This window comes from Monodelphis domestica, chromosome 6 (assembly GCF_027887165.1).
Source record: "Monodelphis domestica isolate mMonDom1 chromosome 6, mMonDom1.pri, whole genome shotgun sequence".
Classification (NCBI taxonomy): Eukaryota; Metazoa; Chordata; class Mammalia; order Didelphimorphia; family Didelphidae; genus Monodelphis; species Monodelphis domestica.
Genome location: NC_077232.1, coordinates 4,126,008 through 4,197,653, shown reverse-complemented (window position 1 = coordinate 4,197,653; position 71,646 = coordinate 4,126,008).

The window sequence follows — 71,646 nt, the reverse complement described above, 5'->3', positions numbered from 1 at the left end:
ACTGGCCACTGCTCTTCTGTCTTAGAGTCCATACCCAGACCAAAGGGAAGGGTTGGAGAGAAGAGCACCCAACATGGTTGTGAGCAGGCGCCTGGCCTGGGTCCTTGGCATAAACAAGCTGGAAGGCTCTTGACTGCAGAAGAGCTCTCCGTCTGCATGGATGCAGAGAGATTCTGCCCTGGGAGCCATGCAATCCCAGATCTGGACACATACACGCATGCCACATACATGTGCTCATCTGCACACGTGAGGGCTCCAGTGAGATCACAGGACCCCAATGGTGTGCACACAGGGGTCTGCCCTGCTGGGGATTTGGGGGGGAAGCTCTGGTTGCCCCGCTTGCAGCAGGGAGGGAGGGAGGGTGGCATTCAGCATTCTTCCTGGTGGTGGCATGATGGCATTTGGGCTCTGCCCCCTGGGGTCCCCAGGCTCTGGGCTCCAGGAGTGGCTGTCTATGGGAAATCCCAGGAACTGAACGCTCATGCTAGTGAAGTGTGAGCAGCCCCAGCGCTCCAGGTTGGCAGTGTCGTGGTCATGTGGACTGGGCCTGCCTGGACCCCTCCCCCCCAGAAAGTCACTCTCCTCCTCCCCACCCCACTGGCCCTGGGTTCAGCTGCCCTGGGCCAGTTGAAGGGGCAGCTCCTCAGCCCCACTGTCTCCCCTCCTCGGGAGGCCAAGTTCAGGCCGAGTGGCCACCAGCAGCTGACCAGACACCCTCTGGGCTCCTTAAAGTCTGGGGAATGAGATGAGGCCTTGGTAAAGTCGCAGGCAGCCCAGGGAGCCAAGATGGAGCCATTGTGGGCTCTGCAGCAGGAACCATGATACCCCTGCCTGAAGCTGGCTCCTGCCTAGGCCCAGGAGCACAGGCAGAGGCCCCTGTATCTGCCCACTAAAGAGCATGAAGGAGTCGGAGACCATCGGGTAAGAGGGGCCTCCTGACACCCTTGGGGCCAACCCTCCCCCCTTTACAGAAGTGGCATGGGGGCAGCACAGTGCATGGAGCACCACAGGGAAGCCCTGTGTTCAAATCTGCCCTCAGATACATCCTAGCTGGGTGACTTTGGGTGAGTCACTTAACCCCAGCTGCCTAGCCCTCGTTGCTCTTCTATCCTAGAAACTGATACTTCCCCAGAAGGGAAGAGTTTTTAAAAAGTAGTCCAAGTGGAAGAGAAGGCAGAGAGACAGAGAGACACAGACAGTGAGAGATGCTGCTACAGAGAAATGACAGCAAGAGGAAGAGCTTGCCTAGAGAGAAATGAACAGATAAGTGATACATGGCACACAGGCAAGAGAGAATCCTGAATGACATGGAGGGAGGAATGGGGCACAGGAAGGAGCCTTCAAAGCCATCCAGGCTAATCCCCTCCCCTTAAAAACAAATGATTTTTTAAATCCTTGCCTTCTGTCTGTTAAATTTTTTTATGGTTTGACTGAATTATTTAATTGGTGGTCACCAGAGATTCAATTTCTAAATCCCCAAATGAATAACTAAAGTAGAATGTAAATTTATGATAGTTTATTTTACAATAGGGGGAAGATATTAAGGAATGAGAGAGAAAACTCCAGTTTCCTCTGAACCAGGTAGAATTTCCAAGGCCCTAATCAGGGAAAGGAATTTCAAGATGATGGGCCTTTCTCAGAGGTTCACACCTCCCGAAAGGGCAAGGAAGGAAGTCAGCCTTTACACTCACCACAGTGATCGTCTAAAAGGAAAGCAGTCTTAGGTCTCCTGCACAAGCTCCTCCAGGGTTGGGTTCCACAGCCAAGACTGAGTGTTCGCCTTCCAGTCTCTCCTCCGAGTTGACTCTTCCAAGCTCTTGAGAGACTGATCCTCCAGTCCAACTCCGAGTAGAGTTCCTTCCATCTATGTCTTGTGTGCCTCTGTTTCCTCTATTTATGGATCTTTTTCTCTTGTGTCCCTGCCCCTAAATTTTATGTCTACCAATCACAGCAGGTGCTCTCTCCAGGACTGCCCACTCTTTAGTTCTCACCTTTTTGGGTTGGATCACACCTTTAGTAGTTAGTTAAAGTGGGTGGATCTACTTTAAATAGAGTTAACACTTTGGGGATTCAAATCTAAAAATAGATGGGGATTGCAATTCAATCTTCCCAATAAAGGAAGAACTGAGTACCTCTCTTGTTACAATCAGGGGTCACAAATTAATCTCCACATGTCTTAGAATCCATACTGTAGACTGGTTCAAGGCAGAGGAAGAGTAAGGGCTAGGCAATGGGGGTGAAGGGACTTACCCAGGGTCACTCAGCAGTCAAATTTGAACCCAGGATCTCTTGTCTCTAGGCCTGGCTCTTAATCCACCGAACCACCTGGCTGCCCAAACCCTTCACTTTGAAGTGCATGAACTTAGGTAAGACTGTCCTGCAAACCTCCCATAAACGTCCACTTTTCCAAATGTGCCCATTTATGATCTGAAAGCTCAAACACCAGTGACTGAGTGAATGGCAGAGCCAGGATTCGCTCCCAGCTCCCTTGATTCCTGGACCAGACTTCTTTCCCCACCTCCTGCCACCCCAGGTGGCCTCCTGGCCCTGGCAAAGCCAGACCAGGACCCAGGGCTCTTCACTCCCAGTCTGCTTGGCTTTCTGCCTCCCGGTGGGTGGCATGTGAATCAGTCAGGCTAATCACAGACCTTGGGGGACCTGGTGAGGTTATCCAAGCCTGGGGACCAGAGAAGTGAAGAGCCCTGCCCCAAGGCTGTCCCCCGGCAGTGGCCGGGTCAGGATTCGATTCCAGAACTCTGCCCACTGCCCAGTCATGGCCATGCAGCCAGGCTCTGGCCTCCATCTCCCAGATGGCAGCTGGCTCCCTCTCTCCTGGGGGAAGCCCTAAGAGCCTGGGGACAGCCTCACTGCCCCCCAGGAGGACAAAGGCTCCCCGGCTCTTCCTTCTCTCCCAGGCCTCTTGGGGGGGCTCCCCTCCTTCAATCAGGAGAAGCCTCTGGGTTCGGAGCTCCTGGGAGCCCGGCTCTCTGCCTCAGAGCCCATTGGCTGGAGAAGCAGCAAGCTGGGTGGCTGGCCTGGAATGTCCACTTCACTGCTGACAGGTTTCTCCTTGGGCTCCGGGGACACCCGGGCATGCGCGGCCAATGCCGGGCTCCTCCGTCCTCCTTGGGGATAGGCGAAGTGCCCCAAGGCAGAGAAAGGCCCCCTGGGGTGCCTGGGCATTTCAGGCTCCCCCAGATGTCCCAAAACTGGCCAGGATGGACCCCACTTAGGAGCCAAGAGCCCCCTGCTGGCAGCATTAGAACGCGTTGTGCAAGGAGAAAGGGTCTACACTTTGGGGAATGTGGGTCCCGGGACCACAGAAGGAGGGTGAGGGGCAGCTGGGGGGTTCAGCAGTCAGAGAGCCAGGCCTCGAGATGGGAGGTCTGACCTCAGACACTTCCTAGCTGGGTGACCCTGGCCAAGTCACTTCACCCTGTTTGCCTCGGTTTCCTCCTCCATAAAATGGGCTGAGGAGGAAATGGCCAACCAACCACTCCAGTATCTTTAAGGAGATGGGATCGCCAGCCTCAGAGCGGTGTGGGACCTTGAAAGAGGCGGGGCTCCCCCTGGGCTCTGCTGGGTGCGCATTAGGAGTCGCTGTTACCAATAACCAGGCTATGCCATGCTCTTCAGGGCATGACACATGCTGTTCATCCTCTTCCCATCAGAGATCCGCGAGGCGGCGGCCCAGTTCTGGCTCCCAGGAGCTCCGAGAGGCTGGTTTGCCCAGGGTCAGAGGATAATAGATAGAAGGAGCTCATCGAGACTAATCTTTTCACTTTACAGATGAGGAAACTGAGGCCCAGGTGGGGGAGGGAAGTGTTAGAGGAGGGATTTGAACTCAGATCTTCCATTCTCTGACCACGCACAGCTAGTCCATGCTCGAGGCGGTATGTGAAGCCACTTTTCCCTCCCTCCACGCGCTGCACACTTCCCACTGAACCATACTTCCTCCCTCGTTGCCGGATCCATGGGATGAATGAGTCCATCGGCCTCGTGGGCCCCAGTGGTGGTGGAAGCTCAGCTCAGCGTGCCGGGGGAGGGGGATCCTTTTATGGACAGATGCAGAGAGGCCGCCCGCTGTGGGGATCCGACTGCATTCTGCAGGGCAGCCACAATCTAGAGCGACAGCCGGGGCCTCCCTCCAGCCAGCGACTGGGCCTCCCGCGGCAGCTTCTGGAGGGATGGCGTCCGAGGAGGAATCGGGCTGACCTCTGTGGGGGGCTCTCAGGGGACTCTGGGTCTGCTTCCTGCCCAATTCTAGGTCCAGGAAGCCAAAGGAAGGTCCCTGTCGGCTCGGGAAGGCTGGCCTGGGAGGTTCCTGTCCAGTGCCTGGGTTGTCCCCCGCCGCATTGGATCTTGGGTAGATGGAGACCATTTGGGTTCCCCTCAGGCCGGGGAACACACGCCTGGCCAGAAAGGCCTCGATGGGAAGGGGAAGGGAAGGCCCTCCAGTGCAGGCAGGCAGACAGACAGACAGCCGGGACTTTGGACTCCCTGGGGCTGCCAGCCTCTGCACCCTCCCCTTCTTCCCAGCCTGCCCCGGGGTTGTTTGGGGCAGCCACAGCTCCTGTGCTGGGCACCGAGCTGGGAGAGCCTTCTGGGGGCGGCGTGATGGTGACACCAGCCAGGATAGTCGCCGAGGCTCGTGGGCAGCTCCTGGGATTCCCTCAGTGGCCCTGTGAGGAGGGGCCCAGGAGGAGGTGAGGGAAGGAAGCAGGCCTGGCTCCCCGGGCCTTCCTGCCGCCGCCGCCGCCGCTTTCTCCTCTGGGGGGGCTTCGGGGAGTCAGTCCAGGCCCCCATCTGCTCAAAGAGGCCCGAGGGGAAGATGCGCTTGGTCCCCAGAGGGGCTGGGCAGCTCCCATGATGCATTGGCCCATCATCCGGATGTGCCAGGCTCGTGCCAGGTGCCGCCGGTCATTCCAGTCAGCCTCTGTCTTCCTCCAGGGCCAACAGCAGCCCCCTCGCATCCTCTCCAAAGAGCTCGTCCAGAGTGGGGTCGGGGAGCCGGGTGGGGGAGCGGCCCAGCCGCCCCCCGGGGCCTGGTGGCTCGAGAGGCCGTCCCGGGGGGCCCGCTGGCCGCATCCGGCCCCCACTTCCTCAGCCCCTCGCAGGCCCTTCACTCATGAAATAATGCACATTGCTGGGGCCTTAGTCATAGCAGGAGGGTCAGGCAGGGGGTGCATCCCTCCCCCGCCCTCTGGGACCGCTCTCCGGCTTCCATTCACTGTGCTCTTTTTCCAAAGAACTTTGCCTTTGAGCCGGTGCCCGGGCAAGGCGAGAGCCCACAGCCCAGCCCACGTGAAGCCCAGCAGAGGGAGCAGGCCGGGCCGAGGACTCCGACAGACGGACGGACGGACGGAGGGAGGGATGGACGGGCGCTCGGAGGGCTTGAGCGGCTGCCCAGGAATGACTCACGGCCCCTGTGCGCTCCGGAGCTCGCCCCGCAGATTCAGAAGCCCCGAGACCGAGACCGTTTCCTGAAGATAAGAGATAAATGGAGGCCGACCTGACAGACAGAGAAGATGACAGCCGGGAGGCCCGATAGGGCTTCCTGCGAAGTCCTCTTCCTCAGTGACGGTGCCAAGCACCGAGGGATTTCCTCGTCCGAATAAACTTCCTCCTGGTTATCTGCAAGGCTGGCATCTGATCGGAGCCGTTTCTCCTTTTTTCTTCTTTTGCCACTTTTCTAGCACTTAGAGCAAGGGAGGCGGGGAGAGCCCGGGCAAAGGGTGGCAGAAGCCAGGCCAGGCTAATGGGGAGCCCCCAGAAGCCCAGGCGGAGGCCACCTGGCCCAAGGAGCGCCCCTTTCCCCCGTGTGCCCAAAGCTGGGGGCCTGCATGGCTCACATGTCCTGGCCTCCAGCCTCCAATGGCCTTGGGCAGCCTCCAACGGGAAGGCTAAATTCCGGGCCCGGCTCCATCCGCCACTGGTTCTGAAAGCCTCCGGCTCCTGCCTCTGGGCCAAGCAGGAAAGCCCAGGCCCTCCACCCCCCAAGACCGACGCTGGCTCTTCAGCTGGCCGGGTCTTCCCATGGCATCGTCTGGGGGTGTTTCAGAGCCTGAGCAGGCAGCCCAGTGAACGCCCGGGGCCAGATGTGCTCTGACCAGGGCAAAGGCCTGGCGGCTGGTCACATTCCAGTCCTGGACACTCTTCCCCTCTTCATGGAGCCTCCAATGCCTCTAGCCTTGGGGGCTGCCTCCTGCCTCCATTGGCTCGTTCTGACCTTGAGCCAAGCTCGCGCCATAGGAAGCCTCCAGCTTCCTTGCCCTCAGCTGTTTCCCTTTTGGAAAGTCATTCCCTCGTCCTCAGACCCAGGGGAGAAGGCCGGTGGAGCCCGCCAGGGATGCCTGCGCTCTGGTGGCCCAGCTCTGGGGCCTGGGCCTCTCTGCCCCCCCTACTGTGACCCCAAGCCCCCATCCCGTGCCCTCAGCTGCCCAGGAAGGTCTGAGAGACGGGCAAAGACTTCTTTGTAGGCAATTCCTCACCCAAGAAGCCGAGGGAAGACCCGAGATCGGGACCTTCCCGATGGATCTTTCTAGGGAGGGGGGCATAAAGCCAACCAGTCCTTCCATAGAAGGGTGACCGGGGGTTGCTTGGAAGGAGGGAAGGTGGAGCAAGCCCTAATGCGTCAGACGCAGAGAGCAGACCGAGGGCTATTTGGACGGGAAAAGCTGGCCAGATCGTCCCTTTGGGCGCTTCCATTTGATGCAGGCTCCGGCGAGGGGAGAGAGCTTGTCCAAGGTGGCCCCGTAAGTAAATTAGAGGCAGGGCTTGAACCCGGGACTCCAGAAGAACAAATGCCTGCCAACAGGGCTGCGGGCGTGATGTACTGGGGACAATTCTTAAGGAGTTTAGAGCAGCTCCCTTTTAGGATGACGAGCAGTAGCCAGAGCCATCCTCTTAAAAACCTCAGCCTTCCCTCATGCCACAGAGAGCCCGTGTGGTGTCGGAGGAAGAGGAGGCCTGGGTTCAAATCCTGAGGCTACCAGCCATGGGACTGCCCTCCTCACTACCTATCTCTGGGCCTGGGAAAAGGGAGAAACAGCAGAAAACAGCAAATAGGCCAAGAACCAAGCCAGAGGCTCCACGAGGCACAGGTTCCTTGACTTCAGTCGCCCAGTGCACAACGGAGTGGGCCCAGGATGTTCACTAACTACTCATTGGCTCAATGGCGACGTGTGCCCCTCCCTGACAAGAGAAAAGGGTGCAGGGATCTGGGAAGCCCCAGAGTAATAGCAGCCTACACCACCAGTCCAAGCGTTGGCCACTGCTTGGTGTGGGCTGAGTCACTTCTAACATGGAATTGCTTTGAGTCACAGCCTCCCTGAATTACATTTGGGTTGTGAACGTGGAAAAGTCCATAACAGAGGAATTTTGGATGCTGCATCCAACACTGTAACTAGGGCAGGGCAGCTGGGACTTTGTCCCAGGGTGTTGCTTTGGTGCCTTTAGCATCTCATTTTTAAGCATTTTCCCTTTAATTGGCTCTGTGATTTCATTGGTGGTGAGGAATTTTCTCTACCAAGGAAGGTTGGCTCCTTCTCTCACATGTATTATCTCAGAGAGTTGCCTGGGGCACTGAGCAATCAGGTTCATACAGCCAAGATAGGTCTGACGTAAAATTTGAACTCAGGTCTTCCTGACTTTATCTTTTATCAACAATGAGCATCTGACCAGCAGGACAAATTAATTAAAATCAGAAATAGTCAGATAGCTATTTCTGGGAACTACTCTCTCTCTCCCTCTCCCTCTCTCTCCCTCTCTCCCTCTCACTCCTTCTCTCTCTCTCTCTCTCTCCTCTCTGTCTCCCTCCCTCCTCTCCCCCCTCTCCTTCTCTCCCTCTATCCCTCCCTCTCTCTCTCTCTCTCCCTCTCCCTCTCTCTCCCTCTCTCCCTCTCACTCCTTCTCTCTCTCTCTCTCTCTCTCTCCTCTCTGTCTCCCTCCCTCCTCTCCCCCCTCTCCTTCTCTCCCTCTATCCCTCCCTCTCTCTCTCTCCCCCTCTCTCCTCTCTCTCTGTCTCCTTCCCTCCTCCCCCCTTTCTCCTCCCCCTCCCCCACTCTCTCTCTCCCTCCTCCCAGGAGGCAGCTGATATTACCACAGGGCATAGAGCCCTAGGTCTGGAGTCAGAGGACCTGGGTTCAAGTTCTATGTCAGAAACTTAATCCTTAAGGGGGGGTCTATGCATTCCTGGTGGCTAAAAATCTAAAGAATGAGTAGGGTGGAGTTAATCTCATTTTCACAGTTGTGAGGGGTGGGGTAGGAGCAAACTATTTCTTCTCAGGGCAGCCTGGATGGAGAAGCTCATCCTCATCGTGGTTGCCATTTGTTTGGTAGTCCTTTGGATGGAGAGTTTGGAACTTTATTCATAAACATGGAATGGGTAGTGCAGGAGGGACCACCCCCCCTCTAAGGTCAATGTTTGTTCAATGGTTCAGCAAGTTGTAGGGGATTGTTACGAGGCTGAAGAACATGGAATGGCATTAAGGATCTTGAGGTGACCCCACCCTCCCCCCATTTGGGCCAGCATGACTCTGCTGAAGCCCAGAGAGTCCTAAAGGCTTGCTCTCAGTCCCTAAAATGGAAGCTCTCTGAGGGCAGGGGCTATTTTTGGCTTTGTCTCTGGTCCCTAGTATCTGTCGTGGTACCTTCCACATAACTGGCTCTTAACTATGAGTCAAAATGAACTAAGTTGGGGGAAGCTGAGTGGCTCAGTGGATTGAGAGCCAGGCCTAGAGACGGGAGGTCCTGGGTTCAAATCTGACCTCAGACACTTCCCAGCTGTGTGCCCCTGGGCAGGTCACTTGACCTCCATTGCCCAGCCCTTACCTCTTCTGCCTTGGAGCCAATACACAGTATTAATTCCAAGAGGGAAGGTGAGGGTTTGAAAAAATGAACTAAGTTGTCCCCACCTTAATGTATTTGACCCTCCTCCAGTTGAAGGGTATTTCATCATTTGGAAGAGCGCAGTTTCCTTGATCCCACCTTATCTACCCTGCCATTTTGCAGATGAAAACACTGGGGAGGTGTGAGGACTGCCCCCTGGGAGATTTCCCTCAGGGGACACCAGTGGAAAAAGTGAATGCAAACGATTTGTGTTCAATCCAACAACCATTCATTTGGCACCTGGTAGGTTCCTGGGTTCTGGGCTTCCTCCAGGGCCCACATGGGCCTGCCTCCCAGCAGCCTATGGTCTGCCTGCTGGGACAGGAAGGGGTCAGAGGAAGGCGCGCCTCTCTCCTGACGCCCTCCCAGGGCCCAAAGCCCTCCGTTCACCTGTGACTCAATGCCGTCTGGAACACATCTGTCGAGGAGGGCACACGTGTTTCGCCCTTTGTCGGCCTTTTTTCATGAGGTGGCCGCAGAGCTACAAATTTGCTATAAAATTCCTCGTAAGACCCAGGGTAGCCCGAAACGTCTTGAAAGGCCGCCCTTTCATCTTTATAGAGCTGTAAAAAGCAGGCCATTTGTCTGAGGAGAACCTGAGCGCTCACTCCCCTCCTCCCCGCTCCGAGAACAAAGACCCCTTTTGAATTTTCAAGAAGAGGTAGACATGGAAGGACGCCTCCTGCTTGGAGGCCTGACTACCTGCTCCTGGGACAGCTCTGCCCTTGGGGGGCTGCTCTGAGCCCCTGAGACTTCTGGGTAAGTGTTGGCCAAGGTTCAGCATCAATGGGGGTGATGGAGGGAGCGCATCCACTTCTCCCTTCTCTCAGATTTGATGGTACCAGTAATGGAGTCAAAACATAGCCCTGGCCCAGAGTTCAGTTCCAAGAACGGCTGCATGGGAGCAGTGAAGAAGGTCCTGGAAACCTTCCAGCATGGGTATTACCTCCATAGACACGATCGCAGCCCACCCACATGTCTCTTTTGGAGAATTTTGCCCGGTGCCTCCTGCAGCTTTCCCAGATACGTTGTATCTTATGGGCTGAGTATTGAGAGGTGCTGATACAAAATCCCAGGAGCCCGCAGAGACCCTCTGGTGGAGCCCAAACCTGAGCAAGTATTTCCTTTGGAAGCTAGGGGGAGCCACAGTGGATAGAGCACTAGACCCAGAGTCCCAGAGATCTGAGTTCAAATTCAGCCTCAGATATTTAACTAGCTATGTGACCCAGAGTAAGTCACTGAAACTTTCCTAGTCTTAGCTTCCCCATATGTAAAATGGGCATCATAATAGCAGCTCCCTCCGTGGGCTGTTATAAAGACATAATGAGCTAAGTAAGATCTATAAAACACTTGGCAACGCTTCAAACACTATCTAAGTGATAATAATAATGATGATTTCTCTTATTGTCATCCTATAACATTCCTTACAAGCTGGTCATCCAGTTTCTACCTGAAAATCTCCAAAGTTGGGGCACTGGTTGCCTCCCAAGGCAGCTCTATCTTTGGGGCACTTCTAGGACTTGCTGCTTTTTGGGGACTCGAGCCTGATAGAGTCCCTTTGCACCTTTCCCACTCTGCACTGTTCCTGCTTCTGCTTTCTGAAGCCCTGCACACAGTGACCCTGCCAGTATTTAAAGATGGCGAGCCAGCGAGTCTCCAACTCTCCTCCACTCATTCTACTATTCTCCAGGCCTGGTATGGTAGAGCCTGGAGGACCTTTATGGTCCTTTGTGGTTAATCCTGGCCTCCTTCCTCCAAATGGCATTGCAGTTTCTGCATGTCCTTATCCTTCCAGAATAAATGGAAAACTAACTAAGAAAAATCTGGGGTTTCTCAAAGTTAAGTTGTGACTCCTTGAAGTCTGTCCACTGGAGAACAGTTGGGCAAACTATAGCCTAAGAGTGTGATGGGAGAAATGAGAAGGACTCAGCTTCAGAGAAGTCTGGGAAGACTTGGATGAACTGATGTGGAGAGAGCTAACAGAACCAAAGGTCAATTTGTCGATTAACTGCAATGCTAGAAAGACAAACAACTTCAAAAGACTTAGGAAGGAGGGTCAACCAAGATTCCAAAGTATTCATGATGAAGCTTGCCTGTCCATTTCCTGATACAGAGCAGATGCATGGTGCTCTCTCTTCTCTCTCTCTCTCTCTCTCTCCCTCTCTCATCTCTTTCTCTATTTATGTCTCCTTTTCTCTCTGTCATTCTTTATCTCTCTTGGTTTTTGTCTCTCTGTCTCTTTCTCTTTTTGATTCTCTTTCTCTCTCTTTCTCTATCTCCTTTTCTCCATCTCTCTTTGTCTTTATCTCTCTGTTTCTTTCTCCTGTCTCTATATTTTTCTATCTCTGTTTCTTCCTTTCTCTTTCTTTGTCTCTATATCTGTCTCTGCCTCCATCTTTCTCTCTCTGTCTCTGATTCTTTTTTCCCTCTCCTCTCTCCTCCTTACTCTCCCCATCTAAATTATACGCACATAACATGCACATGCACATATGTTTATATGTGTATCTGTATATATGCATGTGTATTTACATATATACACATATTGATCTGACTAGTGATGGAATTTATTGTTCTTGACTATACATGTTTGTAACAATGAGGGAAGGTAGCAAGGAGATAAGAGCAAACTTTTTTCTAAAATAAAATTTAATTTAAAACATTTTATATCAGGGTAACTAGGTGACTCAGTGGATGGAGAGGCAGGCCCAGAGACGGGAGGTCCTGGGTTCCAATCTGGTCTCAGACACTTTCCAGCTGTGTGACCCTGACCAAGTCACTTTACCCCCATTGCCTAGCCCTGACCACTCTTCTCTCTCGAAACCAATACACAGTATGGATTCTAAGACAGAAGGTCAAAGTTAAAAAATGACATCCCTCCCTGGAGCAACCCCTGTGGTCCGACTCAGGTAACCCGTGCTGGGGGAGGAGTGCCAGCTCCCTCGGCAGGCCTTTGAGGGTGGGAGTGCCTAAGGAACCATGGGTCAGCCACATAAGAAGTCCTCCCACTTCCGCTCAATCCCCACGTTCTGATTAAGAGCCTACTGTGTGCCAAGCCCTCTGCCAGGCACTGGGGCCACCAAGACTGAAGTGAGACGGTCTCTGCCTTCAAGGAGCTTTCTTCCAATCAGCTGGAGGGAAACAGTGGGTGAGGGTAACAAGCACAATCATGTCCTAGGGAATGTCGGGCTCGGTGGATGGGGGCATCGGCAGTGGAGGAGGGTGGAGAAAGCAGGGAGGGCTTCTTGGAGCAGGGGGTATTTGAGCTAAGCCTTCAAGGAAGCCCCGCATTCTGGGAGGGAGAGGCGAGGAAGGAAGGCTGTCCAGGCACGGGGCACAGCCTGTACAAAGGCAAGGTGATGGGTGTGCAATGTTGTATGAAAGGAACAAGAAGCAGGCCGGTGTGGCTGGAATGTGGAGGGGAGGAGGGGCAGGTGGGTGTGCTCCGCCTGGGCAGAGAGGTGGCTAGCCCGAGGGGCCAGGCAGAGAAAAAAGCTCGGCTGTTCCTGAGGGGCACATGAGGGGTTCTTATTTCCAGTTGAGTTTGACTCCCGCCTGCTCTAAACATCCCAGGTGAGGGCCAGATTAGGTATATTGTCCTCATGTTACAGATGAGGAAACTGAGGCTGGAAGAGGAAGATAAGGTTGGAGGCAGGATCTAGACCAGGTAACTTGGGATGGGAGTGGATGAGGCCCACAAAGCATTGGCTTCCAAGGCAAAGAACACGGGTTCAAATCCTGCTACTCCCTGTGAGGTCTTGATGACTTCCTCTAAGATTGTGTGTGTGTGCGTGTGAGTGACCCCGTTTGGGGTTTTCTTGGCAGAGATCCTGGAGGGTCTGCCATTTCCTTCTCCAGCCCATTTGACAGATGAGGCAAACAGAGTTAAATGACCTGTCCAGGATCACATAGCTAGAGCATGGTGGGGCCTGGATTTGAACTCGGGTCTTCTTGACTTGACTCCTCTTTAAAGGAGGGAGCCAACAAATCAAACCAAGCCAAAGGCGGTCCCTTCTCCCAAGGAGCTCCCAATCTAGCAAAGCAGACCCAGGCAGCCTCTGTGCACGCGGCAGTGGTCTGAAGATGAGGGACGGCCCCCGCTAAGAAACGGGCTCCTCCATCGCTAGAGGGACCGGGCTGCTGTGTCCCCGCGTGGGAAGCCCGCTGGTGCCCGCTGCTCTGGGGCCTTTGGCTTGCCTCTTCTCCGGGGTGCCTCAGCGAGCCTCTAGAACCTCGACGATCAGAGGAGGGACAGACCGCTCGCTTGGAGCCTGGGTTCGAATCCTGCCTTGGCCCCTTCCCGCCGGCAGGAGCTTGGGCCAGTCCCCGAGTCAGCCCCAGGGAGCCTCCGCCTCTCCCTTGCGTGGATCCCGGCGGCCGGCCGGCGCTCGGAGGGTTCTCAGGGCTCCTCGGGGGCCGGAGGGGGAGGCGGATCTCTTTCCACATTTATTTGGGGCCGGCAGAGGGAGGGACGCGCCTTTATCATCTTCCACTCCTCTCGGGCTCGGGAGATCAGAGGCATGTCCACGGCTCCCTATTCCCACGGGTGGGGGCCCCGGGGGAGGCCCCCGGGGAGAGCCGAGGCCGCGGAGGCGCATGTTCACATCCCCCGGCCCCGCCGGCCCTCTGGGTGGGACCGTGGAAGCGGCAGAGGGGGTCCAGGGAGGCCCAGCTCTGGGCGAGGCTGCCCCGAGGCCCATGAATGGCGCGGCCACGTTGGCTCCCTTCAAACCGCAGGGTAGGGGCAGATTTTCATGGAGCTTAGGCCGCCTTAGAATGGCCACGGAGGCTTTTCTGGGGACATTGTTCTCCCTGACAGTGCGAAGAAAGAGGCCTCGAAATCTCTTCTCATCATAACTAATGATTAAGTCAGCGGCTTTATGGGCCGGGAGCGGGCGCGCCGCGCAGCAACAGTGAGCCATTGTGATCCGGTACCTCTCAGAGAAAGGGCCGGCCGGCGACATCCTCACCAGGGTCTTCCTCATTGTCTGCCCGGGCGGCACGCACTGAGTCAGCCTGAGAAACCCGCTTTCAGGACTTCTCAGAGGCCCTCAGAGGCTTGGCACAAGGACGTGTTCTCAGGCTCCTCCGGGCCGCACACGCCGGAGGAAGGGCCCGGCTCGGCCACTCTGGGCGAGGGGCGGACGGCGGGGGCCCCGAGAGCCCCCTGCCCGGCCCTCCCGGGCCCCCGAGAGCCCCCTGCCCGGCCCTCCCGGGCCCCCGAGAGCCCCCTGCCCGGCCCTCCCGGGGCCCCGAGAGCCCCCTGCCCGGCCCTCCCGGGCCCCCGAGAGCCCCCTGCCCGGCCCTCCCGGGCCCCCGAGAGCCCCCTGCCCGGCCCTCCCGGGCCCCCGAGAGCCCCCTGCCCGGCCCTCCCGGGCCCCCGAGAGCCCCCTGCCCGGCCCTCCCGGGGCCCTGAGAGCCAGGGAAGAAGGGCGAGGGCTCGGGGCGGCCGGGGCTCCTCCTGGGAGCTGGGCTGAGCCAGAGGTCCCTGGGAAGGGCCTTTCTCTGCCTCCACAGAGCCTGCCCAGTGACCTGGAGCCCTAGGCTTGGCCGCCGTTCACCGGCCGCTCTCTGGGGCGGCTACGAGGCTGGGAGGAGGGGAAGACGCCCGGCCCGACGGGCTCCTCGACCCCGTGTGCTTGAGGGACTTGTGTCGCGGTCAAGCAGGACTCAGGGTCAAGGGATGGTCATTGGGCCAGATGGGGAAACGGAGGCCAGCGAGTCCTCGAAGCGTTCCCTGGTGGCCCGGCGGAAGGAGCCTTCCCGTGGGGGTCCGAGGGCCGGCCTCCCCTTGGGTCACCTGGGCACGCCCGTCGCGGCGCTGAGCTTTCGCTTCCTCCTCAGTAAAACACGGCTTGAAGCAGAGCGGCTGGACGGCTGGCGGCCGCGCTCTGGCTCGCTCGGATGCTTTAGTCAAACAGTTGCTTGGCAAAGGCCTTTGGTGAGTAGATAAGCTTCAAGGAATTGATAAGAAGCCTGGTTTATCTGTAACATGCCTTGTTTGATTGGACTCGGGTGCTTCGGAAGCCCTTTTCCTCCTCCTTGGCAAATCCCAGGGCTCCAGGCGGCCTACACGGCGAGGCCCGCGACCTCCCCAGGTCTGCCTGGTGGTCTACAGGGAAGCGGCGGGGACCCACCAGGGATCTCCACCGCCAGACTGAGGGGCAGCGGAGACCCTCCTTCCCAGCCACCGAAGCTCCAGGTGATGAAGTCACTTGTCTAAGGTCACGCGGAGTAAATAGAGCCCAGGGCTGAACTGGGTCCCCTTGTCCATTTTCAGGGCTCCTTCCTCTTCCACCAGGCAGCCCTCCGTGGTCTAGCCTCCTCCGCTGCCTCTCTGTACCGCAGAACTGAGCTATTGCTCTTCTATGGCTTTGCCTCACGGCTTAGTTGTCTCCTCTGTGCCAGGCTCATCCCCCCACTAGACTGTGAACTTCCTGAGGGCAGGAGAAGGGATTCTGCTTCTGCGGGGCCCTTGACAGGCAAGAATGAGAGAGAATGACGAGCGGGCACACTGAGGAGAAACGGGGAAGAGGAAGAGATGGAGGAGGGGAGGTCACGGCAAGGGAGGAACGGCAGCATTCGGAACCGTGGCAGTGTGGCACCAGACCCCCAACCTTTCAGAGGCATCACCCCGGAAGGATCAGCGATGCTCCCAGAGCCCGAAGAAATGGAGGAGGCTCTCGGAATCAGACTGCACCCATGGGGGCCTATTGTCCAGAGGACGATTCCAAGGCCCATCTCCATCAGGTATGGGTTCAGGCAGCATCTCCTTGGACTGTTGCCCCACTGTATTCTGGGAGCCCCAAACTCCCCTCTCTGGAGCCAACATCAAAGTTATCTGATCTTGTCACAATAAGACACTGTTCTAAGCACCAGAGTGGGGCACCATTGTGTGTGCCTCTGCCTGATGGGAGGGGAGCTGGAGAAATCAGCCCCCTTTCATCTGTCTTCCTGAAGCATCTGAACAAGCTCCAGGCCTGGGTCAGAGCCAACACATGCAGGGGCTCAGGGAAGGGGTGTCTGGGCCCCCCAGTCATTAGTGTTCCCCCACTACTACGCTGACTTTTCTGTGTGTATATTCCTTCCACCTCCCCAGTGGAACAAAAGGTTCTTGAGAAGAGATGGTCTTATCCCTTCTTATTTTCTCTGTAGCTCTAGGGGCTGGCACAGTGCCAAGCATACAGCAGGGGATTAATCAATGTTCATGGAGTCAAATTAAATCCCATCAAATTAAACAATCTCACATGATAGGAAGCTAGGGCTGAGAAGGCACCATTGGGGAAGTGTGGGGAAGAGTAGACCAATGGCAGCTGGCATCTTCTCAAATGCATCTTCCCCAGGACCACTGCTCCACAAACAGAAGATGAAAGGCATGGGTTCACGAGAATTCCTTTGGGGTGGGGACCACGGCTCAAGATGCAGCCAGCTGGGTCAGTGGACATACATCAACACCCCCAGCTGCGCTAAGAGTGCTCTAGCATCTGATCTTGCTGAGCCGTGCCCTGGGCAGACCCCATCAGGGGTGCCAGCACCTGTTCTGACAATCCCTTTCTAAGAGGATCAGGGACATCACCGGTGAGTCTTCCCTATGAGAGAGTTGGGTTCAAGTGAGGCAAAGATGCCCAAAGTCCTTAGCTCAGTCTCTTCCAGAGTCATCTAAGTCCAACGGCAAGGCAAAAGGCAGGACGATGTGGCAGATGACCCAGGAATCTTCCCTGGCAGGGCCTGTTTCAGCTGTCTTCCTGGGTGTTGGAACATGCCTGATCTTGCCCTCATCCAGCCCTTCCAGCCAGGGAAGTCTCCCATGCTTGGGGTAGACACCCCTCTAACTCCCCATCACTGGTAGGTTTGGGTTCTGCAGTTCCCCTCAAGCTGGCTTAGCCTGCTTGCCCAGACAGCTTTACCAGGGGTGATCTCTGTGCGTGCTACAGGGTCTCGGAGCCACAGATGGGAGCTGGATGAAAGGTGAGCACGAGAGACCGCCAAATGGCCCTGAAAAGGGCTTGGCAAGCCGTCACCCCAAGAGGACGTGTGCGGAGCACTCCTGGAGTCCAGAGGGGGAGGCCGCTCCAGCACGCCAGACTCATTGGTGTGAGCGGGCATCATGATAAGAACCCCTCGAACCACACGGGAAGATCCACCGGCTACAGAAATCCCTTTGGCTGCTGACTGGAGAACGGACTGGAGTTAGGGAGAGATGAAGAGCCCAGAGATCTCCCAGCAGGCTACCGCAGTAGCCCAAGTGAGAGGTGATGAGAGCCCGAACTAGGAAATGAGCATCGTGGCTGTGCGAATGGGGGGGTCTGAGACACGGTGTGGACGGAGAAGCAAGACTGGACAACCATTGGGATCTGTTATCAAGGCTAACGAGGGCATCTAGGTAAACCTGGGAGACTGGGGAGGGGTCGCCTACCACAGTGGCAGGGAAGGCAAGAAGACAGGAGGCTTCAGGAGGAAAGGTGATGAGCTCAGTTTGGAACATGTGGAGTTTGAGATGGCCGTGTGACATTCCCTTCTAGCTGTCCAATGGGCAGCTGCTGATGGGAGTGAGGCTGGAGGTCAGGAGAGAGGTTAGGGCTGGACAAAGAGAGCTGAGAATCCTTTGCATAGAGGGGATGATTGAGCTCATGGGAGCTGATGAGATCATCAAATAAAAAGGGAAAAGGGAGGCAGGTCCAGGATGGTGCCTTGGGGGACATCCCCATTCCGGAGGCATGTGACTGCTCTTCAGAATTCCTTGACTTTCCCTCCCATTTGGGGCTCTTGCTTTAGCCTTAGAAGATGACTCAACCTCAGGGCTGGAAGGGACCTCAGGGAGCAGACTTATGCAGCCAGTGTCCAAACAAGGATCTCTGTCTTTACACTGTCCCCAACAAGTGAGTTTGACCCATTAGAAAGGAATCGAGGGAAGGGGAAAGGCGGAGAGGAGAGAGCATTTCAGGAAAGAGGGATGCTAATGACAGAACAGAAAAGACAGAGTCCAGGTCTCTGATGAGAAGAAGCCCACCTCCCAGACAGCCTGTTCCCCCTTCGGCTCCCTTTGAAAGATAAGAAGTTTTCCTGACAAGCTCCTCATTCATACCTTGATTGACAGCTGCTCCCTCAGTCTCCTCTTCCTTTGGATTGGAGGACTGGACTGTGGAGCACCAAACTCCTCCCAATGCCTTCTCCTATGGAGGGCAGAAATTGACCTCAGCTCACTCCCCTCTGTATCTGTTGCCCTGCCTAGTTCCAACTTCTTGGAACAAGTTACCTTCAGCTCAGGTACCTGCTGGAGCCCTGTTCCCCTCGGAACCACCACCACTTTCCGTTCTCTTTCTGCATGCTACCCCCTCTTAGACCTCAAACTCCTAGAGGGCAGGGACTGTCTTTTCTTTTTTTAATTAATTATATCCCCAGAGACGGGAACATAATTGTGCTTCAGTCTTCCTCTTTGATGTTTGCCCCCATTGCTCCTAATTTTACCCCCAGGGATCAAGCAAAAGAAATGCAATCCTTTCGGCACATATGTGCAGAATTTTTGAATACAGCCATCACCACCCCCTCTCTCCCAAGTGTTTCCTTGTTCTGGCTGAATATACCCATTTTCTGCTTTGTCTTGATTTCCTTCCACTGAGCTGGTCCTCTCATCTTTCTGACTGCCTTCTTCTCCAGCAGCCTCTTCTCAGTCCTCCTTGTGACCTCCTCAGGGAAGCCTTCTGCTTCTGGATAATCTCTGCCCTGCCCTCTTCTGATACTCTTCCTTCCTGTTGTACCACTCCTTCTCAGCCTCCTTCTCTGGACCACCATTGACAAGAAACCCTTTATGAGTGGAGGATGCCACGACTCTGCCCTGGATTTTCTTCTCTCCCTTGGTGATCTCATTAGCTCCAGCACCATCTTGATAATGATGATTCTGGGGGGCTAGGTGGCTTAGTGGATTGGGAGCCAGACCTAGAGATGGGAGGTCCTGGGTTCAAGTCTGACCTCAGCCACAGCCAAGTTGTGTAACCCTGGGCAAGTCATTTAACCCTCCATTGCCTAGCCCTTACTACTCTTCTGTCTTAGAACCAGTACTCAGTATTGGCTCTAAAACACAAGATACCCATTTATTTATTTTTCATATTGAAAAGTTTTATTAAATTAATTAATTTAGAGTATTTTCCCATGGTTCCATGATTCATGTTCTTTCCCTCCCTTCCCATAGCCGACAAGCAATTCCACTGGGTTTGACATGTGACCTTGATCCAGACCTATTTCCATATTACTGATAATTGCACTGGGGTGGTCCTTTAGCGTCTCCATCCCCCATCCTATCCCCATCAGCCCATGTGACCAGGCAGGTGTTTTTCTTCTGTGTTTCTGCTCCCACACTTAGAAGATACCAAGTTAAAAAGAAGATGCTCAAACCTCAAGCTCCCCAGTAGCTGTGCTCATCTCTCTCCCAAACTCCAGGCCCACCTGTCTAATGGTTTCCTGGGTGTCTTCACCTAGAGAGCCTGTAGGCATCTTACCCTCAATGCCTGTAAAGCAGATCTCATATTTCCCCTTAAAGCCATGGCTTTTCTACCCCTTCCTATCCCTGCCAAGGAGACCGCCGTTTCCCAATCATCTTCATCTCTGCTCCCATGTCCAATTAGCATCCTGGGTCCCCACAGCCCTTTGCATCCATCCCTACTTCACAAGTCTCCTAATTGGTCTATCTGCTCCATCCAAGCCATCCCCTGCCCCCAGCCCCCAGCTGCCATATTGATGTTTCCCAATCTCAGGTCTGTCCAGGCTTGGGCTGAAATCAGGGCAAACTGTCTTACTGGAGCTGATAGTTAAATGTTCAGGGTGAGCATTTACACTCCAAAAGGCAGCAAATGTTACAAATCAGGGCTTGGTTTGTTGTTTTGTTGATGGTCTGGACTCAAGACAGTTATGGAGGAAATGTTAGCAATGTCAAGATAAACCGTCATTGTTGTTTCCAGAAAGCCTGCTGTTCCACATTTGCCAGACACAACCGAAATACAACCACATCACCACAGTCTCCAAGAAGGGTCGGTGGCTCCCTGGTGCTTCTCGGTTTGCTATTTAATGCCTTTCACAACCTGGTTCCAACTTATCTTGCCAGCTTAATTTCTTATGATTCCTCCTTGTGTACCCTCATGCTCAAGCCTAACAGGCCGACCTTCTCTTTTGTGAATCTTCCGCAGTTACACTCTCCTGTGGAAGATCTTTCCATCTCTTCCCAAATCCGTGAAGTCCAGTGGCAAGACAAAACCTTGCCGTGGATGACCTTGGTGTCTTCCGTGTCTGACCAAGCCGTGGGCACTCCACAACACCTGCGCCAGCCACCTTCATGGCTGTTGGAAGATTAGTACAGGCTGATGCTAAGAGAAGTGAGCAGCATCAGGAGAATAATGTATGCAATGACTGCGACAACATAAAAGGAAAATCACTTTGGAGAACCTCCAGAGCTCCAATCACCACAGTGCCCAAGAGTGACTGCAGAGGCTGGAGGGGGAAGGGTGCCTTCCCCCTCTGGCCAGAGAGGTGATGGGCAGGAGGTGCATGCAGAAGGAGGTGTACGTGTGTGGGGACTGGACTTGTTTGACTCTACTTGTTGGTCACAAGGGACAGCTTCTGTGGGGACGAGGGAGAAAGTTTGGGCTAGGGGCTGTAGGAAATAGAGGCTATTTGGAGGAGAGAGATGACCTTCACTATCATCCACCCTCCCTCACTATTCTTCAATCTCTCCCTGTTTCCTAGTCTCTCCTGCCTATGTATACTCCCATGTCACTCCATCCTCAAAAGAAGCCTCACGAGAGTCCTTCCTGCCCACTAGCTACCATCCCACATCTCTCCTCCCTTTTGTGGCTCAACACTTTGAGAAGGCTGAGTCCATGGCCAAGCCTTCCATTCCTTTCCTCTTCTGCCCCTCTTAACTCTCCACAGTCTGCCTCCCAATTTCATCTTTCTACAGAAATGGGTTTCCCCATAGGCCTCGATGGTGTCAGAATCACCAGATCTGATGGCTCTTCCTCAATCTTCTCAATCTTGTAGACCTTCCTGAAGCCTTTGCTACTGACAGTCATTCTGTTCTTTTTGATTCTCTCTTCAATCTATGGGATATTCCCCTCTGGTGGGCCCCCCACCCAGATGACCAGTTGTTTGTTTTTTAAACCTTTGCTTTCTGTCTTAGCACTGGTTCTGAGACAGAAGAGTGGTAAGGGCCAGGCAATGGGGGTTAAACCCAGGCTCACACAGCCCGGAAGCATCTGAGGTCAGATTTGAACCCAAGACTTCCCACCACTGAGCCTGGGTCTCAATCCACTAAACCACCCAGCTGTCTCCTGACTATTCTTCTCAGTCTTCTTTGCTGGGTCTTCATCACTAACTGTGAATGTTCCTCAAAGGCTGTGTCCAAAGCCCTCTTCTTCCTCCCTCTTGGTGCTCTCATCAGCTCCCATGGATTCAGTTACCATCACTGTGTTGATGATTCCACTTACCCTCCATCTGCTTATGGGACCTAGAATTGATTGTGCCATAGACATCTTGAACTCAACCTATCTCTCAATCTGAACCCTCAAGCCTTGCCCTCTTCCTAGCTTCCCTATTACTACTGAGGGTACCACCATCCTTCTAGCCACCTAGGCTCACAACCTAGGTGTCACCCTCAGTTCCTCACTCTCTACCACTTCCTCTCCCCAACATGGATGAATGAATGAAGTATTTTTTTAAATTTTATTTCATTAATTTAGACTATTTTTCCATGGTTACATGATTCATGTTCTTTCCCTCCCTTCCCCCACCCCCTCCTATAGCCAACGAGCAATTCCTCTGGGTTTTACATGTGTCATTGATCAAGACTTATTTCCATATTATTGATATTTGCACTAGAGTGATCGTTTAGAGTCTACAACCCCAGTCATGTTTCCATCGACCCATGTGATCAAGCACTTGTTTTTCTTCTGTGGTTCTGCTTCCTCAGTTCCTTCTCTGGATGTGGAGAGCATCTTTCTCATAAGTCCCTCAGAACTGTCCTGGATCATTGCATTGCTGTTAATATAGAAGTCCATTACATTAGATTGTGCCACAGTGTATCCGTCTCTGTGTACAATGTTCTCCTGGTTCTGCTCCTCTCGCTCTGCATCAGTTCCTGGAGGTCGTCCCAGTTCACATGGAATCCCGCCAGTTCATTGTTCCTTTGAGTACAACAGTATTCCATCACCAGCAGATACCACAGTTTGTTCAGCCTGAATGGAGAATTGATTAAGATTGATTACTACCTGACAAGCACTGTACTAAGTGTTGGGGTTGCAAACTGAAATACAGGACAGCCCCTGCTTTCAAGGAGCTCCCATTCTAAGGCAGGAGATAATACAGTTAAGGTTTCAGCTGCCAGGCCAATGGAAAGGTACCATGGTCCTTAGGGAGCAGCAGCAAAGGATATGACCAGATATCCCCTTTATTTCCCATCGATAAGATGCTGCCATTTCTGGTGATGAGCCACTTGGCAGGAACTAGGACTCTGCTAGTCCCTAGGGCTCTCCTCTCTAAAGGAGAAGTAAGTCCACATGGGTTGCTTCCTAGAAGGATGACTGAAGGCCCTGGGGTGAAAGCATGCCTCTTCCCAAGGATCTTCAGTTCAGGGGCCTAGGTTGGCTCTACCAGATCCTAATGGAAGGTGGTGGTCAAGGCGTGGTGAGCTGGAAGGTAGGGTTTGACCTACCTGGCACTTACCCCATCTCTCTCTCTCCTTCAGGATATCTGACTATTCCAGCTCAGTTGGTCTGCTTGCCCTGTGGGCAGTGAGCAGATGTGAGTTGGTAGGGATGGCGGGTCCCTTTTCCATAGGACTTGCATGTCCAGATCTGGCTGTTGCTAAGACCTGTTGATTCTCCCCTCACAACATCTCTAGTATATAGACCTTTTCCTCTAACCCTGCTGGCAGGGCGGACCCCCATTAACTCACACTTGGACTACTGGCATGGCCTCTTGGCTGATCTTTCTGCCTCAAGTCTCCCCACTTCAACCCATTCACCAATGATCTGTCAAAGTGATCTTCCTAAGCATAGATCTGATCATCTCAAATGCCCCTTTCCCCTCTCCATTCAGTAACTTGCAGAGGCTCCCTATTACCTCCAGGCCCAATGTGAAACCTTCTGTTTGACTTTCTTCAGGTCATTCATATTTGTCCTGCTGGCCCTTTCTTCCGATATGAATCTTGTTGGACCTTACACCCCTCTGTGGACTCTTTGATCTTGAGATAGGAGCCTCCTTCCTGAAACAACACCTCATCTCCAGACTCTGAGCGTTGTCCTTGGTTGTCCCCCATGCCTAGAACATTCTCCCTTTTCACCTCCATCTCCTGGCTTCCTTTAGGTCCCAGCTCAAATCCCACCCTCAATATGGACACTTTCCCATTTCTCCTTAATGCTGCCCTGAGTTTATTTACAATTTATCCTGTAAATATTTTGTTTCTATAGTCTCTGCCTTGTTGTATACTATGAGCTGGAACTATTTTTTAATTGAATTTTGGGGGGACAGCTAGGTGGCTCAGTGGATTGATAGCCAGGCTCAGAGAAGGGGGGTCCTGGGTTCAAATCCTGCCTCAGACACTTCCTAGCTGTATGATCCTGGACAAGTCACTTTACCCCCACTGCCTAGCCCTTATGGCTCTTCTGCCTTGGAACCAATACATAGTATTGATTCGAAGATGGAAGGTGAGCATTTAAATTTTTTCTTAATTGATTTTTTTCCCAGATTATAAATCAACACAATTTTTAATATTTATTTTCTGCCATTTTGCAATCCATGTTCTTTCCCTCCCTCCCACTCTTTCCTGTTCCCCAAGAAGCCGAGTAATGTGATAGAACTTATACACATATTATCATATTAGGCATATTTCCATGTTCCTTGTGTTGTCAATGGGACTGGTTTTTGTAAGTATATCCCCAGTGCTGAAAACAGTGCCAGGCACACATCGGGCATTTAATAAATACTTTTGGACTTGATTTGAATTAGCAAGGGGACCTGGGGCTTCATTGATAGTGAGAGCACCTTGTGGAGGCAGATCAGTCTCTTCTCTCCAAATTAGAGTATCACAGAGTTGCCTAGAGCGGTGGTGACTGGAACCCATGACATCTTGGTTTGGAGGACAGCTCCCTGTAACCTACACTAAACTGCCTCTAAGAGGCTAACAGTGGAGATTTTAAAAAGAAAAGGACACAGGGGGCAGCTAGGTGGCTCTGTGGACAGAGAGCCATGCCTTGAGATGGGGGGTTCTGGATTCAAATCTTGGCTCAGATGCTTCCTAGCTGTGTAACCCTGGGTAAGCCGCTTAACCCCCACTGTCTACCCTTGACTGCTTAGTATTGATTCTAGGATGAAAGGTAAGGGATTAAAAAAGAAGAAGGGAAAAGAAGAGGAGACCCACAAAACCTTTAAAATCCACTAAAGAAAAAAGGTCAGAAAGGGACAGAGTTAAGCTGGGAATTCTGTTACTACAACGTTAAATGTAACATACGTTTTCTTTCAAATGAACAACATACAGAGGAGACAAGCAGGGAGTTTTCAGATGAAGAAATCGAAGAAGATATCTAGTCATGGTGAAAAAATCCCACTTCAAATTGCTATTGATTACAGAAATGCAAATTATAACAACTCTGAGGCACCTCCTCAAACCTATGAGATTGCTAATATGACAGAAGAGGAAAATGCCAAATATTGGAGAGGACGTGGGAAAATAGGGACACTAATACGTTGTTGGTGGAGTTGTGCACCGAAACAATCATTCTGGAGAACAACCTAGAACCGCACCCCAAAGGCCATAAAACTGTGTATAACCTTTGGCTCAGAAATACCTCTGTCAATGATCCAGGACTATTCTGAGGGATTTGTGAGAGAACGCTATCCACATCCAGAGAAAGAACTGGGGAAGCGGAAACACAGAAGAAAAACAGCTGCTTGATCACATGGGTTGATGGGGATATGACTGGGGATGTAGACTCTAAGTGATCACCCTAAACAGTCATCAATAATATGGAAATAGGTCTTGATCAATGATACGTGTAAAACCCAGTGGAATTATGTGTCAGCTACGGAAGGGGGTGAGGGAAGGGAAGGGGAAAGAACATGAATCTTATACCCATAGAAAAATACTCTAAATTAATTAATTAAATAAAATTAAATATTTTTTTAAAAGGAAAAAGAAATACTTCTGCCAGGTCTGTAACTCAAAGAGATCAAAGATGGGGGAAAGACCTATTTGTACAAAAATATTCATAGCCGCTGCGCTCTTTGTGGTGGCAAAGAACTGGAAACTGAGAGGATGTCCACCAATTGGGAATGGCTGTGGTATATGGTTGCAATGGAATACTATGGTGCCATAAGAAATGGCCTGCAAAGACTTATAAGAACGGATGCAAAGTGCAGTGAGCAGAACCAGAACATGGCACACAGCAATAGCTATACAGTATGATAATCACCTGGGAATGGCTCGCCTATGATCAGCAATGCAAGGGTCCGAGATGACTCAGAGGGACTCAGGATGAAAAATGCTGGCTATTACCATAGAAGGAGCTGTGGACCAGAGTCTGAATGCAGATTGCAGCAGATTCTTCACTTTAGCTCCTTCGTGAGTTTCTTCTTGAATGGATGATGTCTGTTTTCTTCTACCACAAGACCAATATGGAAGCATGTATTGCATGTTAGCACATGTATGACCTACATCAGATTATTTGCTGTCTCAAGGAGGGTGGTAAAGGGAGGAGGGAGAGAGAGGAATTTGGTTCCTAAAATGTCAGAAAACAAATGTCTAAAGTAGTTTCTACGTGTAATTGGGTGTGTGTGTGTGGGGGGGGGAATACAATAAAATATTACTAGGCGAAAAGTCAAGTAAATGAAGTATAAATGGAAAACCAAAATAAATGGCATAAACTGATGTTCGTGGCTCCATAAATAATCCTCATATTGGTGTTAGAGGAGGAATGTCAATTTGATGATACCAAGTCCTATATAGGTGCAGAATAGACCCTATTCGTATTTTGAAAGGGTGGCTGGTACCCTGTGAGATTCCCTGACCTTCAAGGAAGGCTTTCTGTCCTAGAGGCTAACTTGGTTTAAGATCTTGTTTCCCAAACCCATCCTTTCCCCACTGCTGGCTCGTGGTTCCTTCTTTTGGGGTCCCCCCGTAGAACTGGAATCTTTCGATGGCTTGGGTCTGGTCTGCTTTCCTGGTTCTCCGATTGGGAAATTCTTGGGGGAGATCAGGGCAAGTTTCCCAAGGTCAGGGTCTACCTTCTGCTTGGCGGTGCTGTTTGCCTTTTTTCAGTCATGCCCCCATTCTTCATGATCCCATTTGGGGTTTTCTTGGCAAGGATACCAGACTGGTTTGCCATTTCCTACTCCAGCTCCTTTTATAGATGAGGAAATTGAGGCCAGCAGTGACTTGTACAGGATCACCAAGCTAGTAAGTGTCCGAGGCTGGGTTTGAGCTCAGGAGGATGAATCTTCCTGACTCCAGGGACTATCCACCAGGGTGCCCACTAGCTGCCTGCTCCCTCTAATAAGTATCCATTGAAGTGAACTGAAGGTGGGTGTCCGTCTTTTTTCTCCCCTCCTAGAGGACAAGTTTCTGGGCCACAAACCCAGCCTCCTCCTCCTCCTTCTTCTTGCCTCAGATCCTCCATCAGGTTTATGTAATATACTATGCAGGGGTCAGCTACATGCATGTGCATACCCATGTGGCTCAGAATTCTTTGCCATACAACCAGCCATGTTGGCTTTTGCCTTGCCACTGGACTTCAATGACTTTGGAAAAGAAAGTGAGGCCGGTGAATTTGCCCAATTCTTCCTCATTTAAACTCAATTCCTGAGTGAATCATCACTCCTTCATTGGGGAGATCTTCTTCAAAAATGGAAGATGGGTGGCTCAGTGAATTGAGTCAGGCCCAGAGAAGGGAGGTCCTGGGTTCCAATCTGACCTCAGACACTTCCTAGCTGGGTGACCCTGGACAAGTCACTTGAACCCCATTGCCTAATCCTTCCTGCTCTTCTACCTTGGAACCAATACATAGTAGTGATTCTAAGATGGAGGTAAGGATTTTTTTTTTTTAAATATATTTTATTTGATCATTTCCAAGCATTATTCGTTAAAGACATAGATCATTTTCTTTTCCTCCCCCCCACCCCCATAGCCGACGCGTAAGTCCACTGGGCATTAGATAAGGATTTTTTTTTTAATGAAGGATGACAGATTGAGGAAGGATAGCAGCTTCTGGATTTAGAGTTCAAAAGAAGGGACCCTAGTGTCCAGCCAATACGGCCCCTTTATTCTATGGACGAGGACGTTGAAGTCGAGAGAAATGAAGGCGCTTGTCTGACATCAGACCCAGGGGTGACAGGGCAGGTGGACATTTTCCAGCACCCCATGGTGCCTTACTGAAAGGAAAGAACTCTTCCCAAGTGTGGAAGTGTGGAAGGTCAGCCCACGGTTCTGTTTTCCTTTATTTGTTATCTCCTGAATTCCCAGAACAGCCTTACAAGAGTGGCTCTCCTGGTATTGTGGACTTCTCCTGTAGTTCATAGATTTCGTGCTGAAGGAACACATCCAACTCTCCAGAAAAGGGGGGAGCCGATCAGAGGGCAGAAATAGAAACCGAGGCTCGGAGGGTGAAGGAGGCTGCCTGGCAGAAGGAAGTCGCATCCAGGCCCTCCCCAACGTCAAGACCAGCCATCCGTCCCTGACACATTCTGCCTCTTGTGGCTGGCCCAGGGCACCCTTGGGAGGCTCCTCAGCCCGAGCTCAGATACAAGAAGCTTCCATGGACCTAGAGGCTTCCCTTTCCCCCTCCCCAAGCCAGAGTTCTCTGGCCCAAGTCCTCCTTCCTCTGCAGGCTCAGGAGGCTGTGTCTGTCCGCACACAGAGCCGCAGAGGATGGAGGCGATTATCTGAATCGTTCCAACCCCGGGCTCCGCTCTCGCCATTATCCCGGGCGCCGGGTAGCCCAAATTAGCCAGGTAAATCGCCCCATCCGCCATTCTAGCTCCTGTGTGTGGATCTGGCTTCATCCTAAAATCTCTTCTGCTTTGAGGGGGGCAGCGAGCGTTCGCTCCCCCACACTTGGTGAACCCCGAGTCTAGATCTCGGGCAGCCGGTCCCTGACTGTGTGGGTGGCCCAGAGCACGTGCGGGAGGGCCGCCCTCCCGGACTGCACATTGATCTAATCAATAAATTCATTCCTTATTAGCACGTAATTGCATGTTCCCTGGCCCTGGGACGTGGCCGCCGCCTCATTAGAGGAAACTGTCTTGGGCGTCGCTCATAAAGAAGGACGTGGGCCTGTCACATTGGGTCACTCGACTCAGGGATGATGCTAAAAACCTGTCCCTCCAAATTAGGCCAAAGCCCCGGAGGAGCAGCCGCTCGGCTCATCGTGGGGTCCCCCATGCCCAGCAGACAAAAGGGGCCAGCAACCGATTACTCTTGGATCATTAATATGGATTTCGACCCATTGTTTCTGCAAAACTAGGCCATGGGCAAGTTTTCCTTGGGGAAACAGAGTCGGTCCAGCAATATGCACACACAGAATGTCTGCTCGGGGACGGAGTCTGAGCCGGAACGGTCAGCCGGCACTTAATGAAGCCGATTCCCCATTCCCGGCCTCGCCGAGGGTGTCCCCACTTCATGGGGAGAGAGAATGGCCGGGGCGGGGAAGGGAGTTCAGCTTTAGGGTCAGCCTCGCTCTCCTCCTCTGTCTGGATGCCGGGAAGGAGGCAGTCAGTGCAATGGCCAGAGCATGGGGCCGGGAGGCTGGGAAGCCAAGTTCAAATCCTGCCTCGGGCCCTTCCCGGCGAGGCGAGCCTCTTCCTCTCTCTCAGCTCTGGGCTTCTCGTCTATGAAACAAGAAGGATGAGAGCGTCGACCTCGCAGGACAAATGCAGCCGTGTAGGGAAGACTGAAAGGCCAGATCGACAGCCACTAAAAGAAGTCGATTTCCCGAGGGCAGCCTGAGGGAGGAGGGCAGGTGGCGGAGCCCTGGGGGAGCCTGGGAGAAGACGGCCATGGTCCTGGGCCCAGGCCTTGGGAGGGACCCAGCCCGCTTTCCTCTGCCCTGCTCCGATCCCAGCGAGGAGCCCCAGGGACGTTCTCTTCGGGGCGCACGGTTGGGAGGCCTCGCCGTGTCCAGAAAGGGGATCTTCCATCCCTTGAGGAGAGGAGCTTGAAGGGATGCCTCAGGACCGTCACTTGAGGGAACTAGAGATGATCTGGTGAAGAGGAGGCTCGGGGAGACCCAATAACTGTTTACAGACGCTTGGAAGAATGCCATATGGGAGGAGGGTTGTTGTTGAGTCATTTTTCTGACTTTTCGTGACTCCATATTTTTTTTTTTACCAGAGTTACTAACATGGTTTGCCATTTCCTTCTCCAGCTCATTTGATAGATGAGGAAACTGAGGCCAATAGGGTTAAGTGACTTGCCCAAGGTCACATAGCCAGTAAGTGTCTGAGGCTGGATTTGAACTCCAGGCCAGGTGCTCTATCTATTGCACCTGATAGCATTTATTAAGTCAGGGAAGGAGAGCGTGGGCAGAAGTTGCAAACAAAGGTAAGCTTGATGTCAGGAAAAACTTCCTAATACTTAGATGGACACCAAAGTGGACTGGGCTATGTGAGGAGGCCCTGGCTGCCCCTCCTTGGAGGCCTTCAAGCAAGGGCTGCCTCCCCACTCATCAGACAGGTGTGGTAGAGGGAGGCTCACTCAGATATGGACTGGACTGGAGGATCACCAAAGTCTCTTCAAACTTCAGAATTCGGGGTTTCTCCAGGCTGTGTAGGCTGGCAGCCAGAAAACCCAAGCACACAGGAAACAGGAAGAGTCCCCTTTCAGGAGGCAGTGGCAGAGAACCAGGGAAGCTACCTTTCACCCCGTCTTCCCCAGGGTTCCCTGGAATCCTTCAGAGGGTTGGGTGGTTGGGTGAGGAAGGTCTCCTATCTACCATTATTGGCTCAAGCCCTTTTAGGGGCTCCCCAGCAGCTTTGCTCTATTTAACCACTCCAGACCCTTCTCATCCCAATGCTTTCTCTCTTTTAGTCGTCTCCCATTTGCCTTGTGTGTAGATGGCTCTCTCTGTCTGCTTTCCCCAATAGATTGTGAGCTCCTTCCAGGCAGCAGAGACCATCTTTGGCCTCTGGTTTGTATCTCCCCCAGCTTAGCACAATGTCTGACACATAGTAGTAGGTGCTTAATAAAAAAAACAAAAACAAACTATTGATTGGAATTTTTAATTAAAAGTACAACAGGAACAAGCCACACCTGGGATCACCAGTTCAGGCGCTAGGGCCATGTTGGCAAACCTATAGCACACATACCAGAGCATGCTGGAGGGGTGCACACTTAAGCACATTTCTCACATTACCTGCCCCTCTGCCTAGCTTCCTCCCTCCTCTGTTTGGGGTGAAGCAGGGGGCTCACATGTGGTGTGAGGGTTGCAGTTTGGGCACTCAGTCTCTAAAAAGTTCGCCATCACTGTTCTATGGAGAAGAAGGGAATTGGCTATACATAGCTAGGCCTAAAGACCAGAGTTCAAGTCCCAGCTTATACTCTTACTAGCTGTGTGATGCTGAGCATCTCACTTAACCTCTATTTGCCATAACCCACTGGAGAAGGAAGAGAGGGAGGGATACAAAGACAGAAAGAGAGAGTCAGAGAGAGAGAGAGAGGGAGAGGGAGAGACAGAGACAGAGACTGGTTCCCACCATGGTCCCGGAAGAATGACTCCAAGAGTCAGCCCACTTCCCAAGTTCTGTATTTCCCAAGAGGCCTCTCAAACTTGGTGATACGTAGCCACTGATGCCAGGAACACAATTAAGATCCATGAGCACCCAGAGAAATGGGCTGGGCCGGGAGGCACTTTCCTCTTGGCATGGTAAGATAAAAGAAGAGCATGCCCATTATTTCTGCACAATTCTTCAGGGTAGGCTGGGTTTGGTGGAGGATGGGGGAGAGCAGCTGTCTGTCTTTTGGGGTTACTGGATAAAAGGAGGAGTTAGTACTCTGCCCCAAACACTCCCTGCAACATGAATGACACTACGGGCAAGCATTCGGCGTTGGTTGTTCCAGCTCATCCAAAAAGATGGACACACCAGCTGCTTACTGAACTGACATCACCCGTTCTGCCACACAATGTCCAGGGCCTGGGGCGGGGGAGATGGGATGGGCAAGCTTCCTCTAAACCAGGATTTGGGGCAAGAAAGGGTCTTGCTGACCTAATCTCTGGGAGGGGAACATCTGGAGGACAGGATTCAGTTCCCTGAGCCATATTCTAGGAAGGACCTTGGCAAGCTGAAGAATGTCATGGGGAAGCCCCCTGGGTCAGTGATAGATCACACCCTATGATCGAAGGAATTGGGGCTAAAGAAGAGAAGGCTTGGGCCAGGGAATCCTTTCGGGCCCAAAGAGGGCTCTTATAGAAGAACTTGGGAAGGGTGTAAAGCTTGATCACAAAGATGAGGTAGAACCAGGGACCAAAGTCAGAGGAAGAAATGGAGATCAGTAGATCTGGAAACCCCAAGCTCTGAATTGAGGGATTTCCTTCTATTTCCAATGCCCAAAGGTGCTAAGCCCTTTCAGTCCAAGGAGGGGCTGAGGCTGCCCGTGGAAGAAGAGAAAGGAGTAAGTAGCATGAACTGAAGAGGCCAGAGAGAAAAGCCAGCTATTACCCTTCCAATGGGGCCGCCATCTTGGTGAGCACAGAACCACTTGAGTAAAGGCACTAATCCAACTACTTGGGACACATTCCATCTTGTTGTTCAGAGTCTAGAGAAAGATAAGCCTGGACAAGATCTTGGAGGTCATCTGGCCTAACTCCCTTGTCTTCTAAGTCTCAGTAATCAGAAATCTGCAATGGCAGGGACCCCAGAAGTCACCTGCTCCAATCCCTTCATTTTACATAGAAGCTAACTAAGTCCCGGAGTGTCTAACAAATGGACTTCCAGATTTAGAGCTAGCAGGAACTTTAGAGGCCATCTGGTTTGATGTCTTCATTTTACAGGTAAGGAAACTGAGACCTAGGTAGGTTCAGTGACTTATCCAAGGTCAAAGAGATAAGATTGGAAATCGGGTCCTCTGACTCTCAATCCAGCTGGTAACGTGAAGGACTCAGGCTTCTCACCGTCCAGATAAAGCTCCCCAGGCTGAGCTGGGCCCAGGGCTTTCTTGTGGTGTTTGGTGTCTGTCAAATTAAAGAGGAGATAAAAAGCACAGCTGTGCTCATTTGATACCGTTCCGGATGCCCCCCAGATACTGCAGAGAGGAGGAGAACAGGGGCTCGGTCAGAAGCCAGAGGTTCTTCCCATTCCACCGGCCACTTAGGCATTTCACCGGGTCCGTTTCATTGCGTGGGCAAAATGCCTTCCCAGGCACTCCCCATTTTACGCGGATTAGACAAAAATTGGAGCTGGGATGGTCTTTAATTGTCGCCTTTGTTTAGGGAGATCGTTGGCAAAGGAGCCAAAGCGAGGGAAATGCATTCCCAAGGATGGGCCCCACAGATGGAGAGAGAGGAGACAGCTGCTGTATGTAGGGCAGAGCCATGGGGGAAGGAGCCCGGGCCGCCCCAAATCAGGCCTGCTTCCCTGGTGGTTGGGTCAGAAAAGGACTTTTGTCTGAAGGCGCTGGAGACCCACCCAGGCTGGGAACCCCGAGACAGCCGTGGAGAAGAAGAGGCTCTCGCTGCCCTCTGAAGGCCTGGTCTTGGACCCCAAGAAGGATGGGCTGGCCCGAGACTAAACCAGATGGGGCTGGCTGCATACCCGGAACCTTTCAGCCAGAAGGGCCCGTCTCCTCACTGCCTTGGAGGTCATGGAGTCCAAGGCAGCCCCAAACAAGCACCCAGCCTTGGCCCGAAGCTCTCCAGAGATGAGGAGTCCTTGACCTCCCAGACAGCTCTTGGTTGTTAGAAAGCATTCCCTTCATCGGACCTCCTTTCCTCCTTTCGGCACCTCTCCCCGTCCCCACCTTTGCCTTCTGGGGCCCAGCAGGACAAGTTCGGATGATCCCTCTCCCCAGGGCTCGCCAGCCCTTCAGATGTTCAAACAGAGCACCTATGGAGTTGCCCTCCCCCCGCCCCCACCCTAAGCCTTCTCTTCTCTAGCACAAACATCTCCATTTCCTTCCAGTGAACCAGGCAGGACATGGGTTCAAGGCCCTACTCCACCTTGTTCTCTCTCTCTTCTCTACTGGCTCCCGACAACTCATCAACATATATCCTGGACCAGACACAACATGGCACTATGATACCTAGAGGAGAGGAAAGGACCTGTCCAGGGTAGCCCCTCCAGAGAGTTGTCTCTTCATTGCCAGAGAAACTCCGACCCTAGAAGGGTCCCAGCCATCAGACTACGAGCTCCTACAGAGCAGCAGAGACTATAATTTCCCTGTCTTGGGTCCTCAGACCTTAGCCCAGTGCCTGGCAAATAGTAGGTGCTTAATAAGTGCTCGTTGACTGTCATGCCACGCCAGCCACAGTGTGGACTGAGGTGCTAATAGACTACTCTCCACTACTACAAGAACTTCAGAAAGATCTAATGGTGTCATTTCAGGCATTGTGACAGCTCAAGGGTATGACTGCAGGAAGGAGAACTTCCCAGGGCCCTCCAGCTCCCTTCTCTGGGAAGGCCAGCTGGGTATTGAGAAACAAAGTTTTGGTTGTTAGTTGTTACCAAACTTCTGTCAACCAACCAAGCAGAACCAGGAGCAGAATCCCTGCATTTCCAGGATTTCAGATCAGACCTGCATTGGACCAAGAGCTGAAACAGCCCTCATGAACGGTCTTCCAGTCCCTACTCAAAGAATCCCCATGGGGGGAACCCACAACTCACAAGAAGTCTCATTCTCCTTTGGGACCACACTAATCATTTGGCAGGTGACTTGACACCCTGTATCACTGCCCCTCCCACCCCTGCTACTCCTGGTTGGGTCCTGGGGGCAAGCAGTACCAGGCTCAGCCACCTTGACCCCCGAAGCCTTTGCAGCTCTCCTTTTCTCCAGGTTAAGCCCCCCAGTCCCTCAGCAGAGCCTCCCATAGCATGTCCTTCCACCATCTTGGCCCCTCTCTCCTCTTTTCTGAAAGGCAGTGCCTAGGTATGAGCTGGGCACAGCAGACATGGCATGTCTACATCCTCAGTCAGTTCAGCGCAGTTCAATGGAACAAGCCTCGATTCATCAATCAGGAAAGATCTCGGGTAGGAGATGGCACCCAAATTCAGTCTTGAGAGAGCCTGGAATTCCCAAAGACCAAAGGAAAAGGGGAAATCATTGTAGGCAGGAGGCACAGCCTTGTTGGCCCAGAGCTCCTCTCACCGATGGCAAGACCCCAGGAGCTCGTCCGAGCGCCATGTCCTAGTCTTGAGGCGGATTAAGGTCGCACGCCATGAAGCTTCTCAGACTTGGTGGACCTCAAAGCTTTGCCTCCCCCGTGTTGTACTTGGGAAGTGATTTTTTGAACCAGAGTGTGACTTGTCATTGGTTCCCCCACGCATTTCATCTTCTTCCATTCAGGCCAGTATTCCAGGCTACCAGAGCTCTTTGCGTCATGACTGTCGCCCACGGCGCTAGCTTTTCTCCCAGGTGTGCAGAATCTACAAGCCCACCTTCTACGTCTCCATCCAAGTCCCAAACAGAGAGCATTCAACAGCTCAGATACTCGGGGCACCATGCTGGGGACCTCCAGGCTGACATCTACTTCTTAATGACTTCTCTTCATCTTCCCACTGCTGAGTATCCCTAACCACTACTGTCCACCCCCCTCTCTGCATCTCTCCTACAAGAGACTTCGTTGAATACCTCGCTGAAATCTAGGCAGACTCCATGTGGAGTCTCCTTCTCATCCACCATTTAGTAATTCTGTTGGACAAAGGGAAATGAGCTTTGGCCCGCATGTGCAGTTCTCAACGAAGCCAAGCTGGCTCTGGGTGGGCTCTTATTTTCTTCCTTGAGGTTGCCTCATAATCTCCTTGAAAATATAGGTGAGGGGGGCAGCTAGGTAGCTCTGTGGATTAAAAGATGGGCCTAAAGATAGGAGGTTCTGGGTTCAAATGTGACCTCAAACACTTCCTTGCTGTGTGACCCTGGGCAAGTCACCTAACCCCCATTGTTTAGCTCTTATTAGTCCTCTGTCTTGGAACCAATACACAATATTGATTCTAAGATGGAAGGTAACGGTTTAAAATTTGTGTGTGTGTGTGTGTGTGTGTGTGTGTGTGTGTGTGTGTGTGTGTGCATGTGTGGGAGGGGGGGAGAGAGAAAGAGAGAGAGGGAGAGAAGGAGAGAGAGAAAAAGAGAGGGAGAGAAAGAGAGGAGGAGGAGGAGGAGGAGGAGGAGGAAGAGGAGAGAGACAGAGACAGAGACAGAGAGACAGAGACAGAGACAGAGAGAGAGAGAGAGAGAGAGAGAGAGAGAGAGAGAGAGAGAGAGAGAGAGAGAGAGAGAGAGAGAGAATCTTGTCAGGAACCAAAGACAAGCTTTAGCTTACAAATACCATTCCCTCCCTTGCCCTTTGAAAAAATCAGGGCCCATTTTCTGCATGTTCCCCCAAGGTGGAAGCATTCCTATACCACTGGCTGTCAGCTTTCAAGGGCTTCGGCCCAAATGTCTCCCATCTGCTCCAAGGGATAAAAGCTGGTTAGCGTCAGGGTTCCCCAAGACGAAAGGGTAAGCAACAACCTGATGAAGCTCATTCCTTCCCAGCCTCATCACTTATACTGACCACACAAATGTGATACTCAATGTGTAGACAATGTGCAAGGAGCTTATGTCCTACTTGGGAGAAACAGCATCAATACATGAGATGAGAACAGGGAAATCAATAGCAGGCAAATACAAAGGAATATTGATGAGGATGCATTAATAATGGGGAAGAGGAGTCAGGAAAGGCCTTATTAGGAAGACTGGAGGTAAATATCCTCTCCTTTCAGTGTCACAGATAGGTGGTCCTCTAGTCTCTGCTTGAATACTTTTAGTGATGGGGAGCTCACTCTTTTATTTCTTTGTTGGAGAAGGATGGTTATAAGAAACTCCTTCCTTATTGCCTCCTGGTTTCTTCTTCCTAAATGGTACAAGCTCGTCAGATAGCTGAAGGCAGTGGTCATGGCATTGAGGGGAGGGGAAGGGTATTGGGGGAGAAGGCCCAACCTGCCTTCATTCCTCCTGCCCCTCTGGGCTAATGACACTAAACCTGGCTAGAGACTCTTGTCCCAGGTGACACTTGAACTGTGTGTCAGACTGCTTGACGCCAGTGCCCCCACACCATGTCTCTGACCTCTCAGTCACCAAGGGCCAATGTTTGCACTCACAAGTTAGGTTCAGCATCCACAGAGCTGCTGGCTGGGGCCAGCCAGGCCATTGGTCAGTCATGTTGCTGCTGATCTGTTGACAGAAGAGAGAAAAAACCTTGCCTAGCGATGAGACTGGTAAACAGGGAAAGCGTCTGGGGGAGGAGGACAAGGGGGAGGAGAGGCAAGAGGCTGCCCCGTACACATGCCTCTTTAAGTGCCCCCACCATCTGCCTGGACCATTTTTAGTGAGAGCAAAGTCACTGTAACATTGAGGAGCAGTCTAATTCCAAGGATACCTTTTTGGAGAATGAATCCAGGCAAAGGAAGTCCTTATTTTTTACAGCATCGTTTCCCTCCATTTAGTTAGTTTCTTTTCCTATTTTACTTTTCACTTAAATTGTATTTCTAGACACAGAATGGAGAGATCTATGTTCAAGTCTTGGCTCTTTTAATTACTGTGTGATGTTAGAAAAGTCAGTTCCCTTCTTAATCATACAGTTTCATGGGATTTAACTCAGGAAGGGACCTCAAAGTGACTATCTAGTCCAACCTCATCATTTTATAGATGAGGAAACTGAAGCCAGGAGAGGAAGAATGGTTTTTCTCCACCCCCCCCCAAATAGGTAGCAAATGTCAGAATCAAGATTTGAACTCAGGTCTTCTGACTCTAAACCCATCACTCAATCTGCTGTATGATCCTGACTATAATGAAGTTGCTCTTCTGTGAATAGGGGCTGACAATGTAGATTTGACATACTCAGAGGGTTGTTCTGAAGATAGCAGTCTGGTCCATGGCCTTATCTGCAAGCTGGAGATAATATTCATCATGGTACCCCCATAATGGTACTGGGGTGGTACATAATAGGCACTGGAGAATTGCAGAATGCAAGCAGAATGTTGGTTCCCTGAGGACAGGGGCTGGTTTGGGGTTTTGCTTTTTGTCCTGGTTTTCTCATCCCCACTTTACAAATGAGAAAAGTGAGTCAGATGGAAGTAAAGTGACTTACCCAGAGTCACACCACAATGAGTCTGAGGCTAGATTTTAACTCCGGTCTTCCTGATTCTGGGCCCAGAGCTCTGTACCCTATATCTCTCTGAGCTGCCTAGCTATAAAAGACAATTGGGGTTTTCCCCTAAATATTCTCCCTTCATTCATTGGCTCTACAGCATAGCAGAAAATTAGAATACCAGGGTGGATGTCAGGAGATAAGAGTTTGAATCCTGTCTGACACAGATCAGCCATGTGCCTCCTAGACTAGTTACTTTCTCTCTCAGCCTCAGCTTTTTCCTCAGAAAAATAGGAAGATGATCCTGGTCTCAGAGTGGCTGTTGGTAGGATCCTAAAAATCACAGATTTAGGGCAAGAAGTGAGCTTTGAGATCATCTTAACTCCCTCATTTTACAGATGAAGAAACTGAGGCCAAGAGAGGGCAAGTAAAGGATTTTCAAAGCCGAAGCGAGTTTTATAGCAGTTTCAGCTTTTATTCTTTCCCAGGAGCCATCTCAAGGGCTCGGTTGCTTAAAGAACTTTAGGGAGAAACAGTCAGCCTCAGAGTCACCAAATGGGTGGATGCCCATGTACCCGTGTGCTGGCATCAAATGCACACAGGCACACATGCATGTACACACACACACACACACACACACACACACACACACTCCTCTCTTGTTTGACAAACCGAGAAGGCTTTTATTGAGCAAAGCCAAGCATGCCACATTCATCTCCTTTGACTAAGGAGTGCCAGTGTACACGCATGTGTATGAGCTTGTAAGCATGTGTGTGTAGGAGCTGGAGAGTGTATATGTGTATGAGTTTATTCAGCTTGTTAAAGCCAGTTGAAAACATGGCCTTGAGCACCCGGGAGAGGTTGCGTGTCTCTCATCCTGCCAATGGGTCCATTTAGGCGATGGTGGGGAGCTAGTTGGCGGAAATCAGGACTAAAAAAATGCTGTGAGCTCCCCTTTCTAAAGGCTTTGGGGGTTTGCAAAGCATCTCCTAGATGAGATGGCAATCGGTCCTCACAGCAACGCAGGGGTAGGTGCTTTATTATCTCCACTTTACAGATGGGGAAACTGAGGTGGAAAGCCTGGGGGTGGAGGAGCTGAACTCTCAGGCCCCCATCCCGACCTAGGGAAGAGTTGATGCTGCTTCTCCTCCTGGGGAGACTCTTGGTGCTGCAAGGGACTCCCTTTCCCAGCTGGGCCTGAGCAGGGGGTCTGGCTGGGGTCTAAAGGCAACAGGGAAACTCCCTGTGAGCACCAAAGCGCATAGTTGAGGTTTCTGTGTTGGGCTGTTTGGGAGTTCTTCTTCTGCCTTTCCCCTGCTTCCCCCCAGCCCCCAGAGCCATGCTGATGGCTCCCAAGCCTTTGGAGTTCACCCCAGTCATCATACCAGCTTTCATCCATGAAAACCATGGGATTGGGAACGGATCGCTTGGCCAGGCTCTCAGTTGGCGCCGGCTCTGGTGGCCTTGCCAGCATTCCCAGTGGGCTCCCCAGGGGCTCCCGAGGGCTTCCATTACCACCAGAGAGCTGGGTATTTTGGGTGATGTCCCCTGAATCAAAACAAGGAAGGAATGCGAGAGGGAAGGGCTCCCGGAGGTTTGGGTGTGGTGTCTGCATGGGGGCACTGACAGAAGAAGAGGGACAGAAAGAAGGAGAAAGAGAGCTGAGTGGGCCAGGGGTGCCCCCGGGGAGCCCCCGAGAAGGCTGGGGCGAGCTCAAGGGAAAGAAGAGGGAAATATCATGGCCATCGACAATCAGTCCGGTTGGGTTGTCACTGGAACAGCAAACAGCCTGGAGCATTTTCACCATAGAAAACTCCAATGTGTTTCCAATCAGCCAGCCTCTCTCCATCTGGGAAGCAAGATTTAACCCTTGTTTTCCCTCCATTGCCACTCACTTGTTGTGGGACCTTGGCCAAGACCTCATTCCTCCTTTGGACCTCGGTTTCCTCACCTGTCAAATGAGGAGGTAGGACTAGATAGTCCTGAAGTCTCCTCCATTTCCTATGACTTTGTGGTTCCTTTGAAAGAACACTGGCTCTGGATTCAAATCCTGCCTCTGCTACTTAAACATTCATATGACAGTGGATGATCATTTAACCTCTCCAGGCCTCAGTTCCTTCCTATGTAAGTTGAGCAGGGTTGAACTAGACTTTGGGGATACCTCCCAGCTTTAAATCTATGATCCAATGAGCATAGGATAAGCCAAGAATCTTTCCTTTTCTGATCTATTCAGGGAAACATACATTTATTGAGTGACTACTGTGTTCAGTCAATCAATGAGAATCACTTATGAAACAGTTACTCTGTGTTCCAACACTGGGCTGAGTTCAGGGCCTACAAAGACACAAGTGAAATAATCCCTGTCCTCAAGGAGCTTACCTTCAACATGTTCGTATGCAGTCCAAGTGATCATGAAATAAATCCAAAATAGGTATAGGGAAAAGGTCCCAGAAGCTAGGGACAGGGGGCCTCGGATGGAGAAAGGTGGTGGCTGAGCCAGTTCCTGCACAGATTCCAATCCACAGAGGGGAGGGAAAACAGAGCTGGGTGGTGGAACATTGTGTATGTTGAATGGCCAGGAAGCAACTGTGACTGGAGCTCAGAGGAGAGCCAAGTGTGAGAAGGGGCCACCTTGGACAAGACTTTCGGTGACAAACAGAGGAGTCTGGGTTTGTCCTAGAGCAGTGACGGGCAACTTTTTGAGCTTGGTGTGTCAAAATTCGCCAAAAAGCTGAGCATAACTTGGGTGGTGTGTCACTTCAAGAAACAAAAACATAATTTCATGATATTTATAGTTTAAATAGCAAAAGTGTACAACTGTAATATATAACTGTATTTAATAAACCCAAAACTAATTACTTAACTTACCTACTTAGTGACTTCTTTGTTCATATGTCAGTAGGTTTCTTTTGTTGCTCTTGATATTATTTAATTTGTGTGGGGTGCTGTGAACTAAGCTAAGTGAGGGGGAGGGGGAATTCTTTAACTAACCTGCCTATTAGTGACTTTTTTGTTGCTGAATTTCATTGGCTAAATCTTCAATTGAAGGTTGGTATTTTGTATACTTCAAGCCCAAGCAAGTACTACTAACTTCATCTGTCAATCTGTTTATTTTGTTGGTTTTGATATTATTTAATGCTGAGAATAATGTCTCACAAAAGTATGTAGAGGGAAAAACTGTGAGTAAAGCCATTGTTATATTTTTCAGGGTGCTAAAAGTGTCTGGTAATTGGTTCCAGGCACTCCTGTTGCATGTGGGCTGGAGCCCCTCCCAGTCTTCTGTCAGCTTGGCCCCACTCTGTTCCAGGGGGTTCCAGGAGAGCAGCAGCTGCTGCCCACCAGCCTGCCTGCCCAGGTGTGATACTGCTCCTTTGGTGTGTACCCTTCCCCTCCCCCCCCCAGCCCCTGCGGCCAGCACATGGAGCAGCCCTCCTTCCCACCTGGCCAGGCCATAGCATGGCCATGGCCATGGCTACAGGTGTGTGGCTCCCAGGCCCCAAGGCATGCCATGTGGCTTCATGTCATCAAAAATGACTATGTGTGTCAGTGCTGACACATGTCATAAGTTCACCATCACAGTCCTAGAGGAAATAGAAAACTGGACAAGTTTACCAAACAAAGGAGAAAGTGGAGGAATGACATAATAAGGCCTGAGTCTTAGCAAAGTTACTTTGGCAGATGTATGGAGGATGGATCCCTGGGGGAGAGGCTTCAGGGAGGGAGACCATTAAGAAGCTTTCACAACAGTCCAGAGATGTGAGGAGGGCCAGAACAAGGGGGACAAGGGGGCCATATGCAGGGCCCTGTGCTAGGTCCTAGAGATACAGGCAAAAAATATCCTTACCCTCAAGAAGCTTACATTTTGTTGAAGGATTAATACAAGGTGATTGGAGGAATGATATAAGACTAAGCAGAGGGGAGTGGGCATCAGGAGAAGACTTCATGTAGAAGGTGTCTGTGCTTAGAAGGAAGCTGGGGATGCCAAGAGGCAGTCATTGGAATGCCACAAAGACCTGTAGGCAGGAGATGGAACATTGTGTAAAGGAAAGGTCCTTCTCTTCCTCTCTTTTAACCTTCCTTTTGCTACTAAGACTGATTAGTGGCAGAGCAAAGAAGGAAGAAGCTTCTCTGTTGATGCAGGGCAGAAGTCTTGGGAGTGCTTTTCTCAGGTCATCATGATGTGTTCCCTCATCCTTTGCTCTGAAACCCATGCGTTGGCTCCGCCATGGGGAGAGAAAGCCTTTGCCTCTCACACCAAGGCAGGCCTTTCAGAGAACTCTCTATTTAGCCCCTTGGTGGCTAGCCAGCTGAAGAGGCTGAGCTGGACAACCTCCAGACCCTATCAATGCCACTCCTTTATCAGCTCTTGGGTGGATTCTGGCTCCAGAGAGCAGGAGCTTGGGCCTGAAGATCACACCCAAGTCTACGTTAGGCCTCTGGAGAGGCCAATGCAGAGCTGGGGGGAGGAGGAACTGGATGCCAGTTACATCCTACCGAGTGGGCTGACCAAGTAGTGTGGGCACCAGCATTGTTCGGATGGATGGGACACAGTGCCAAGAGAGACTGGTTAATTAACCAACTTGGAGGGAAATGAGAAGACAATTGCCATGTTGTCTGACCTGTCATGAGCTATAACAATGTTTACTTACCCAGGAATTGCTGCTAGAAATATGCAACACATAGGTCCAAAGGGCAATGAATAATTTTCATTGTCATTTATGGGCAATCAAAGAGCCTTTGCAAGCTGCTTTCTCATGGAACCCTTCATAGCCCCCGAGTGACTTCCCAGTAATTAGTGCATAATTGACCTCAGTAACAAATGAGGAGAAACAGTTGGTTCCAAGATGTGAGAAATTCGGGTGAGAATCAGGGATGAGCAGAGTTTGATAATACCTACACTCCAGGACGGACAAAGCCTTGTTCATGAACGTCTGGAAAATATTGAGGATGGAACATGGGAGCCATTACTCTGGGACATAACAGTGGTTTTGTTTTCTTCATTTACGATGCATCTCTCATGTTCTCCATGGAGATGTCCGGTCAGAGAGTCCCCTTTGGGAACTGAGTTTCCCAGCTTTGGAGACCACTATTAAGGCCGGCAGTGAGGTCATGGCCAGCTGGCCTCTATATTCTCAGCCCAGAGGTCTACAGAAGGACATGGGGCAGTAGAAGCCTACTAAAGATTAGAGATGTACATTCTGGGGAGAGAGAGCAATGGGCCTTGCTAGCTGGGGAGAGTCGGTGCAGCTATATTCTGTACCTTTTCTTTTTCCCTGGCTGGTCTGAAGCTTTGAACCCAGAGATATTCTCATGAAAACACTATGTGGTGTGTCCCAGAAAGATAGAGGGAGAGAGAGAGGGAAGGAAAGAAGGAAGGAAGGAAGGAAGGAAGGAAGGAAGGAAGGAAGGAAGGAAGGAAGGAAGGAAGGAAGGAAGGAAGGAAGGAAGGAAGGAAGGAAGGAAGGAGGGAAGGAAGGAAGGAAGGAGGGAAGGAGGGAAGGAGGGAAGGAAGGAAGGAAGGAGGGAAGGAGGGAAGGAGGGAAGGAAGGAAGGAAGGAAGGAGGGAAGGAGGGAAGGAGGGAAGGAGGGAAGGAGGGAAGGAGGGAAGGAAGGAAGGAAGGAAGGAAGGAAGGAAGGAAGGAAGGAAGGAAGGAAGGAAGGAAGGAGGGAAGGAGGGAAGGAGGGAAGGAGGGAAGGAAGGAAGGAAGGAAGGAGGGAGGGAAGGAGGGAAGGAGGGAAGGAGGGAAGGAGGGAAGGAGGGAAGGAGGGAAGGAAGGAAGGAGGGAAGGAAGGAAGGAAGGAAGGAAGGAAGGAAGGAAGGAAGGAAGGAAGGAAGGAAGGAAGGAAGGAGGGAAGGAAGGAAGGAGGGAAGGAGGGAAGGAAGGAAGGAAGGAAGGAAGGAAGGAGGGAAGGAAGGAAGGAGGGAAGGAGGGAAGGAAGGAAGGAAGGAAGGAAGGAAGGAAGGAAGGAAGGAAGGAAGGAAGGAAGGAAGGAAGGAAGGAAGGAAGGAAGGAAGGAAGGAAGGAAGGAAGGAAGGAAGGAAGGAAGGAAGGAAGGAAGGAAGGAGGGAAGGAAGGAAGGAAGGAGGGAAGGAAGGAAGGAAGGAAGGAAGGAAGGAAGGAGGGAAGGAAGGAAGGAAGGAGGGAAGGAGGGAAGGAAGGAGGGAAGGAGGGAAGGAGGGAAGGAAGGAGGGAAGGAGGGAAGAATGGAAGGAGGGAAGGAAGGAAGGAAGGAGGGAAGGAGGGAAGGAGGGAAGGAAGGAAGGAAGGAAGGAGGGAAGGAGGGAAGGAGGGAAGGAGGGAAGGAAGGAAGGAGGGAAGGAGGGAAGGAGGGAAGGAAGGAAGGAAGGAAGGAAGGAAGGAAGGAAGGAAGGAAGGAAGGAAGGAAGGAAGGAAGGAAGGAAGGAAGGAAGGAAGGAAGGAAGGAAGGAAGGAAGGAAGGAAGGAAGGAAGGAAGGAAGGAAGGAAGGAAGGAAGGAAGGAAGCCACCTAGCTGCCTCTAGTGAGGAGTCCTAGGTCCAGACCTTGATTATAATACTGATTATCTAATGACCTTAGTGAAGCCTTTTCACTTCTCTGGACTTTCCATTGTCTTATCTGTGAAAGGTGCATAACAACAATAAGAAAACAATATTAGGTGATTACTGTGTGCTATGCCCTGAATATATAAGGAAAACTAGGTAGCACAATGAATTTTGAAAGATCTGAGTTCAAATTTTGCCTCATTCTCTTACTAAGCTGAGCAACCTTGACTAAGTCACTTGACCTCTGCTAGCCTCTGTTTCCTCATCCATAAAAGAGGGATAATTGTAACTCTTACCTGTCAGGCTAGGTGGGAGGATTCAATGAGAGAACATGGGTAAAATGCTTGGCAAACCTTTAAATGCCATATGGTTGCTGTCATCATCAGTATTATGGTCACTTTCATCATCACAACCTTTGGTCAGAAGAAAAATGGCCCCTTGTCTCACTGGACTGCATAAAAATAAACTGCATGTCAATGGAGATTGGAAGTTTGCTGAGCCCCTTTCCCATGCATTGGCTCATCTGAGTGTCCCAAGTACCATGAGTCAGAAGCCCTGCAGGGATGACCAGATGAACTCCTCGGGGACCTTCAAATACTATGGAAATGCTGGCTAGTATCATCATGGCATCATCTCCATTTTACAGGGGAGGAAACTGAGGGTCTTGTTATTCCTGCTCAGAGAGGGGAAGGACCAGGCCAGAGTCCCACAGTAGACACTGCCTCCAGGTCAGGAAGTCTGTCCTCTCACTGAGCTCAGCTGCTCCTCACTCACGCTCTCCTCCCTGCCCCGTGGTGAGAAAACCGTTTCCCAAACCATGAAGCCCTAGAGAAGTGTGAGCCTTTATTATTTTGGGAAATATATGATTATGGGAAAAAGTTCTCTGGCCAATGTGGGCGGTCCCCAGGAAACTGCCCCAAACTCCTGACCCGAATGAAGTCACTGTGGAAGGGTTCTAGGCATGAGCCTCCAGGCCTGCAGTCCCAGGATGTGGGTGCAGTGACCACCCAAGCAGCTACAGCTTGCTTTGGGAGCCCCTAAAGACCAATCCTTGAAGCTTAGGGCTGGCCAGTAGCCCCCTACTTTGCTAGAACGTCTCCGAGAGCAGATGAGACCATTTACGGAGCATGTCAGAGCTTCAGAAGGCATCCTCTTTACCCATGATCCCCAGTTTAACTAAATCCTTTACGTTTCCATTGAGTAACCCCATGAGCTCTGCTTGCAAAAGGGCCCGGCCAACTAACCAGAGTCGCAGCCAGAAAGATGGACCTCCTCCACCTTTGGTCTCCATAGTTATAGATGTGACCCCAGCACAGCAATGTGTACATGAAAAAAACCCTCAGATCTGGAGCCCAAGGAGCCAGGTGGGAATCCTGCCTCTGCCAACTGATCATTTCCATGGCCTTAGACAAGTAACTTTCCCTCTCTGGGTCTCAGTTTCCTTATCTGCAAAGTGAAAGTTGGACAAGATGGTGGTCCCTGAAGCCTCTTCCAGCTCCAGACCCCAGAAGAGTATGTATTTCTGCTTGATGGAAATACATGTCTGAGATGGCATACACACACGTGCATATACATACATGTCTCTGTGGATGCATACCTATATGTATGTGCATGTACATACATGCACAAATATACACTCTCTAGGTCGTAATTTCCTCATCTGTAAAGTGAAAGGGTTGGATGAAACGGTCACCACGGAAGCCCCTTCCCGCTCTAGGCTCCAGGAGACTGTGCATGGCTGCTTTGATGAACCCAAGACAAGGAGATCCTCTGACATGCGCGCACACACATGTATGCATGTATAGATACACACCACATGCACATATGCACATGTATACATATATATGGTCTCTCTGGGCCTTCATTTCCCCCTGTAAAAGGAGAGGAGACACCTCCCACACCCCCATGCAAGTTTGCTTAGGCATGGGGGCCAAGAATTCTCCCCAAGCCCTGAATCTGGTCCGGAACGTCCCCCACCCACTATGGCCTCCAAGCAAAGGCCAACCAGAGCATCGGAGCCCTTCACCCGTCTCCGAGATCGCCCGGCTCCAGTTACTTGAGATGGCTCCATCCCGGTCCCACCCTGCCCATGGACAGAGCAAAGCTCTCCCCTCTCCCTGCCCTGCAGGCTGCCATCCTCGGGCACAGAGGGTGCCTCCCCCTTGTCTGATACAGTAAGCGAAGGCCCCGGAGGTCCCAGAAATAGCCCCAGCATCACTTTCCCACAGGCCATCGAACGCAGATATTTTTAGCCATTCGAGGCCAATCTATGTACAGTATGTCAAGAATAGCATCCTCGACAGTGGGAAAACGCTCCAGTTCTATTCCAGGGCAGAGAGGAGGACGGCTCGCCAGGGCTGCACCCCGATCCACTGTGTCGCCCCCCCAAATGGAAGAGGATCAGTCTTACCAACTGTTTACGGCAGAGACAATGACATGCTCTTGTCTCCTTTGGGGACCCGCCAGAACTGTTGGCTTGGCAAGTCGTAAAATCCGACTTGCCGTGTTTACGTGACACTTCCTGGCCAGGAGCCACAAGAAGGAAGACGGGGCCGGCCGGGCCCCAACGATCTTGTCTTCCTTCGCATCTGAGGCTCTCCATGGAAGGGCCCTGAGTGACTTTTCAGTGACAGCCCCCTTCCTTCCTTCCCTCCCTGGCCTGACAGACGGAGAAGGAAGCCAGGAGAATGGCTTGTGTGTTTGGCAGGAGGCGCAGGACTTCCCGCGTGCCCAGGAAAGAGGGCTGAATGCAGAATCGAACAAAATTCACGGCTATGATTGATTATCAGTCGTCGGCCAGGCGTCAGGCACTGGCCTAGGGACTAAGGACCAAAGACAGTGCCTTCACGGATCAGAGATTCTGCTGCCGCCTTTATAAGCCCCAAAGGAAGGGTTTGATAAAGGCATCAACAAAGTAAACAGAAAACCATCGCAAGAGGGGGAAATCTCCTGTGAAATGAGTGATTTCCATTCTCAGACTGCTGCCTGGGACCCTGGGAACATAAGGATTGGGAGCCTGGGGTCCTACAGCCAGTATGTGTCAGAGGCAGGACTTGAACTCTGGACTCGGTGCCTCAAAGGCAGATTTTCTATTCCATACACCTCTCCAGGGTGGTGTAGTAAGCAGAGATAATGGGCTGGAAGCCAGTAGTTCTGAATTTAAGTTCTATCTCTGCCCTTCCCCTATCTGGGCCATCATTTCTTCATCAAGGGGGCAGCTGGGTGGCTCAGTGGATTAACAGCCAGGCCCAGAGATGGGAAGTCCTAGGTTCAAATCTAGCCTCATCCACTTCTTAGCTGGGTGACCCTGGGCAAGTCACTGAACCCCCAACCCCCTTACCAGTCTTCTACCTTGGTACCAATAGCGAGTATTGATTCTAAGACGGAAGGTGAGGGCTTAAAAAAGGATAATTTCTTCAACAGTGAAATGAGAGGACCGGATGAGGCCAGGTCCTCTGAATACCCCCCTCCAGAGTGCTGGCAGAACGGCCCTCCTGGGGTGGTTGTAGGGAAAGGTCTTTGTAACCCTAAATCTGAACGTGGCTTGATGTGATTGACAAGCAGTTGCACTGGGTTGATAAAGGTCCAGAAGTTGTACTTTTCCTTCTCTTCCCCTCTGAGAAGGCCTTTGCAGAACAGGCCAGGATTAATTAATCAGCCTTGATTCCGGGACTTCCTCTGATCGGCAAACCTTCCTTTTCTGGGGCAAAACTCCCCCCACGGTCTTGCCAGCAGCTTCTCTGGTGGCCATTTCATTCCCTCTGAAGCAAACTTAGCTACATGGATTGTCCCCCCCAGGGAGAGCTGAGGCCCATCTTTAGTCAGCCTATGAGCACCTCTACGCCCAGGGGTTGTGGAAGGCCTCCACTGACTGGCTGGGTTAGATGAATCAATATTTCTGTCATTCGCCAGAGGAAAGGCTAAATGAGAGGCGAGCAAAGCCTCATCTGGAGCCTCCAGGACTCCCCCCTGCAGGCAAGGATAGAAGCACCCTAGAGATGGGGGGACCAAGCAGTAGGGGGGGCTTTTCTTGGAGACAAACCAAACCTCCTGTTCTTCCATGATGAGAACCTGAGGTCAGATTGGCCAAGCGGGCAGACTGGGTATCTTCAAACTCTCCAGCGTTACAAATGAAGGGATCCAAGCCCTTGATGGAAGGAAAAATTTCCTAGCTCTTGGGGCTGCCCCCCTAAGTGTAATGGACTGCTTCTGAAGATGGTAGCTTCCTCTGCTGGAGGTCTTCAAGTGGAAGCAGAATGACTGCTTACCAGAGCCACTATAGAAACTGCTCTGATTCAGGTCCAGGTTGAATTAGACTTAAAGGATCACAAGGAGATCTTAAATCTCATCTACTCCAACTCTCTAAATTTACAGAAAGAGAAACTGAGGTCCCAGAGAGATTAACTTCTTAGGGTTGTTAAACCCTAAGTGAAGCATCTAGATCAGTGGTGGTGAACCTTTTAGAGGGGTGGGTGAAGTCCTCAGATGCACTTGGAGATGGGGAGGAGAGGATCCCAGCCTCATCCCTCTGGTTCTCTAGTAACAAACTCTGTGACAGCATGCATGCCCACAGAGAGGGCTCTGAGGTCCCCTCTGGCATGTGTGCCATACATTTGCCACCATGGATTTAGGTGATAACAATGGATAAAACATTGGTCCTGAAGTCAGAAAAACCTGAGCTCAAATCCTGACTGTGTGACTGGGCAAGTCACTTAACCTCTGCCTACTCATCTTCTATTTACCATTCTGTAAATTGAAGACAATAATAGCATCCACTTACTAGGGTTGCTATGAGGATAATATGATATATTTGTAAGGCATTTTGCAAACTTTAAAGCACTACATAAGTAATAGTTATGAGAGGAAGAGACAGAGTGAGAAATCCTGCCCAACTATGGGCTGTAAGGGGGAAAAGGGGTTCATTTTAAAAGGGTTGGACTGGATTACTTAAGAGTGTGGTCGCCAGGAATTTAATTCATTCCAAAGAAATTTATTTACAATTTATTCACAAAATGTAGAAAAAGGGAAGTAAGAAAATCAGAGAGAGGATAAACCTTAGCCCTCGGCAAAGCCAAGGATCTGGGGAAGTCTCTCTCAAGAGGTAAATCTCTCCTGAGGTTAGTTTTTTTAGAAAATCCAGCAGTTAAAAGTCAGCCTTTCACTCACCATGTGTCAGTTCAAAGGAAGAGATTTCAGAACAGCCTCACCAGGAACAGGGTCGTGGGTCCAGCCTCCATTCCAAAGAATGAAGAACTGTCCCTCACAGGAAGTGACAGCTCCTTTTAAAGACCCTTCTTTTGCATCACTTCCTGTGTCTTCCCCTAATTTTACATCTACCAATCACAGTTGAAGCTTTGCTTTAAGACTGCCCAGGATCAGATTCGTCACTCACTATCACACACGTGGGTCACAGACCTCCCTCTTAATGATTAAGTGGGATGTTTACACTTTTGATGATTAGATCTAAAAATGGACAGATCTCCCCACTCAACTTTAAGTAGGGTATTTACACTTTTGGTGATTCAATCTAAAAATAGGCAGGGGTTACCATTTTAATCTTCTCAGGGCTGAACTACTTAGCTCTTCCTGTTAACTTAGAATCTATTCTTCAAAGACCCTAAGAGTCTGTGATTTACCCTTCTTGTGATTCTGGGTTAGCAAACTCTTCCAATCCAGTCTCCATCCATGGCTCCCTCACTCACCTTCCCAGGCTCCCCACTACAGAATTCCTTGCAAAATAACTCCCTCTAATTGGGAAAAATAGATCCAAGATCCCTTGCTGTGGATGAACAGACACATGTGACTATTGTCTCCCTCTAATTCTTTCCTCAATATAATCCCAACTTCAACAGCCCCTCCCACAGAGACTTCATATAGTGTTACCATATCTTAAAGAAGAAATTGAAAGTTGGGAGGAAGATAATTTAACTGTCTTTCTACATTGAAAGCTAACTGTCATGGCTGCTTGGAGACTGAGCACAGAGCTAAAGGACTAAGAGAACTTTCTTTTCCTATAAAAGACTGCACAAGGTAAGAAGTGGACTAAAAGAATTTCTTTCCCAAGAGAAGGATGAGTTATCTTACAAAGACATATTATAAGGAAACTCTTGAGAATAGATCTTACTTGCTATATTGGGAGAGCTGAATGGTGAGACTGTGTTTCCAGAGCTGAAGAGAAATCTGTAGTTGCATCAGTAGATGCTTTTTTCTATGATATTTCTCATAGCATTTCATTGTTAAAATATGCCTTTGTTTTGTTATATTGTCATTGATTGCATAGCCAATAAGATTGAGATTTATCTACGTCTATGAGACTAGTGGGTTGAAGAAGGTCATAAGAAAAGAGATTTCTCTGCATTATTTAATAAACTAGGGAGGGAAACAGAGCTCATTGATTGATTAATGATAGTTATTGTATCTATTGATTTATGAGGAAATGCCAGAATATACCAAGGTAGGGAGCATGGTGGAGAGAGTGCTCAATCTGGAGCCAGGAAGGCATGAGAGTAAATCTGGTCGCAGGCACTTCTTGGAGAGCCATGTGACCCTGGGAAAATCATTTGACCTCAGTTTCCTCCATTTTATTATCTGTAAAATGGGGATAATAGCACTTATATCCCAGCGTTGTTGTGAGAATCAAATAAGACAACATATATAAAGTACTTTCAAACCTTAAAGTGTTCTATAAGTTCTAGTTATTGTTTTTATTTCTTAGAACTCAAAAGATGAAAATAAGGTGATGAATCAATTAACAAATTGAGGGATGGGAGAACGGACTCAAGACCAGTCCCTCCCCCTCACACAAAGGGTCTTCTCTTCTCCAGGTGAAATCTCTGGACATCCTCTAGCTTATAACTCTTAAGCAGTCTTTAGTGAACTCATGTCCAGAAGAGAATTTGCAGTTAGTAATGATCCTTTCTTGGCCTTCATCTTTTCCCAACGTGACTGAATGAACTTTCTACTTTGGTTGTGACTGTTATCTTCATTTCCTGTTGACTTTTAGCACCTCTGTGATTGTTGTTAGAGGACCGACCATAGGACACTACCACAGTCGTCTCCCATGCCCTGTCCTCGCTTCCATTTTTAGTACATTTCCTCAAGATTCTGAGCGAGTGAATGAGTTCCTTGTGTGTCCCTCCCTGTCCCTACAAACAACTTCCCCTTTTCTTTCTCCCTATAATATCTTCTCTTTCTGTGTTTAAGCTCCCATTCCTGAAACATTCCTGAGTTTCCAGAACTGACTTCCCCTTGGAAAATGCCTGAGACTCTACATATCTTTGCTTCGATCCTTTCACAATCTGCCTAGCTTTCCTCACCTTCTTTATCTTCAACCCTACAGTGGTGTCTCTCCAAAGTCACCATCATTCCTTTGCGCTCCTGGAGTCTCTTCCAGATGGCCGATCTTCTTGCTGGTTCTTCCTCATTTTTCGTCTCTCTCTCTTTGTGTTTCCATTCCAGAGATTCCACCCCAAATCATACAAACACCCTTAAATGTAAGTTGGGCTCAAGCTTGGGATCTCCCAAAAGGGATCATCAAGGTATTCAATGTATATAATGTAAACCAGGTACAGGAGAGTTATTTCTTCCACAGGAAATCAGAGAAGACTGACTCATCAGCACAATGGCAGGGAATGAAGGCACTCAACTCATCTGCATGGCCAAGAGTTCTAGCAGACTAGGCTGTGACTCGGAGAACTCTGAAGGTTGGGAGCACAAGCCTCCAGTGGTCTGGCAGTTCCAAGTCCATGACAGAGGTTTTTGAGAGCCAGGCCCCAGGAGGGGGGAAGTCTGCAGTGACCTGCTTGGAAGGCAGTCAAGAGAGTGTGATAGCAACTCATCCATTGGCGATGTCACACTCAAAAGTGAACTTAAAGGGTACAATTGCATTAAAATTGAACCCACGGCCCCAAGACCTAAGACAGTGTAGGACAGAGCATTTCCTTTGGTGTTAGGAGGAAATTCAGTCCTTCTGTCTTTGCTGTTTCTTCTCAGTAAGTATCCCTCCACTTGGAGATGTGAAGACCACTGATTAACTGGAGAGCTAATCACTAGACGATTCCAGGAGATATTTATTGGCCATTGATATTAGGGAGAATAGACTAGAAAGCAGGACTGAGTCTATAAAAACTCTCACTGCCCCTACCCTAGAATTCTGAAGTGAAGAAGTAATCTGCCTCACTTCTGGAGAGGACAGTGTGGGTGTGAGTTGGAATGAGGACCTTGCATGCCCAATCATCTAGGTAGCCCACATGCTTAATGGAGAGTGACAATTCTGCTGGGGAAGTCCAGAGAGGGAGTGGCGAGCCTGGGAGAGAAAGAAGAACATGAGAGTAAAGCTTGGCTCTTCCTGGCTTAGTTACTACTCTCTTTTGTTTATTGTACACCTTAAAATTAATATAATGCATTAGTTCCAAGGCAGAAGAAAGATGAGGGCTAGGCAATGGGAATTAGTTGACTTGCCCAGGGTCACCAAGCTAGGAAATGTCTGAGGCCACATTTGAACCTAGGACCTCCCTCAGGAGAGAGGCCTGGCTCTCAATCCAATGAGTCAGCTTCCCCCTTAAAATTCATTTTTTAAAAAATGTTGAGTTCTAAATTCTCTCCCTCCTTCCATTCCCTCTCCTTGAGATAGTAAGCAATTTGATTTAAATTTTCAGTTCACTGAGCCATCTAGTTGCCCCCATGTTCAATACTCTTGGACCCAACCTCTTCTCTCTCTGACATCTCTGGGACTAAGGGTTTGTTTGCTCCATCATCTCAAAGCCCTGTAGTGCTAAGTATGTATGTCTCTGGAAGCAGCAAGGAGGAGCCTGACCATGCTCAATGCATCCTCATGGGATCCCCTTGTAATACTTACATATTGTATCTCTTTGATAAGTTGAGCTTATCTATTTCCTCTTTCTGTACAGGTGGTCTGTAGTATATTCAATTGACAATATCACTCCCATTTCTGTCTTCTTGGTCTCCAAGTAAGCACTCTACACCATGCTTCTGCCACTTGGATTCCTGAAGGTAGTCCTATGGGAATATTTCTCTCAGTATAGACTGATGCTCTTCCCCATTCCTCACCTTTTACCTGTCTTTGTCCTTGTGAATTAGACCAGCCTTCAAGGGCCATGCTCTAGAAACAGAATCAAGCAGCTTATGAATTCATTTGACTGGATAATTTAGGAGTTACATTACATTAAAAGTATTAATGAAATAAAGCTATCTTTATGAAAAATGTATCTATTTTGTCTCTTAGAACTCTATGCATGGTAAATTCAAGAATGTATTTCCTTTTACATTGAATAGGGCACATGGGAAGTTTTACCAAAAGCCAAGGAATATGGAAAACAAAAAAAGATTGGGAGCCCCCATTCTGGTTTGGTGGCATCTGGTTTGGTTGATATGCATAGGTAGTTTTCTCCCATCTTCTTATGTGTGTGTGTGTGTATACACATGTGTGTATGCGTGCATGTGTATATGTATATGTGTGCTTGAGCTAACTAAGAAAGAGAAAATGGGAAATAAGCTACAAGCATATTAAAGCAGATTGTCCAAGGAAACCCGTGGCAATTGGGGATCTTCACAGGAAAGTCCAAGCTTTAAGTGCTGGGAAACCATAAAGGTGGTGGTTGTTGTTTTCCATTTTAAAACATGCTCTCTTTGAATCAAGTTGATTCTAAATCAATGAGGGTTAAGAGGCTTGCCTAGGATCACAAAGTTAGGAAGTATCTGAGATCACATTTGTTCCCAGGAAACCTAGATTCTAATCTTCTCTATGATGCCTCTAACAAGGATTTGCTCATCTTCATCTGAAGATCTCTGGTGAAAGAGATATCATTCCCTTCCATGGCTCCCTCATTCAACTAGGAGTAATGAGGGAAAGGTACAAAGTGGTAGACTGAGACTTGCTATAAGGAGAAACTTCCTAGATAATAGCTACCATTTTTTATGACGCTTTCAAGTTTGCAAAAGGTTTTATATGTGATCTTTCCTTTGATTCCCACAATAACCCTATGGTGTGGGTGCTATTATAGTCAAATCCATTTTATAGATGAGGAGTCTGAGGCTGTGAAAGGTTAACTTGCCTAGGGGACTTGTCTAGGGTCACACAGCTCATTAGTTTCCAAGGTAGATTCAAGCTCAAATCTTCTTGACAAGTCCAGGGTTCCATTCATGGTGCCATGAAGCCTCTGATTCCTACCAACAACAGCTATTTCATAGTGTAATGGGCTGTCACAATAGGTAGATGGATCTCCTTCACTGGAAGTCTTCAGGGGGGAGAATGGGTGACCACTTTTCCAATGTCTTGCTAAAGGGATTCTTGGTTAGATCAGAATTAGACTAGACCATCTCCAAAGTCTCTTGTGATTCTGAGTCTGCCTTGCTAGGACTTTAGTCTCTATGCAATGAGACTTCCTTTTATTTATCCTAAAACTCTCTTTTTCAAGTCTCGGGTGGGAGTGATGAGATGAGGAATTCCCTTCCTTCACTGCTCAGTGATTGGTGCAATAAGTATATGGGAATGATCCATTCTACCCACTTCTCTGGGGATTAAGAAGAAAAAGCAATGCCTCTTCGGTGGTCCCCTTATCCCTTAGTTTGGCTTTCAGTGTCTATTCAAATGAATGAATGATTGAATGAATGAATGAATGAATGAATGAATGAATGAATGAAAAAACATTTATTAAATGTTTACTTTGTGCCAGGTACTGTACCAAATTGGGGGGAAGGGGGCGGTGAATACAAATTCTAAAGAGAGATAGTCCCTGTTTACAAAGAGCTCACATTCTAGCCAAGGAGACAGCATGAACATGGGAGTGATCTTCAGGCAAGGGAGGATCTGTAGATCCATATAGATGGGGAGATGTTCTACAGAGCATTCCATTGTCGCTCCCTTCCCAGGAGTAATATGGAAGTATTGGTTTCATTGTTGAGCACAGAGCAAGGAGTGGGAAGGGAAGAGAGGGCAGCAGGGTAGATGTCCAGAAGTCTAGGGGGAAGGAGCTCAATGGGATGTTCAGCAAAAGGAGGGCTGGTGTTCTGTGATTGGTTGAGTTTGAATTTACTGGTTCTTCACCGCTCTGCCCAAGCAAGACCTACCCAACGCCAAAGTTCGATGGATTAACTCCCCAAGGGAGGTGCTGTTTCAGGTGGGGAGGGGCAGATGAAAAGATGGCCCCAGGGTCAAAGTGCTTGTAATTTTACCCCATTAGCTTCTCCAGCCTTTTGTCCTCCAGCCTGCCCCACATGCACTGTAAGAGAGTAGATAAATTGTTCCTATTTCCAATTGACGTAGATCCCAGGACAGTGTGTGTCTCATCCTTCTCCTGTCTCTATCATGGTACCCCACTTAGTACTTTGTACATAGAAGGTATTCAATAGATACTTGCTGATGGACTGGTTGACAGCAGGGAACATTCTAGACCTTAGATGAAAGAAAAAGCTACTAAAAAGAGAGTTATCGAGGGATGAAAGGGGTTACCTCGAGAGGGAGTGAGCTCTCCATCTTCTTGAAGGCTCCATGGAAAGGTTAGATTCATCATTCATCAGGTGGGTTGTTAAGATTCTTCATCAGGTACAGGTTGGACTTGATATCTCTGAGGTTCCTTTTGCAATCTCTCCATCCCTCAGTCATAGAACTCTGTGGCACTTTCCAGTGTGGGTTTAGGTTAATGGTCCTCCTGGACCATTGAAAGACTGAACTCCTCCAGTCTCCAAGGAAGCCAGACTGGGGACCACATAACTCCTTCATCTCTTCCCATTCCAGCTCCATAATTCCAAGGCCAAGTTGGTTGGAGTGGATGGCACGGCAGATGGACCTGCATTGAAGTAACATTTAGATTTGGACAAAGCTAAGAGGAGAAGCCCTCCTCCTACTGCTGGTGGGGGGTGGATTTTCAGTGACCATCTGAATAAACAATCAGGGAAAACAGGAAGCCCTGGGACAAGATCTTTCGCCTTCCTTGGTTTGTCATTTTCCCATTGTTGTTTTTGTCCATGACGCCATCCAGGGCGCCTTCACCAATGTCTCTCTCCTTCTTCATCCAGGGCAGACCCACCCACAAAAGCCAGGGCCCAGAACAAAAGGGGAGGATGAGAGGGTGGGCAGACCCCCCTCAACAGCCTGAAAGACAGATTCCTTTGGCACAATCCAAGCCCCCCTCAAAGGCCAGGGGAAGAAGAGTTACTGTAAATTCAGTCATACCTTTCAGAGTAAAAATCATGCTTGCCAATGTTTGTTGAATGGATCAGGTAATAATAACAAGCAAATAATAAAAAAAATCCAGCATTTATATAGCATTTTATTGTCTGTAAAACACTTCACATATATTATCTCATCCCACGAATTCTCTATTATTATTAGAATTTTACAGATGAGTAAACTGAGGCTTAAGTGATATCATAGTGGCACAGCTTGTTAGTGATCAAAGGAGGATTTGAACTCATAGCCTTCTGACTCCAGGTCCAGAGCTCTATCGTGCACTATTCAACAGCATCCTCCATCCATATTTAAAACTAAACTAAAATTCCCAAAGTGCCCTCTGGACATCTGACTCTTTCTAGGAGGTCATCTGGGAAAACACTGACTCTATGAGCAGCAGTATGCCAGTCAGAGAGATCCAGTGGGTTCCAGTATAGCATCCTGGTTGTATGACTCTAAGTGAGGCACTTACCTTTTCTAGCCCTCAGCCCTAAAGTGAAGGCCTGGTACTAGATGGTCTCCAAATCGATCAGTGGGCAAGTGTTTGTTTAGTACCTACTACGCGCTAATCACTAATCGCATTAGGGATACAAAGACAAAAATGAGACATTCCCTGCCGGCTAGAAATGTTCATTCTATCAGAAGAGACAAAATGCATGTAAAAAGATGTAAAATAATAAAAATTTTTAAAGAAATACGGGGTAAATTGGAGGGGCCAGGTAGGTGGTGCAGTAGTTAGAGCATGGGGCTTGAAATCAGGAAGACTCCACTTCCTGAGTTCAAATCTGGCCTCAGACACTTTGGGGCCATGTGATCCAGGGCAAGTCACTTTACCCTATTTGCCTCAGTTTCCTCATCTATAGAATGAGTTAGAGAAGGAAAGGGTGAACTACTCTAGTATCTTTTAAAAACTATTTTATTTTCCTAATATTATGTAAGAAAAATTTTCAACATATTTATTTACCAAAAAAGATAAGATCCAAATTGTCTCCCTCCTTTCCTTCCCTCCCACCTCCCAGAGATGGAAGCAATTTCATCTGGGTTATACATACATTATCATGCGAAACATACTTCCATGTTGGTCATCATTGGAAAAGCATATTCATGTAAAACCAAAACCCCCCAATAAAAACACAAATAAACCAAACTGAAAGATAGTGTGTTTTGATCTGCATTCCAATTCAACAGTTCTTTCTCTGGAGGTCCAGAGCCTTCTTTGTCCCAAGTCCTTTATTTTTTTTTTAAACCCTTACCTTCCATCGTGGAATCAATACTATGTATGGGTTCTAAGGTAAAAGAGTGGTATGGGTTAGGCAATGGGGTCAAGTGACTTGCCCAGGGTCACACAGCTGATTTGAATATAGGACCTCTCATCTCTAGGTCTGACTCTCAATCCACTGAGATACTCAGCTGCCCCTTCCCAAGTCCTTTAGAACTGTCCCAGATCGCTGTATTGTTGTCCACTCTGGCACCTTTGGCAAGAAAAGTCCCCATGGGGGCATGAAGAATTGGACCTAACTGAAATGCCTGAACAACAACAAGGAGGAAGAGTCTAGCATTTAGTAGAGGGTTTTCATGTAAAAGGTTTCACCTGAGCAGTTCTAAAGAAAAAAATTGTATTATAAGAAGTGGAGGGTGGGAGGAAGTGCCCTCCCCACAAGAGGGAAAGCAAGTACAAAGGTTCAGAGACGGGGGATAGCTTATAATGTGTAAGGAAGAGGGAGCAAGAGCCTTTGACCAGACCATCTAGTGTGAGAAGGGTAGTGGAGTTCAATTAAAGCAGGAAAATTACTTTCAGGTCAAATTATGGAGGGCTTTAAATGCTAAATGGAAAGATCCTGGAGGCAATAGGGAGCCAGTGGAGTTTATTGAATAAGGGAATGACACAGTCAGATCTGAATGTTAGGAAATTTCCTTTAGCTGCTGTGTTAGAGAATGTCTTGGAGACTTAAGGCAGTGAGAATTAAGACATTATTATAATGATCCAGAAAAGAAAGGTGATAATGGATGATAATGTGTGAACAGACACAACTTGAATTGAATGAAGAAGGATGACCAAAAAGCCAGGGATGAAATTCAGTCTTTAAAAACTACAGTCCAACAACTAGAAGCAAATGACTTCACAAGGCAGCAGGAAGCTATAAAACAAAATCAAAAGAATGAAAAAAAATTGAGGAAAATATGAAACACCTCATCCACAAAATGGAAGATCTAGAAAACAGGTCCAGGAGAGATAACTTAAGAATCACTGGAATACTGGAAGATCGTGACAAAAGAAAAATCCTGGACATCATTCTACAGGAAATTATCCAAGAAAACTGCCCCAACATTCTAGAGCAAGAGAGACAAGTGGAGATTGGAAGAATCCACAGATCACTTCCCCCTCCCCCCTGTACTTAATCTTCAATTGACAACACCCAGGAATGTTATAGCCAAATTCAAATTAAAGAACTTCACGCAACCAAGCAGATTCCCAACATTTCTGCTATCTACTCTCTTTAATTTTTTTCTTGCAAGATACTATTTTCCCCCAACTACATGTAAAAATGATTTTTGCCGTTAGTTTTGTAAAATGATGAGTTATAAATTCTCACACGCCCTCCTTCCCCACAGAGACAGTAAGCAATTTGACCTGAGTTATACATGTGATATCATAAAAAACATATTTCTGCATTGCTCGTGTTGTGGAAGAAGATGCAGTTTTAAAAACCCACAAAGAAAACAAAAAGAACAAAATTGCTGTTTCTGTGCACAATGTTCTCTTGGTTCTGTTCACTTCACTCTGCATCAGTTTATGGTATTTAACCTTAACTGGGCCCCCATGATTGCATCTCAGTTTCCTCATCATCCAACCATCATCAATCCAACCAAAAGAGGTTGGATTCAATGAGCCATAGTCAACTTTTTTTGAGTCAAAGACTCCTTTGGCAGTCTGGAGAATATTTAGCCTCTCAAAATAATGTTTTAGAAGCAGAAAATAATATACATCCAATTGCAGATTAATCCAATTGTAGATAAATGTAGTTAGCAAAAGGTTTTAAGCAAGTTTATGGATTCCACATTAAAAACTGCTGGACTAGATGGAATCCAAGGGCCCTTGCAGCCAATGGTCTCATTCTTCCCTGTCTGACTCTCCATAAGATTTATTCTAAAACTTCTGCCTCTCCTCTGTCCCCTGTTCCACCACATCAACCCTCCTCTCATCATAGAACTTTGCTTCAGACTGACAAAACAGAGAGAAGCCATTCTGTAAGAGCTTCTTCCTATTCCCTGCTCAGTGTCTTATGGCAGAGTTCCCTCTTCTCTGAGTCCTACTAGCTTTGCTCCAGGCTCAGAAGATGGGATCTTCACTTCATGCCTCCTTCTGGAGCTGGCTTCTTCCCTCATTACTCCTTTTCCTATCCCTCATCTCGCCTTCTCTGTTAGCTCCTTCCCCGCAGCCATACCCAGGATGCCCCTATCTACAAAAGGAAACGAAAACAAATCTTGCCTAACCCTGCCATCCCCTCAAACTTTCAGCCATAGCCTCTTCTCCCCTTTCAAAGCCAAACTCATGGAAAGAATCTTCTGTTTGGCCTTCATTTCCTCACCTCAAGCTCATATCTCAGCCCTCCTCCACAACGTGGCTGCTCGTCCCATCTTATCTCTGTTCCCTCCAGGGTTACCAGCATTTTCTTAACAGCTAAGTTGCAGCTTTCCTCAGGCTTCATTCTTCCTGGTTTCTCTGCAGGGTTGACACTATGGATCTCTATCAAGTGGCACTTTCTTCCCCCTAAGCCAACAGGCCTAACGCATCCTCCCCTTCTCGCCCTGAGCAATTGTTGTGCGCCTTCCATTGAGGCTTAGGGGTGGTGAATTTAGCCCAAGTGAATTCATAGATTACCCCTCCCAGGCACTCAAAGAGAAAAGGGGAAAGATACCACCCTAAGTTGGGAGAAGGGCCAAGTAAGGACATCTTTATGTTGTAAAGTTCCTGGCAGCCCTGATATCCCATGTTCTATGTGCCATGCTTGGTTCCTCCTAGCCCTAACATTCCATGTTCTAAGGTCTCTTCCAGATCTGAATCCTATGTTCCATGTTCTAAGGTATCTCCCAGCTCTCATAGTCCCTGTTCTCAGGAACAGAGTTGGGATTTGAATCCGAGTCATAAGATCCCCTAATCATAGTCTAAGAGATGGAAAGAAACTTGGAAATCACTTTCTCATTTTACATAGAAGAAAAGTGAGACCCAAAGATGGAAAAAGACTTGCCCAAGATCACACAAGTTGTTGTTCAGTCACATCCAATGTTTCATGACCCCATTTGGGGGTTTTCTTGGCAGAGATACTGGAGGGGTTTGCCATTTCCTTCTCAGGCTCATTCTTCATACAGATGAAGAGACTGAGGCAAAAGACTTGTCCAGGGCCACATAGCTAGTGAGTGTCTGAGCCCAGGACCTCCTCTCTCTGGACCTGGCTCTGTAACCACTGAGCCCCCCAGCTGCTCTCCTCCCCACAACGGGTCTTTAGATGCTTTGGCATTGCTAACATATATACAGACAAACCCATTCCCTGGCCATGGGGCTTGGCTATCCAGGGTGACCCGTGCTTTCCTTGGTGGATTTGTTTTCTGTGTGTGTCCCTCCCTCCCTCCCTCCCCATCCCAAACCGTGAAGTTTCCTCTGCAACATCAGCCCAATCCCACAGCACTCGGGCCATCCCCAAATGTTCGGGTTCCCCAATCTGGACTCTGCGCTTCCTCGGAAAAGTCACAGGCCGGACTTAAATGGTTCCATTTCTGGAATTCTTCCGGAGTGAGAACAGGCTCTATCGTCCCCCCAGTTCTGTCCCCAGAAGCGAGAGTGGGGAGTGAAAGAGGGCTCGCTATTGTCCGGGCGTGCGGCGTAGGCCGGAAGAATGTGGGAGGAATGTGACAGCGTGTCGCGGAGAGAAGGGGTCTTTGTGGGGGAGCCTTGGAGCTAGGCATCGGCCTATTACCTCATCCCTAGCCTGTGGGGCGGGAGGGGGAAGTAGGATGCGAATCCCAGGAGGAGAGTGGGAGGGAATGATGCTAACCCTTCACCTTCACACGCCTGTCTCACTTTACAAAGGCCCCACGGTCATCTCCTCCTCAGCCGAGCCTGGCCGAGAGGGAAGGAGGGCCAGAGCTTGTCAGCAGCTCCATTTTCCAGAGGCAACAACTGAGGGTTGGAGAGCAGAAATGGCTTGGAGGCTTCTGACTTCCAGAGAGGAGACCTTTGAGGCCAGCTAAAGCCTCCTCCTCAATGTGCCCGAGCATCTGGGGGACTAGTCCGCAGTCACACAGAAGCGTTTGCCATTGGAGGAAAGCGGTCCATTCACGGGCGAGTCAAGCTGAAATATGGCAAAAGGACAGAGAAAGTCATTTCCAGGAGGCGGCTAATGGCCTGAGAAGGGGGCAGGGAGGAAGGTGTAGGCTTAGGCCTGAGGCAGGAGCCGCCCCAACCCCTCCCGGACAGGCAGCTTCTGCTGACCTCTTCCTCCCTTCCTCACTCACTGACCACTTCCTCACTTAACTACAGCGTGGTGCCCAACAAGGCTCATCCCTCTCCTACCTCACCGACCTTCAGAGAACAGCTCTGGGGGCCCAGGACGAAGGGGCAGCCCACGCCGGAAAGGCCGACAGCTGCACGGGCCCAGCTCTGTTCCCCAGGACCCCATCTGGCCAAGCCAGAGGCCACCCGGGGAGGAATTCTTTGGCCGTGGTGACCCATTTCGGCACTAGCTGGATTTGAATTCAGGTGTGCGTCTGGGCCCTTCAAAGTGCACAGGCAGCCTTGGCTGAGCTCCCAGCCGATCGCCTGGGGATCGATCCCACCAGCGTCTGCGAGTGGAATCAGCTCCAGCGTCAACCTTCTTGAACATTCTCTTCCTCCTTCCCCCCTCCATTCCTGGAAAGCCTTTGGCTCCTCCTGAGCTTGCTCGGACCATCCAAGAACTCAGCGGAGCATCGAGAGAGGCACAGGGAAAGGAGAATGCCCGACACCCAGATGTTTTGACACATCTGGATGGAGGCGTGCCCGCATTTTTGTTATTGTTGTTGTATCCAGATGGCGGGCGTAGACGCTGCCTAACTTTCTCAAGCCTCTGTCTCAGTCTAGGATATCCTCGATGAGCCAGAAGTGCCACAGTTTGTGTTCCCCAAAGTGGGGCTGAAATCCACGTCGCCCATCTCTGTTTACTTCCCAGGCACAGCAGAAAGCCCCGCTACCTACTTTGGGTTCCCAAAGCTGCCCTCCTTTATCTCCCCTTCTCCATCCCATTTCAGCATCCCATTTGGGCCCTGCTCAGGAGCAGAGATGAAAGCGAGGCAGATGACTTGGCCAAGTAGGCAGGAGTGAGGAATCTTTGGCACACTTGACTTTCCCCTTCTGAACTCTCCCAGTGGAATGGATGGCCTAGCTTGGATTTTGGGTGGTCTCATCCCATCTTTTCCCCCTCTAGTGAGACCAAAATAGAAAACTCTTCCTGGATTCCAGCCCCTTTGAAGAATGAGGTCCATACCTCCTTTGGCGGGGAGGGACTCAGTCTGGGAGTACTTCCCATGGGGCCCCTGGGAACCCTAAAGGGATGGTGTTCTCGGAGGCGAAGGGGAAGATATAGAAGAAAAAACTCTGGGATGGGACACAGTGGCAAGGCCAAAGTTATAACTCTAATCTGCCAACTCTGGAGTCAGAGCTCCCACCAGAGTGGGTTCAAAATCCACCTTGGACACTTATAACTACATGATCTTGGACAAGTCACCTCCTCGCCTCACTTTTCTCAGGGACAAAATGAGGATAGTTGGCCATAAGCCAATCAATAGACATTTCTTAAACGCCTACTGTGTGCTAAGCATTGTGTCAAGTGCTACACTTAACTAAATGACCTCTGAGGTCTCTTTTAGCTATAGACCCTGGTCAAAGGATTAGCCTTCTGAAGACCTCAGTTTCCAGCTCTTTAAAATGGTATTCTGTCTTCAAGAGGCAGCATGAAGCACCATAGAAGGCCTCAAAGAGATGTTATGATCTTGCTGAACTGGGATTTAGGTGGGTAAAGCATTTCCTATAAACTGTGCCTAAGTGTGTCATCTTGACCAATTCCAAGAATAGCCCCTCTGGAAATGAATTCATGGGAGCACAAAGAATTCCAGATTGGGAAGAATTCTCAGGGACCAGCTCAGCCACATTATGCCCAAACCCTAAGAGCGCCTGCCACGTTGCAGGCAAACACTCTAGGGAAGGGGGACTCAAGACCTCTGAGAGACGCGAGAGCACTCTAGGGCAGCTCTCATCATCAGGAAGCCTCTTGGAACCTTCCTCCCATGGCAGCTGCTTCTGTCCTCCAGGAGGAGAGATGAGGTCTCGTCCGCTCTGGGCCAAATGTCTCCAGCTTCTTACTAGAGGGGCCTGCCACCATTATGGCTGCCCTCCAGGGGGGTCCCCAGCGGCTCCTCAAGCAGCCTTTCCACTGGGCTCCAGACACCCTCTGTGACCACCTAGAGGCATCTGCACAGCAGTTGCCTTCTTTTTGCTCTCCCTGCCCACTCACCACCTTCTACCTGGGTTTAGTTATCCGATGCTCTGGGACAACCCCTGTGGACAATGACAACACGCCTGAAGTCATTGCTCAGTCAGTAACCCAATCCCACTTCCATTCACCATCTCCGTGATTCGAAATCCCTGCTTGCAATGATTCAAACTCCCATGACAGCCTCTTCCGGACTATCCCCTCATTCTCATCTCCCTCAAACCAGTCTTGCTGCTATCCTCTTCCCAAGCTGCCCGTTCCTCTCTGAAATGCCTATTCCAGGTAATGAGCGGCCGCCATCTTGAAACATTCTCGGTATGGCTCTCTGTCTTCCTTCACTCACAGAGACTTGCCTTGGGATGACCCAGCCTCCCGGTGCCCCTCGCCAGCAGTGGTTCCACTTTCCCCTTACCCCTAACTCAGGGTTGGGATGGGCACTTGGAGTGCGCTTTGCTCCTCATTGATCTTTTCAGATTCTCCCTCAACCCCCATTAACCCAAGAGCCTCCATCCTTGGACATTCATTCCATCCCCCAGGCAAGAGTCAGAAAGCTCCTGCCCTCTGACGCCCTGGACACTCACTCTCCTTTGGTGAGGCTGTTTGAGAGAGTATCAAAACGTGTGTGGAAGGAACGGAGACACCCCAAGCGATGAAGAGGCTGGCCTAGGTCCTGCTTGCCCTTCAAGCAGCCCAAAGAGCTCCGCCATTGGATTATGCTCATTTTGTCTGATTATGCTAATGATTTGTCTAAAGCAAAACCTGTCTCTTGGTCAGATGTGGATTACACCCCGGCAGTTCCCCAATCAGCCTGCAAATCCAGAGAAGGCTAGCTTCTATTTGGAGCCTCCCAGTGCCCATAGCTCTTGCCAACGATGGTATGGACATGCCCAGCAGCACCTTGTTAAAAGGACAAAAGAGGGCTCCCGGTGAAGACGGTGACTGGAACCCAGTTGGCTGGGAGCTGCCTTTGAGGCCTCCTGGGGATGAGTTCCAGACACTGAGGCTGGACCCAAGATCATCTAATTGGCTCAGACTCTAGGGAAGATGGTCTCTTCTGAAGAAACCTGCTCAACTTCCTCTCCCTTCCCTAGGAGTGTCTGTCCTTTGGGGGCCACAAATCATGCATCATTGAGCTGGATCTGCAAGAGATCTCAGAAGCCATCTAGTCAGTCTATCCATCAAAAACTTGGATTAGGAATCTAGTATGGACTGAGCACTAGCAGTACAAAGCCCAAAGTAAAAGAATCCCTGCCCTCAAAGGGCATATATTCTAATGGAGGAGACAAATGTTTATGTCATTATGTCATATCAAGGGGACAGCTAGTTAGAGAGCCAGGGCTAGGGACAGGAGGTTCTGGGTTCAAATCTGGCCTCAGATACTTCCTAGCTGTGTGACCCTGGACAAGACAACTAACCCCTGCTGCCTAGCCCTTAATACTCTTCTGCCTTGGACCCAGTATAGAGCATTGATTCTAAGATGGATGGTAAGGGTTTTTTTTAATGTCATTATGTAAGTAATCATTTATTAAGCACCTACTATGTGCCAGGCACCATCCTAAGCTTTGGGCATTAAAAAGAGGCAAAAGACAAAATCTGTCCTTGCATAGTTTACTAGCTAATATAGGGCAAAAAACATACAAAGAAAACTCAAGGTAGTCTTGGAAGGGAGAGGAGCAGAGAAAAGCTCCAGTTAATAAGAGGGCCAGGAAAGCTTCATGTGGGAGGTGATTCTTGAAGTGAGTCTTCAAAAGAGTCATGGATTCCAATAGATAGAAGGGAGGGAGAGAGCATTCTGGGCAGGGAAGACCATTATGCAAAGGTAGGGAGACAGAAGGAGAAACTGCAAGAGCATGAGCCCTTATTTTAGAGATGAAGAAGCTGAGACCCAGGGAAGCTGGCCAACATGTCCGCATCACACAAGGAGCCCACACTGAAAGGATGCACCAACTATTGCCAAAGGCCCAGCCTCCTGGACAAATGGAAGGATTCATCAGTTTACGGGGCTAAGTTCAGATAGTCTTTCCTCTTACCTCTTCCAAGATCTCTCAAGAATTCCTCCTCAGACTGGAGAAGGGCAGAATTGACATGAAAATGGAGAAGGGGAATGGCCACTAGTTAATAGAATAGCCAGTCATGGAACCATATAGCCCAAGAGCTGAGAGGTTATCTAGACCAATTCTCTCATTTTTAGAGATGAGGAAACTGAAACCCAGGAAGGTTTTTTTTTTCCTTTAATAATACTTGATTTTTCTCAATGACATGTAAAAACAGTTTAATATTCATTTTTTAAACCCTTACCTTCTATGTACCTTTGTTCTAAGGCAAAAGAGTGGTAAGGGCTAGGCAATGAGGGCTAAGTTACTTGCTCAGGGTCACACAGCTAGGAAGTGTCTGAGGCCACATTTGAACCCAGAACTTCCCATCTCTAGGCCTGACTCTCAGTCCACTGAGCCACCTACCTGCTCCTTTTTTTTTAATGTTGAGTTCTAAATTCTCTCCCTCCTTCCATTCCCCTCTCTTTGAGATAGTGTGACAAGGAAATCACTTTAAAAGACTGATATATATTAATTTAAGGTCGCCAAGGAATTCAGCTATGTAATTCCTAAATGAAAACTCAAGTCAGCAGTCAACCTTTTATGGAGTTTAATTACAAACAGGAGGAAGAAAGGTATTAGAGATAGAGAGAGAGAGGGAGAGAGAAAGGGGAGAGAAGGGAATAGGGCTTAAATACCCCTTCTGTTTAGGCTGGGCCAAAAGGCCCAAGCCCTTAGATAGCTGGGGCAAAGAAAGGAGATCAGTCCCTATTACTCACATGACCAAAATGGAGAAACAGTCTCAGGGGCCTCCACCTCTAGCTTCCTTCAGAGCCAACCCTCAAAGCATCACCTCTCAGACCAAAAACCTCTCCAACCAACCACCCCCAGTCCTCAGACCCCTCTATCTTTAAAGAAACCATCCAAGTTCCCTCCCCTCAGTTCTCACATCTACCAATCACTGTCCATGTCTTCCCTGTGCCAATGGTGGCTCTACCTTAACCCAGGACCACCCAGAGGTCTGTGGCTTTGCACATGTCTGTTGAAGGTCATATTCTCAAATAATTAAATCTTGATCCTTTGCTGCAGCCCTTCCTAAATCCAGGACTGAGTGGGGTGGAGATTGTATTTTCCAAGACCTGGTTCTGTCATTCCAAGTATCTCTATTGTATCAATTCTAAAATCAATCATGACTCAAAGAACTTCCTGTTCTATGCTTAAGCATAGGTCAAAGCCCTTTCCATTGTTCAGCAAAAGGTTTCTGTCCTAAAGTAATCTTAAGAAGGGAGGAGGAGGAACCTCCCATGCCAATGGGGTTCACATTCCAATAGAGTTCCCACTATCAATAGGGAATTTTTCAAGTATGAAATTTCCCAATGGTGAAATTTCCAACATTTATAAGTCTAAGAAATTTTAAGGTTTACAATAGCAAGTGATTTGATTTAGATTATACATATGTGACCATGCAAAACACACTTCCAAATTATTCATGTTGTGAAAGAAAATACAGACAACAAAAAAATAATCCATTGAAAAACAATATGTTTCAATCTGCATTCAGCTTCCATCAGTTCTTTCTCTGGAGCTGGGATAGCATTTTTCATCATGAATCCTTGGAATTATCTTAGATCATTGTATTACTGAGAATAGTTAAGTCATTCACAGTTGATCATTGTATATTTTTGCTGTTACTGTGTACAATGTCCTTCTGGTTCTGTTCACTTCACTTTGCATCACATTCACCTATGTCTTTTCAAGGTTTTTCTAAATCTTCCTGCTCATCACTTCTCATAGCACAATGATATTCCATCTTAAACATATATTACAGCTTATTCAGTCATTCCCCAATTGAAGGACATCCCTTCAATTTCCAATTATTTGCCACCACAAAAAGAGCTGCTATAAATACTTTTGTACAAATTGGTCCTTTTTTCTTTTAGGGGAAAAAAAAACTCTTCAAATTAAAAAACCTTAGTAGTGGCATTTCTGGTTTGAAAGGTATGCACAGTTTTATAACTCTCTGGGGAAGGTTCTATATTGCTTTCCAGAATGCTTGGATCAGATTCACAACTCCCCCAACAACGCATTAATGTCCTAATTTTCCCATTTCCCTTCATATTAGCAGGTCTGAGATGGCACCTCAAAATTGTTTTAATTTTCATTTCTCTGATCAATAATGATTCAGAGCTTTTTTCTTTATGACTAAAGATAGCTTTGAATTCTTTGTCTGAAAACTGCCTGCTCATATCCTTTGATCATTTATTTATTTATTCATTTATTTATTTATTCATTCATTTATTTTTTTTTAAACCTTACCTTCCATCTTGGAGTCAATACTGTGTATTTGTCAATATTTCAAGGCAGAAGAGTGGTCAGGGCTAGGCAATGGGGGTCAAGTGACTTGCCCAGGGTCACACAGCTGGGTAGTGTCTGAGGCCAGATTTGAACAGAGGATCTCCCATCTCTAGGCCTGGCTCTCCATCCACTGAGCTACCCAGTGTCCCCCCCCTCTTTGATCATTTATGAATGGAAGAATGACTTGTATTTTTTAAAATGTGATTCAGTTCTCTATACATTTGAAAAATGAGACCTTTATCAAAGATACTTACTATAAATCCCCCCTGCCCCAGTTTTCTGCTTTCCTTCTAATCTTGGCTGCATTACTTTTGTCTGTACAAAACCTTCTAAATTTAATATAATCTAAATTGTCCATTTTCTATTTTGTAATGCTCTCTATCTTTTATTTGGTGATAAATTTCTTCCTACATCCATAGATTGGCAGGTAAATTATTCCATGCTTCCCCAATGTGCTTTTGGTAGCACCTTTTTTGTCTAAACCACATACTCATTTTGACCTTATCTTGGCCAATGGTATGAACTGTTGGTCTATACCTTGTTTCTGACAAAGTGTTTCCCAGTTTTCCCAGCAGTTTTTGTTGAATGAGTTCTTGTCCTGAAAGCTTAGATCATTGGATTTATCAAACACTAGATTACTGTAGTCATTTGCTGGTGTGTATTGTGTACCTGATCTATTCCATTGATCCACCACTCTATTTCTTAGCCAGTACCAGAGTGTTTTGATGATTACTATTTTATCATACAGTTCTAAGATCTGGTAGTCAGGCTACCTTTCTTCATAATATTTTCCCCATTAGTTCCCTTGATATTCTTGGCCTTTTATTCTTCCAAGTGAATTTTGTTATTATTTTTTAGCTGTATAAAATAGCTTTGGGTAGTTTGGCATAATACTAGATAAGTAAACTAATTTATGTAGAAGTGTCATTTTTATTACACTGGCTCAGTCTACCCATGAGCATTTATTATTTTCCAATTGTTTAGATCTGACTTTATGTGAAAAGTGTTGTGTAATGGTGTTCAAATAGATCCTGGGTTTATCATGGCAGGTAGATGTCTGAATATGGCATATTGTCTACAGTTATTTTAAATGGCATTTCCCTTCCTATCTCTTGCTGCCAGACTTTATAATATATAGAAATGCTGATAATTTATGTGGGCTTATTTCACATCTTGCAACTTTGCTGAAGTTGTTCATTATTTCAACTAGTTATTTAGTTGATTTTCTAGGACTCTCCAAGGATGCCATCATATCATCTGCAAAGAGTCAGTTTGGTTTCTTCGTTGCCTATTCTAATTCTTTCTTTTTGTCTTTCTTGCCTTGTTGCTGCTAATATTTCTAGTACAATACTGAAAAAAAGTGGTGATAATGGAAACCTGATCTTATTGGGAAGACTTCTTGCTTATCCCAGTTACAGATAATGCTTGCTAATGGTATTAGACAGATTCTATGGATAATTTTTTAAAAGCTCCATTTATTTCTATGCATTCTAGTGTTTTAATAGGAATGGGTGTTGTGTTTTGTCGAAAGCTTTTTCTGCATCGACTGAGATAATCCAATGATGTGGTCAATTATGCTGGTATTTGATGCAGAGTGAAAGGAGCAGAACCAGGAGAACGTTGTACACAGAGACTGGTACATTGTGTCACAATAGAGTGTAATAGATTTTGCCACTAGCAACAATGCAATGATCCAGGACAATTCTGAGGGACTTATGAGAAAGAATAGTATTTGCATTCAGAGGAAGAACTGTGGGAGCGGAAACACAGAAGTAAAACATGGAATCAATCATGTGGTTTGATGGGGATATGATTAGGGTTTTGATGTTAAAAGTTCATTCTATTGCAACTATGAATAACATAGAAATAGGTTTTGAACAATGATACATGTAAAACTCAGTGGAATTGCTTGTTGGCTCCAGGAGGGGAGAGGGAAGAGGGGAGGGAGAGAACATGAATCGTGTAACGATGGAAAATATTCTAAATAGAAAAAAAATTTAAAATAAATGAATAAAAATTATGCTTTGTATTTTCCCTAATATTGAACCAGCCCTGAATTCCTGGCATAAATCCCATCTGGTCATAGTACATGATCTTTGTAATATATTGCTGTAATCTCTTTGCTAGTATTTTAGTTACAATTTTTGCATCAATATCGATTAGAGAAATTTGTCTCTGTTTTCTCTCTTCCTGTTTAGGTATTAACACCATATTTTTTTGTAAAAGGAATTTGCCTGTTATTCCAAATATTTTATTTTTCAGGCATTTTATTTTTTTCCAATTACACGTAAAAAAATCTCAAAGTTTATTTTTTAATTTTAAAATTTTGCCCACCATTCCTAGCTTTCTTCTGAAAGCCTACTGCTCATCATTTCTTATAGTACAATAGTATTCTATCAAAATAATATACCACAACTTCAACCATTCCCCAATTGATGAGCATCCCCTCAATTTCCAATTCTTTGCCACCACAAGAAAAGGGTGGCTATATTTTTGTACTGGTAGGTCCCTTTCCTTTTTCTTTGATCTCTTTGAGTTATAGACCTATTGGTGGTATTACTGGGTCAAGAGATATGCACAGATTTATAATCCTTTGGGTAAAGTTCCAAATTGCTCTCTAGAATGGTGGACCAATAGGTCATTAGTATGACAGTTTTCCCGTATCTCCTCCAATACTGGTCATTTTTCTGTTCTATCATATTAGATGTGTGAAGGTATGAAGTGGTACCCCCTCCCCAGTTATTTTAATTTGCATTTCTCTAATCAACAATAATTTAAAGCCCTTTTGCATGTGACTATAGATAACTTTGATTGCTTCATCTGACAACTACCTGCTCATATCCCTAAACCATTTGTCAATTGAGGAATGACTTATATTCTTATAAATTTGATTCACTTCTCTATATATTTGAAAAATGAGACTTAAGAAACTTGCATTCCAATGGACAAGACAATATATACATATGTAGGTATATACTGGGGTTGCACTCAGTGTCAATTGATTTTGGGGTCATTCTGTCCAGCTCAAGTCTCTCTCCACTTTAACTCATATTCCAATCAGCCTCCAAAATGATTTTCCTAAAGTGCTACTCTGTTACCCACTACTCAGTAAACTTCAGTGTCTCCCTATTGCCTTGAGGATCAGCTACAAAATTTTGTTTAGCAATCAAAGCTTTCCACAAGGTAGTCCTTTCCTACCTTCCCAGTTTGCTTATATCTTACTCCATAAAATGTACTTTTCTAACTAGTAGCACTGGACTCCTTGGTATTCCACAAACAAAACACTCTGTCTTGGTTCTGGGCATTTTTTTCTGACTGCCTCCCATTGCTGGAATATGCTCTACCCCAAATCCCATCTTCTAAAAGAAGCCTTTCTCAACTCACTTAATTCCAGTGTCTTCCATCTATTAATTATTTCCTATTTACCTTATCAGGGCAGCTAGATGGAACCATGGAAAGAGCCCCAGTCTTGGAGTCAGGAGAATTCCTCTTTTTGAGTTCAAATACAGTCTAAGACACTTAGCAGCTGTGTGACCTTGGGCAAGTCAATTAAGCCTAATTGCCTCCATCTCCTAATGTATAAAATGAGCTGGAAAGGAAATGGAAAACCACACTCTCCAGTATCTTTGTCAAGAAAACTCCAAATATGGTCACAAAGAGTTGAACATTACTGAAAATGACTGAACAACAACAACAATTTCTCTTCTATGTAGCTGGCTCTTTACATACAGGTATCCCTTTTGTGTGGGATAAAAACTGATTACAAGTGCCCCACTGTCTCAAATAAACAAAATCAGAGACAGAAGGTAGGAGTAAAAAG